This window comes from Hermetia illucens, chromosome 2 (genome assembly GCF_905115235.1).
Source record: "Hermetia illucens chromosome 2, iHerIll2.2.curated.20191125, whole genome shotgun sequence".
NCBI classification, from domain to species: Eukaryota; Metazoa; Arthropoda; class Insecta; order Diptera; family Stratiomyidae; genus Hermetia; species Hermetia illucens.
The window spans coordinates 133,521,632-133,593,720 of record NC_051850.1 but is presented as its reverse complement, the minus strand read 5'-3'; positions in this window follow the sequence as shown (position 1 = coordinate 133,593,720).

Sequence of the window (72,089 nt, the reverse complement as noted above, 5' to 3'; positions counted from 1 at the left end):
TTCGTACCTGAAGCGTCCAGCTTCCGGTTTCCCGACTTGTTTTTATTCTGTTGGGTGAAGATTGGATGGCTAATTTTACAACCTTAGCTACACCTCTCTTTCCAGATTTGACTAAGCTTGATTCTGTGGCCATGTACAATTTGTCTGTGCTTATGCTTGATGTTAATTCACTGATCTGCCTTTGCTTAGTACGTAGAGAACATTCTTCAAAGTCCTTTTTTGGCCTTCCGGATAGCCGAAGCGGCTCTAATTCAAATATCTCTGGAAGTTTTAAATCTTCATCAAGCCATTTCATGTTGTTGTTCCGAAACCGCTCATACGTGTAATGAGAATTGCGCCATTTTATAAATAATTTTGCAACAAGCGTTTTACTATATTTTTCAGTTGCTTTGAGCAATTTTCTGAAAGTTCGTTTATGGCAAATTTTTCCGTTATGTAGCCAATCAATTGTTGATTACATTTGGCTGATGACATTTTGTTGAATTGGCTGTTTCTTACCACTGTAAAAAGTTCCCCTTTCTTAATTCGAATTTCATTAGGAACAGGGTCAAGTCGACTACCTGAAAGAAATTTAGCGATTTTAAGAAAAGGGGGAAACGGGGGGACATGAGCATTACATGCCTTTATCAGCTATACGTTGTGCTACAAAACAAGTAAAAAAAAGTCATGGAACTTTTTGGAACTTTTTTTGTAACACAAGCAAAAGTCAAAATTTCAATTTCTTTTAAACATCAAGTAGTAGTATTTTGTGATACGCATATTAAGTAATTACTTCGTACACAGTAATGATATTAATAACTGCAAATTAAAGTACCTACCTGACGATTCTAAATTCATGATACAAAACTTTAATTTTTCTTACTAACAAAAGTGTAACGACCGTATAGTAACTGTCAACAATTTGTTGTAACTCACCAGTATCAACGAATAGAAACAATTACTCAACTTTGCGCGCATGGGATGAGCGCTGTGTCGCAGAAAAAAGGAAATTTTTTCTAGTTCACAATAAAGGGACTTATAGTGTAAATTTCTGGCGCATTTTTTTTAAATTTGGGAAAAATATTTAAAATCGATTTTGTCGTCGTAATATGGTCGTTTGTCCTTATGTGCGGCGGAAGAGAAGCGTCTGGGGAGACGTTCCAACCAATGTAATTGGTACACTTATGCAAGCTATGGGTGCCAACGTATCGCCCGAATACGGGCTACTTCCCTACCATGCTGCTGAAATTAGTAAGTATGGTTTTGATATCATATGTGAGCTTGGAGTGTTCATTTCGCTGTCTTGTAGAAGGTATCCTCCCTTAATTTGCAGTCCTCTTTTTAGACGAATGAATTTTTATCATGCGAATATTTCGAAATTGCCCCGTAAGCCCAGAACGCGCAGCGTTTTTAATTTGAAAGCCGTTAATAGTCAGTTTCATTTTAGTCTAATTAGGAAATCCACTGCTAATAGACGATTTACAGCTATAATACATTCTAAAGACATTTTCCTCCGGAAAATCGGTTTTCGTCCAAGGCATATCTTGTAACGTAGTTATGCCCCCTAGTACAGAGAGCACACGCTTATGAAATAGGAATTATTATATCATTTGTTTTTGCCCAGTTCGTGGTCATATTTCTAGTAAAATCCGAGGCTCTTCACATGGTTTCGTAACAGGTGGCCTAACGTACGTAGTCTTTTTCGCTTTTAGGCAAGGAAGACTCATCTCCATCTGCAGTTTTCTATTAGGTTGTTGCAAATTAAATGGCCGTTTTGGTACTAAAATTTGAAACAACTGTAAAGCTTACAACAATTTATTTATTTAATCAAAATAGGTGCCAGTCGATTCAAAACACTTCTCCCGGCAAGATTCAAGAGCATGTATGATAGTTTCGTAGAAGTCCAACTGTCGGGTGTTGATAAATTCGTTAAAGGCAATTTTGACAGCCTCTTCGTTCCTACATTGTTTTTCCGCCAAAAAATGATCCATATGCGAAAGGTCCGGTTAATATGGTGGATGAGGCAGACTCTCATACTACAATTCGTTCAACTTTTGAACTGTTGTTCTGGATACATGAGGTCGTACATTGTCGCGAAGGAGGTATCACACCATCTCTGTTGACCAATTTAGGCCGTTGAATACTCAATTTTTGGTGCATTTCCTCGAGTTGGGCACAGTATTTCTGTGCATTTATCGTTTCTCCGGTGCCTAAAAATAATAGTGGATAACTCTAGCTGTAGACCACCAAACCGTCACCATTACCTTCTTCGGATGGAGGCTCGGTTTCGGGAAAAGCCTCGGTGGCTTATCAGCATCTAGCCATTGTGCTGGTCGGCGACGATTGTCGTATAATATCCACTTTTCATCACATGTCACTATTCTGTGCAAAAAAGGGATCGCTTCTGTTGCGAGTGAGTAAAGAACTGCAAATTTTTATTTGAAGCGCCATGTTTTGCTCCGTAAGGGCATGCGGAACGCATTTGTCGAGCTTTTTCACCTGTCCTAGTTGTTGCAAGTGCCGGGAAACTGTCGAATAGTGTACGGCCAATTTATCTGCAATGTCTCTCACAGACTGACGTGTGTCAGATTCGACTAGCAAACGCAGCTCGGCGTTGTCAATCGATGGCCCTGGATGTCCACGTGGCTCACTTTGAAAGCTTACGTCGCCTGAGCGGAATTTTTTGAACCACCGCCATGTAGTTCGTTCGCTTACCTTATCAGCTCCAAATGCGCTGTTAATGTTCTTAGTCGCCTCCGCTGCTTTATGACCGAGTTTGAACTCATACAGAAAAAGTGTATGTTTTTGGTTCTTCTCCATCCTTTTTTCCTTTCTATCCATTGTTATCACAACGATGGTCGAAACTGAAATGACTCCTTGATTAAATGTAGGAGTATTTATACTTCATTATCTGACACCAACAGCGCCAACTGGTGGTGGTTTAATACAGCAAAATCGCAACTAACTTCACTTGATTTCCAAATCGGCCATTTCATCTGCAATAACCTAATATTAAGAAAACTGGCAGCAATCAGAAGTGAGAATATTGATACCGTGCTGAAAAAGCAGCACAGCACAGCTATGTTTTTCCTGTGCCTTTCAATGGAAAGTAGTCATAGATGCATCTGCTTGATAGGGTGGCAAATTGAGGTCTGAGACTGCAAGTACATGAAGTAGCTGAAATATATAGCATTTGCATATTAAGGTTCTTAACGGTAAATATGTATATGTTATCATAAATTTGCAACAAAATTTACTTTTATTTGTTGATAATAATAACACTGCTTCCATAGTATAATTCAATCATTTACTCGAAGGAATCATGGCGGTACTACAAGATATCCGCTTCCTTAATTATCAACTACTGACCCCGGAAATCCAAAACTGGAACTGACTTATGGCAAAGCTAAAGAAGTTTGGCACATTTTTCACCTTAGTCGCAATTCCGCTTTCAAGTAGAAACTTAGGTTGACTACTCAACTCGGTAAAATAAAATTTATATGTCAAACAATGTACACTTTTCTCTGGTACATAACTCTTATAAATTTATAACTTTCCCTTTTCCATCCTTCCAGAATTCAACTCCAGAGAAGCTGGACTCCCATAAGATGCAATCCGCCCATCCATTACTATCCTAAATTACGCTTTAGACAGATTTAACAACATGCTATTCATTTCGTCTGTCGTCGCGACGAAAAAATCTCCTAAATGTCCTTTTTATGTTGCATGGGCTTTCACTTTCCCAGTTTTTTGTCGTTTTTAGTAAAGGGAACGAGTAAGAAAAAATTCAGACATAAAAAATAAACACGCTTCTCACAATTGGCTGTATCCTAAGTGATTTAAATTCCCACGCATACAGTGGACCGTGGGAGTCTCTGAAAGGGTTTCGATTTTGGAAGAGAAGAGTGAAAGTGGCTAGACATTAAAGTCCTTCCCATGGCAGTGCATTGAATTGTTTTATAAATTGCCTAGTTTTGTTTTGTTGACTTTGATTGAAATATGTACGTGAATTATATTCTAGTTTTAAATAAGATTTTGAAACTCAACTTGAAAAGAAACTTGAATCAAGAACCGTTGCTCAATAGCTCAACTTTCTGTGGTGTGGTGTGGTGTGTCGGTGGAAGGGTAGTTCAGGTCCCAGACCGAAACGTGGATTGGTACTCACTATGGAGCACAAAATCTGGGAAACTCCTGCTGAACCAACATCAACAGCTCTACTAGCAAATCCTATAATATAAACGAAAAGCTATGCACCCCGCGTCTGCGAGGCAAATTTAGAAATATAAGCCTCATGAATGTTCAGGTCCCTATAAAGGAGACCGCAGAGTCGGAGAAGGATATATCTACGATGCAGTTGAGCGGACCCTCGAAAATCATACTTGGAGATTTTGACAGTCAAGTAGGGACGGAGTCCGTATTCAAGCGAAACGTCGGCTCCCATAGCTACATAGGAATACCAATGATAACGGGCTTGGATTATTTAATTAGCAGTTTCGCACGGAATGGTTGTTGGAAGTACGTGATATGCGCGGAAAGCGATCCACAAACATACGTGCGCCTCTCCTAATGGGACCATTTTCAACCAAATTGATCGAACGCCGCCACCTCTCAGCCTTGATGAATGTCGAAACATATAGGGGGCCAATATAGACTCGGATCACTATCTCGTTGGCATGGTGTTCCGAGCTCGAACAACACCACCCAGAATCCCCTCTCACATTCAGGTGAGAGTTGACACTGAAGCCATCTACAACACAACCCTCCGCAACACCTATAAGAGGGAAATGGATGCCGCAATAACTGCAGTCAACAGAGGACCTGAAGATGAAGCATCAACAAATGATCTTCACAACCACATGAAGAACGTTATCATGGATACGGCCACAAACATACTTGGCCTCAGCCGCAAACAGAGTCGGAACGGCTGGTTTGACGATGAATCTAAGCTAGCAACGGAACGGAAGAATGCTGCATACCGAGTAACGTTGTATTCTCAAAGAACGCGGCACGCGCAGAGACTTATCACGAACTCCGACGACCGGAGAAGCGACTTCACAGACGGAAAAAGGAAACCTGGGAGAACCAACAAGTCTGTGAACTAGAAAAGTACAGGGAGCAACCGCACCAGGCACGGAAGTTTTGCCAACAAGTCAGTAGAATGAAGCCTTATGCACCTCGATGCTCATCCTGCCGAGACAAAGAGGGAAATCCGATTTCCGACAGAATGGGCATATTAGAGCGATGGGTTGAGTACTTTGATGAACTGCTGAACAACCAGGACATCGGCGAGTTCACGGTCCCGCCAACTGAAGACGGCGGACAAATAATGCCACCACCAAGTTTAGGAGAAACAGTCCGTGCAATTCCTCGGCTAAAGAGCCATAAGTTGCTAGGAGCCGATGGAATTACAGCCGAATTGGTTAAATATGGAGGCGACCAGTTACACCAAGTGGTTCATCAACTTGCGCTCAAGGTATGGGACAGCGAATCAACGCCTGACGATTGGCAACGAGGCATTATCTGTCTCATACATAAACAGGGAGATATCACACAGTGCAGTATCACGTTGCTGAATACCATTTATAAGATATTCTCCGCTATCTTGCTAGGCCGGATAACCCTATACCAAAGAGGCTTCACTCCAGGCAAAGCAACAACAGATCAGTTTTTCTCTCACTGGAAAGCGATGGAGAAACTGTTGGAATATGGACACAGTTGCACCATCTATTCATCGACTTTAAAGCCGCCTATGATAGTATAGCCAGGGTAAAACTGTACACGGCTATGAGAGAATTCGCTATCCCGACGAAACTAATAAGGCTGACTAGGCTGACCCTGACCAATGTGCGAGGCCAGATAAAAGCAGCAGGATCACTCTCAAGACCATTCGACATCAACCCCTCGCACTCCCCAGCTTTTCAACAAATTTCAAAACTAAAAGTGTGTGTTTACACAAAACCTTAAAAATGAGATCCTCCATCATAGATCTATCTCCATGTTTGACTGCGGGTATTTTGTGTTTAGTGTCCTAACGTTTTCCAAGAGGTAGTCGAACATAACGACTCCCTTCTATTGAAAAGCGCATGAATTTTGATTAGCCGGACCATAAGGTATGGCGGTCCAGCCGATGACATTGTCTTCAACGTGCCTTTTCATCTTGCGTAACAGTTTTCATGGTTTTGTGTGAAACAAAACCTCATTAAAATCTATGAAATGTCTGCCTGTCAGTCTGTGGCACCCGATTTGCTCGGAAACGGCTGAACCGATTGTCATGAAATTTCGATAAGGATACCATTTTAATCGGATCTTTTCACAAAATCGGGACACGCAGACGTTCCTGGGTATCAGTTGATGTCCTTGGATTTCCGCTATCCTTCTTTCTGGCAACGGGGTTCGTGGTACGAAATCGGGCTGCGAGGTGCTCAGTTCCTTAGCAAATACTCTTTGACTAGCGCCTTTTTGTACCACTACAACGAAAAACGGCCTGAGCTTCTCGAGCAATTGTTTTCTAACAACACAATTAATCAACAATAAATAAGGAGAATTACTTTGAACACGTTTTTTTCCAATAAGTAAATCATAAATTGGGAAAATGGCTTTGAGCACATGTTTTTTGTCCAAAAAATTGGCGAAAATGGCAAAAATGAATTTAATAAGAGATATAAGAGATGCTACAAAATCATATTTAAAAAAAAAGATGCTACAAAATCAAAATTTAAAAAACATTCGTTTTTTTAACGAAAAACATCTTAAAGAGCTTAGAGCACGGTTTTTTTCGCGACTATATATAGGACATTATTCTGAGAAATTTGAAGAAAATCCAACTATTATTAACAAAGTTACATAAGGTTCCATTTCATGTGAATTTTTTGTTCTCTAAGAGGTGTACGACGTCATCGTTATATAAAGTCAACTCATATGCACTTGGAACCGCATTGGAACATCTTCGTTTTCTATATCAGTATCAATTATTCGAGACAGATATATGGGCACATATGTCAATGCTGACGAAGTTTGCGGGTAATCGTAGAGTATATTCGGGACCGGGGTGAAAATTATGCGGAAAAAATGGGGTCCGGGGGAAAATTATATGGGTCTGGTATGAAAATAACGGGGGAGGCTTATATCCCCTTCTTCTTTAAAATGTTGAGCCCCGAAAAAACTCGGGATCTGGGGGAATTTTCCAAAAATATGTCCTACACTATCACCTACACTGATGCCAAATGTTGTACTTTTAAAACGAACTTTTGGGGGGTTTTAGGGTAAATTTTCCATTTATGCTAATATGCGAAGGATGGAGAGATGTATTATTGTGTTTTTTTTTGCCGATGGTTTGGTGAACGAGATCTGCTTTACTCTTTTGTGCACACAATTTGAGCCTCCTCTATGTATCACCTAACATCAGCAAGATAATTTTCGAATAGTACTATTCGCGCCTTTTTATTTGATACCGTTTGATACAACACGACCACATTCTGTGAAAAAAAATCATATTTCCCTTTTGCTCCCCTTCAAAGTCACCACAAAATGGCGCCACTTGCTATATATACAGGGACCACACCTTCTTATCAAATTTCGTGATAATCGACAGACAAACAGACGCACGATTTCAATAAGGTTTTGTTTTACACACCATAGGGTCAAAGCTTTTACTGTACAAATTGTGTCCGGGTTACTTAATCCGTATGGATGAGGATGATCCAGCCCGAAAAGTTTAAAAGGACAATATTTATGGAAGAAAAAGAAAACGATGCAGACTCTGCGTGAGATGGCGTAGGCCAGGACGCTAGATAGCTTTTAGGGATATCTAATTGGTGCACCTCGTGGCAAAACCGGGATGTCTGGAGTTTCTTATTAAGGCAGGCCTAGACCAGATATCACTGACTTCTAGTATACCTCATTTTAAAGGTACACCTGCCTTCAAAGGCACTTCTGCGGGGGAGGCGGCGCACATCGGCACTATATAGCTTTTGATTCTTATGCCACCCCCTATCCCCATCCCAAATTCAATGTCAATCGTTCTTGATTGAAAGAATTCGGAGGTTGAAAGCTTTAATGAATGGACTAAACCGTTTAACTTCCAGTTGCCCGGCTTGTTTTTCTGGATTTCAATCAACATGAATGCGTTTTTATGATGGACAAATATAGTAACTTTTTTGGATTAATTTCTCAATTTGGGTGGGCATTACAAAAGGCCGGGGTTCCCTGTGCTTAACTTTAGGTGTGTAAATGGCGTTTAAAGAAACTGATACATAGTTGTAATGAATATAAAAGGAAACCAGAAGAGAATAACAGTACAAGCGCCCATATCCGCATATAGGAATCAGTGGTAGGGCCAACCATTTGCATTTTCATTATCGAATAAATCTGTTACTGAAACTAATGGAGAACATAAAATGCTCCATAATCTGGTTAGGAAAAATTTAGCTTTTAATATCAATAGTAACAGCTCATTATATTCTAATATGTCTCATTAATGTTAATAGAATAATTAATTACTGCTTAACATGAAGCAAATCTTAGATACTCCTGGTTTCTGAAGCAATAGTTCTTTTAGGTAGGCATTTTGTGAGAATTGTGTATGCCTTTATGGCCTCATATTAAATTGACTTTCTCATAAGCCTGCACTTACAATCGGATCTCCTACAACTGCCTATGGACATTTGATGCCTTCACGTAAATCTTCTTTAGTATGCGCTAGCGTTTCTTTTATTTATAACTCACTACATCCGTTTTAATATCTTTTAAATAGGCATTTGTTATGGGTAACAAAATTAATCAGTAAATCAAAATAGAATAGCTGCTACTTGGGTTGCATGTCGGAACTATGGAGGCTCCTGTAGTCCCAGTAATTATTTTAGTTACGTAATTCATAGATAAGATATTTTTACAACCATATGAAGCAGAAAACTGGTTAAATTAATTTTTTCCATTAAAATTTTATCGAGGAGTATAGAATTATAATTTGTGGCTCACTGGTCTCTTTTATTTAGTTTTGCTTGAGCCTAATTATGTCCGTTTGAAGATAGTGATATTTAATTTGACTCCCCTTGGTTTTCGGTTATCCAGGCAGGAATAAATTTACAAACTTAAGATAAAATATAAAAACAGAACTAAATGAAAAGCGAAACAATGTTGAGAATACGTAAATAGACACTTCATATTTCAATTAAAAGTGACGCTGGGTTTCGTTGATTTTAAAGGGCTCTTCAAAACATGCTTCTCAATGGTTTGAGTGAAACATAACCTTACTAAAGTCGTTTCAACCTCTGTCTGTTTGTCTGTCCGTCTGCCATACCCCGTTTACTTGGAAACTTTGGCCGTTCCGCGAAATTTTGTGACGATGTGTGGGTTGGTGGGTGAAACGGATAGCTTCATTTTGCGTTGAGTTTAAGGGGGTCATCCCGTGTGAAGGCCGTTTTTCCGCTTTTTTAGATTTTTTGTGAAGAAGTGAATAAAAGTACAAATACAAGTTTTTCACCATTAGTATGCGTAGTACTTTCCAGTCCGATATATAGTTCATTAGTTCATTATTGAAAGACAGAACAACTTATACAGCCATATCCAAAAAGGTGTTTTCTGTGCTCTATTTCTGTGCTCATCTTAAAGAAAAAATTAAAATGGCATTTTTATGTGCGGACTTAACGACAGCCCGTAAACTAGGATTATTAAAAAATATTGAAAGCTAAATTTTTGGTGGCTTGTTAAGCTTTTTTTTTTGGAAATTTTGGTATTTTTTCAAAGCCTCTTTAATGAACAAACAAGTCGGGAAACCGGAAGCTTGACGCTTCAGGTATAAAAGGTTTTGTGTTTCCCTATGTGAGGAGCATAACTCAATTCTCCATTAGCTGATACCATTGACACACGATATTTAAATCGCTCAGTGCTGTCATCTTCAGTAACCTACCCAAAACTGAGCGATTTAAATATCGCAATGGAGAACTGCGTATAGGAAATCTAAATTTTACCGCAATGTCGTCCGTCCTATCGCTATCTATGGTTCTGAATTTTGGCCGAATATAAAAGACAATGAACGGCGTTTTACGGTAATGGAGATGAAGATGTTGCGTTGGAGTAGTTGCTTGACACGTTTTGATTACATGAGGATATCCGCGATCGATATGGGGTTGCACCGATCATGGAGAAACTCCGAGGAAGGCGTCTTCGATGGTATGATCACGTAATTTGCGTTCGAGAATTCACTTACCAAGATTGGTCTGAACCTCGAAGTTGATGGTAAGCGACCAAAAGCCCGGCCAAAACAACGATGGCTTAATACGCTGGATGGGAGTTTAAAAGCCCCGAGATTGCACGCAGATCAGGCATTCGGTAGAGCTAGATGGCGAAACCAATCACGACGAACTGACCCCGCTTGTGAGCGGGACGAAAACTGAAGAAAAAGAAGAAGATGTGAGGAGCGACGAGTGCATGACAGTTCAGTGTGACGTAGTTAAAAATTCCATTGCGCTCTATTTTTTAGAAAGCGATTTAAATAAATCATTTGATGGAAAGCACTTTATTGAGAATGGTCAACCTCATACGCTTTACACTCTGACTTTAATATTATTAGAAAATGTGAAGAATTTAACCAAGAACAGATACAAACAAGTCGGGAAACCGGAAGCTGGACGCTTCAGGTACGAAAGGTTTTGTGTATTTCTTAGTACGTAGCACGTAATATATCCATATATTATGTGAGAGTATCCACTTTCGGGTGATATTGACATTCATAGTCTTCAATTTTCAAAGAAGCAACAAATTTGAGGTATTATAACTTTGTTAGTAATAGTGCGATTTCCACCAAACTTGGTAAGATCATGCTCTATATTATAGCCTATATCACTGCAAAATTTCATGGTACTAGGATGAACTTAAGGGGGGTTTCTAACCAATTACAAAAAATTGTAGTAATATACTATTATTAACTTTATTTAAACAGATATCGGCATGGAAGGTATTTCGGAGCCTAGGCACCATATAGTGGCAGCTTCCTGATTTTTTTCAGATTTTTCTGAGAATGGCCCCCTTAAGGAAGTGATCACTTTCAACCCCCCGCGATCCCCACGCTTCCAACGAATGTCAAAACTAAGATCGGCTTTGAAAAGTACTAATCGAGAGCTTTAATTTGATACCGCACATGACTATATTCGATGAAAAAAAATTTTACAGCCCCCTTTTGCATGTATGGGGTCCCCCCCTTAAATTCGACGTAAAAGGATGTAATTCACTGTATGCATGAGCGTTCACAGTTCCCACCTTTCTACCAAAGTTGGTGTCAATCGCTATAACCGTCTCCGAGAAAAATGCGTGTGACGGACAGACAGACAGACAGACAGACAGACAGACAGACAGACGGACAGACAGACAGACAGACAGACAGTAAACACAAAACCTTAAAAAGGGCTGAGGAGAAGTAGATTTTTCATAAATGGAATTTTAATATTTCATTCGAATGTCAATTATTCTCGTTGATTATGATGTCAGCATCTTATTTGTATGGCTTTAGGAGCAGTAAATTCGCGCGAAATTGTTAAGTTTGTACTGATATAACTTTGGCGTTAATGGCCAGATCTCCATGAAATTTGGCATGTGCATTTAGATTTCTACAAGTTGGCAATATACTAGTAATAAGTTTATTTGAGCAGGTATCAATCACGTTGTCCATATATTCTACACTATATCTAGATACAATTGAGGCAAAAAAAATCAATTCCCCCGAACCGGAGACACGGGATGACCCCCTTAAGGAAGGGCTCCCCCTACATGCGAAAGGGGGTGTAAACTTTTCTTCAAAAGGGGTGTGTTAGTACTTTTCGACACTGATATTATTTATGATATTTGGTGAAACATACGAGAGTGAGGGCGTAAAATGTGTGCCACAAAAATGAAATAAATTAATAAATTTAGTTTTCAGAACTTATTCAACCATAAAATTTGAAAAAAAACCGTGTCCATATCTGATCGAATAAAGTCTATAGAGGCATATTACACGGAAACCCCTGCAAGTTCATCTTAAGAGTATGAATCATCCAAAAAGTTTTGTCGAAAGTGAAAAAAATTATGTGACTACAAATATGGTTATTACATTATTTCAGGTACAGCAAAAGGTTGAAAAGCGTACCTCGAAACACTAATGAAATGATACAATGAAAAGACCAAAACATTTATTCTCATGTAATGCAGATAACGGCGGTTAAAGGGTAGTATAGGTTCCAGGTCGAAACATGGATTGGTGCCCACGATGGGGCATCAAACCTGGAAAAAACCTGCTGAACCAACACCAACAGTTCTACTACCAAACCCTACCTCCATCTTCATGCGGCGATCGCTGGGAGTTCTTTCTTAATGAAACGGGACAAATGGAACCAACTGGTTCTCCTGGTTGGGTAGGACTGACAACCGTACACGGCAAACAATTTGTTATGACGTCACAAAGGAGTATCCAACAGGATGGATTTTACAATGAAGAACCCGGCAACGAAAGCACAAAAACGATTTGCGCATATTTTCATGGAACGTGCGCTCCCCGTACAGATTGAATGCTGCTTAGCAGCTGGCCGATATCCAGTCCCAATATAAGGCTGATGTAATAGCACTGCAAGAGATGCGCTAGGCAGGGACTGGTAGCCTGGAAAAGAGCCACTACGTCATATACTGCAGTGGCCATCCAGTAAACCATGTGTTCGGAGTGGGTTTCTTAGTCTGCCAAAAAATGAAAACTGCTGTTATAGGCTTCGAAAATATAAGGGAAAGGCTATGCACTCGGGGTTTGCGAGGCAAATTTAGAAATATAAGCCACATTAACGTTCACGCCCCTACAGAGATGACTGGAGAGTCGAAGAAGGATACCTGCTATGAAGCAGTTGAGCGGACCCTCGAAGCGTGTCCCAAGTATGATATGAAAATCATACTTGGCGATTTCAACATCCAAGTAGGGACGAAGCCCGTATTCTGGCGATACGTCGGCTCCCATAGCTTACATAAGTACACCAGCAATTACAGGCTGCGGATTGGAAGTTCCTATTTTGCGCGGCAAGCAGTTTACAAACATATGTGGGCCTCTCCAGATGGGACCACTTTCAACCAAATTGACCACGTGTTGATTGAACGCCACCACCTCTCAGCCTTGATGAATGTCAAAATTTTATGGGGGGCCAATATAGCCTCGGATCACTAGCTCGTTGGCATGGTGCTCCGGGCTCGAAATACAACACCACCCAGAATCCCTTCTGACATTCAGGTGAAAGTGAATACTGAAACCATTCACAACATAGCCTACCGCAACATCTATAAGGGGGAAATGGATGCAACAATAACCACAGTTTACAGATGTCCTCGAGATGAAGCATCAACCAATGATCTTCACAACCACCTAAAGAGCGTTATCATTAATACGGCCAGAAATATACTTGGTGCCAGTCGCAAGAAAAGTCGGAACGGCTGTTTTGACGATGAATGTAAGCTAGCAACGGAACGGAAGAATGCTGCATTCCGAGTAATGATGCATGTTCAAAGGAAGCGGACACGCACAGAGACTTATCACGAACTCCGTCGAGTGGAGAAGTTATTTCACAGGTCTGTGAACTCGAAAAGTATAGGGAAGATTTACCAACAAGTCAGCAGGATGAAGCCTTATACATTTCGATGCTCACCCTGCCTAGATAAACAGGGAAATCTTCCTTCCTGAAGTCTTATTTAGAGGTGATGTGCCATGTTTTGACCTGCAGATGAAGCAAATGCTACAGACCAAGATTTGAGTATAATCATTTTCGTCGCGAGAAGGAAGTGTACTTGGGGTTTTTGTCCTATTGAAAGACAAACGGTGGCTCTACGTCTAAGGTGGCGTTTTGTAGGAATTTGAATCATAGCACAGTAGATTATACTTCTTTTTCATATTCTAATCAATAGAAGTGAGAGCACCAACTAATTCCCGCGGCCATGCTTAAGAATTCCATGTATGTTATAAATTCTAATTGACTCACCTACAAAACGCTGATTTTACGTTTGCCAGACCAAAGAATTGAATACCAAAAGTCTATGATTTTGATAGCACGTTCTTTCGCAAAATCAGGCTGTTTTCTCTGTTATTTTCGGAGATGAACGGTTTTCATCTGGCCGGGCGACTATGAAATTTCGCTATCCACAATACTTTGCGTATGTTCTAAAAGTGCATGTGGTGCCATCTTCCATTGTCAAAGCGATTTTGAACGGGCTTTTATATGAATTGCAAATAACGTCACGTTGTTTTCGAACTGCTAACTTCTGCAGTTGTCGTTCCACTTATCCCCATCTTAGTGAGCTATTTTATTTGAGGATTGAGGTAGCCCTAAGTCTTCATCCAGTTGGTGTTGTACCGGGTTAATTGGGTAGAAACTTTCTTCCACATTTGTGGTCCACGAACCTCTCTTTTTGAGCTAAATACCCAAATTTTCAAAAAAGTGACAGCGTGCCCCTGTCTTATTTAGAGTAGAGGCAAGTCATCAGACGCCGTCGTCAAGTCACTCCCAGGGCAGAGCCGGCATCTGATGAGCCTCTGGTCTGGACGAAAACGTCAGTCACTTTTTAGTGAGTTATTTTTTATCTTTTATGGTGTGATGGACTGCATTCATCAAAATCATTACTATATTTTTGCGACTCAACGAAGATTTGGACCTATTTCACGACGTGATCACAGGCATTTAAACCTTAGCAGTTCAACTTTTCGGTCATTTTGTCATTTAACAGAACATGATATTGCCAAATATTAACTTCATTTTGATTTCTATTGAAAAGTACTTACTTTATTAAAAAAATAATAAAAAATGAGATAAAGTATTAAGGTACTGATGAGCTTCAAAAGGATAGTGCCTTTATTTAATACTTTTGGTAGTAAAAAGTCAACACTGCATCCAAGACATCAATATAACTGATAACCCTGATAGGACATACATAATTTTGGAAAGTAAAATCTAGGCCTAAGCCGGCCGAGGCTAAACTAAAATTTCTTTTAAGAATCGTAGGATTCCTAAGTCCGCCATCCACTTAATTGCGCACCGGACTAGTTGGAAAGCAACATACTTTCTCAGTTGTGATCCACGAATTCCTCATCCTCATCATCACGACCTTGTTCATGTACGGCTAGAAATATTTGCTGGAGCCTAGTAGCTTTGTTGCCTAAATGTGCGAAGATCGTACACCGAACGAAACACTTACTTACGGAAAGCGGGATATATGACCTAGGTTCATTTTTGGGGATCTTGAAGTAGATAGAAGAATGTGAACCAAAGAGGAGAACCTAAACTTGTATTTGGAATCCGCTGAAAATCAGCCTAAGGGCGACACTCATATTACTTAATTTGCTGGAATGCCCTGAACCCTGTGTGATCCATCATCCATCATCTTCCATACTAAGGTGATCAAGTCATCAGTCTTCTCTGAATGGAAGGTCCCATAAGCAATTAAATTGTAACCTTCCCTTGGTGTGAGGTGTCCATCATAAGGAAAGCCATGTTACCAAGTTCGACGACCTGAATGTGCTAACCATTATGCTTTAACCTCTATCATAGATAGAAAATGTACGATGGCCCACCAGGTTGAGAGCTTTGGTTATTTTGGTGACCTAACGCCTGCCTCCTTCTCCAAATTTAGAGTCTTTTGGTGAAGTGTTCAAGCGGATATCATCGGCGCAGTTGGGGTGTATGAGGGAAAACGTCATGGACTGCTGGAGCCCTCCTCGTCTAACACATAGGACGATATCGATAGTAAGAGAAATTAGTATCGCTGACAAGATGGCAAGACTCCGCTTTGGTCTCCAAATTTGTCCCCCTGCTTCGATGTAACAATTGAAACTTCCCGCCGTGATTTATAACTGTGATAAAATTGCTGATTATTAGTGCCTTTCAATTTCGAAAAGTCCCACATTTGCTTTGAAAAACTGACATAATGTCAATTCAAATTGATTTCATTATCATTTATACTTTCATACTTTTTACATCTTTGTTCTGCAATTTTAGTAAAGTCATTAAATAATATTTAATGCCGAAGAAACGCGGGAAAAAACGCAAGAAGGGTAAAAAAAGTAAGAAAGATGCGAAGAAGCTTCTACAAGAACAGCTCCTCAAGGAGCAAGCAACATTGGAAGCTGCAAAAGCTGAACTTGTGACGGAATTGTCCCAGTTAATGACAAACTATTGGCAAGAAGAAGGTCAACTAACTGAGCTCAAAGGTACATCTAATCAGGCCCAGAAGGATATTGAACAATCGCGAGAATTCCTCCAGCGGAACATCACACAATATGATCAAGATGTGCAAAATATCGGGGCCGAAGTCAAGAGGACGGCAAAGGAGATAAAGAATCTGGAGAAATATGTTGTGATGGAAACAGCACGGATAGAAGAACAAAATGAAAAAATCAAAGAGGAGCTGTTAGTTTCCAAGGAAATGCTTCTTTCCAAATTTTCGTACACCAACATATTCAAGATAATGCACCGGGAACTCATGGAAGCTTGCTTGAGAAATGAGGAAAGTCGTTCTGAAATTGAGCAACAGTGCTCCACCTCGGTGAGAAGTTATGAGAATCAGAGTATCGTCCAGATAAGTCAGCTGAAAGAAGTAGCTGATAAACAACTGGAAACATTCCTGTCTATAGCTTCCGATTGCTTTGAGAAAATGATCAGTCGTAAAACACAGGAAGTTATTGGTGATAATTTGAAGCTAAGTCGCCGAGCGGATCGTGAATTTAAAAATTGGATGAATCGAAAAAAGTCTGAATGTCTTGAGGGTGCAAAATGCGAGGCTGAATATGATCAGCTGGAACGATTGGACAAGAATATTTGTAAACTTGAACGGATTCTGGCCGATCTAATAAATGTCCGGAACGCTGAGAGACCTCGACTTATTTCCCAGGTGAACTTTCTAAATAGCCCAATACCTCTAAAGCGTGCTGTATGGTCTGCTTCAGAGGCAGTTGATCATACTGCTTCAGAGGAAGCTGACCATACTGGGGACGATAATCTCGATATTGATTCGAGAACCAAACAAATGCTGGAGAGGCATGATGTGTTAAGAGCTCTTTTGGATAGGCTTAATCTGTATGTAAAAGACCTAAAAGGCTACGACTATAACTTTGAACAGTATGAAGAAATTGCAAATCAAATTATAGATCTCATTAAAGAGGGGAATTCATAGTTTGGTTCTGTTACTTTGCTTCGAAATCAAATATTGTTCCACCTTTACTTACTTGATCTCAATACATGTCGGTTTCTGCGCATATCGTTGAGTTTTGTTATTCATATTTTTAAGCATTTTGTTTGGAAGGCTGAAAAATGACTTCCTCCATATTGCAGTGGGATGAAAATGAATTGCAACTAGTAGAACTCACCGCGATTGGTAGTAGTCTGTTGTAGATGACTTTCTCCATCATCTTCTCCATTGAGCAAGAAATATTCCTTTTTTAGGGATGTCTTGCAGGTGCTGAAGTAAAAGTTGGGCTTAGTTTTCAAAGCTATGATAGCAATGGCATCCAAACCTACGACCTTGTTATCGAAGGTGAAAGTATCACGCATTCGTTGAGTTGGATCACAGTTTCCCTTCCGCTGCTTTGGTGGTGAGCAAACAGAGTAGTAACAGTCCCTTCGAGAAGGCATGGGAAGGTCACATGGGGTAATCTTCGCAGCCTTTTCATTAAAACAAAGTGATTTCGTTGTTGCACCAGTATTTGAGCTGCCTACTGGGGACACCTCGGCATAGTAGCACCGCATGCTTTAGTCGCTCATTGAGTGATTTGGCTAACATTTTCTTGGGCCATGCTATCCAAGGATATGCTTAAATTCAGCAGGAACTCTTTTCTAACTTGATTCGCCGTTGATTCTCAAACAGATTGCCTGGTGGACACTGTGAGTATAGTCCTCTACACCTTGCTAAGTGAATCTACTGGCAAAACTGACGCTCACGTATGTCAGAAACACGTTAAACCCCAGGCCCCCTTTTCCAAAAGTCTATGAGGTAGTTATAAATCATTTGTTAATTAAGTAATTCTTATATAAGGTAATAATTAATTTATTAATCATGTAGTAATTTATTTATGTCGTACAGAAGGTCGCGGTTCAAATCTCACTGGCGGCAATGGGATTTGTATCGTGATTTGACGTCGGTTACCAGTCGACTCAGCTGTGAATGAGTACATGAGTCAAATCAGTGTAATAATCCCGGGCGAGCGCAATACTGACCACATTGTCTACTACATTGTACTACTGTAGTGTACCGTTACGGTCTTGAATGAAGTGATCTAACATACTTCAAGACCCTGATCCAATATGGATTGTCACGCCAACAGTTTTTATTTCCGAGTTGTCACAATCTCGGCAGATGCCGGGTTTTACCTAATACTAGCACTAAGTCCCAAGCATTTAGGCTCGGACGATCCTACCTACTTAAAAACTAAAGGGGCGTTGGTGGTGGTGGCCGGTGGTAGGTTAATGGGAGAATCCGTCGAGAACTCCCCGCAACATCAAGCACGTACGCAGAATGGTGTACTTCTGCACCAAACTGTGCGAAAGTCCCAGGACATCAAGGGAAGCTGTGAATTTAGGTACAATGTCTGTAGCTCACAATATTATGGGAACTACAACCACCCGCTTGAGACGCCAAATTTCTTTGATTTCCTGAGCAGTGGCCCATAGTTCACCTTCTTCTCCACGTATTTCCGTTCGATATTGCAATTATAGGGGATAGCAATATCAATAAAATACGCGGAGCGACCCGTCTTATCAACTAACTGTACGTCAGGCTTGTTATGTAGAGTATGGCGATCAGTCATAACTTGCCGGTTCCAATACATGCTGTAAGCAGAAGAATCAAGTACTGCTTGCGGCTCATATCGGTAGACCGGACATGTTCCCGTGATCAGTCCATGCTTGTATGCAAGATTTTGGTGGATAACCTTACATACAGCATTATGCCTGGTGATGTATTGCACCAGTGCCACAACAGTGCAGAAATGAGATGGTCCAACGTCTCTAACTGGTAGTTGTCCACCCGTTCCTTCCACGCCGTCCGACCACGCCGTCCGACCACGCCGTCCTGAATTGTGTTTGCAGGGTCCTGCACCGTGTCCGTCTTAGGGGTAAGGTAGGTAATCCCCGCAGTGAGGAAGGGTGGAAATTCATCCGGCCAACTCATGATCGGTTTTGTGTTGTGTTTCTTATACCAGAAATTCCGCACCCGATCCAGACCTGGGCCTTTCCCGTTCTTCGAGCTGTTTATGGCTAGTCGAACTTCCTCTTCGGTAATATCCGCACAATTCATGCTAGGCGTATTGGCATGGCGGATGCCTTCGGCGGTGATCCACTCAGCATGCTGGGCGAGTAACCCCCAAAGTCCACCCCAGTATTCTTTCCCTTCCGTTACCGAAAACTGCTCCCTGGTCTATGCAAAAGATCCATTTCGAAGAATTCTATGCATGCTCCTTGGAATTCGTACCGAACCTCAGCGGATACCTCAGCTGGACGGTGGAGAAGAGTGCTTCGGCGAGTACTGAACCTGTTGCCTGCAGTGCGGTGTTGTGTTGTTGATGCCGCCGCCTCTGCCCCCATCGACTCTCGGTCAGCAGTTTTCGCGGTGACCTCAAATCGAACACGCTCCCTGATGGTAGCTGGGATTGTGTCGCTACGAGTAATGAAGCGGTACTGGTCTGCGACTCGCTGCTAAGTCACGTGCGCGAATTGCGGGAAACGCTCGACGAATCTCTAGTGCCACAAGGGGCGGTAAGATTTTGTACCCACCCCCGCCGTTATTTCGCAGTAGGAGCGGATGATGAAGAGGTTCATTTCTTCAGTCCACTTCATCTGCTGCCTACGCGAATCTGCAAATCTGTGGACGCCACAAATTGTGGCGAAACAGCTGCAGCAGACGAAGCAATGCTCCTAGTCGTCGTGGCGCCTAGACGTCGAACCACCCCACGACTAGCGGTTTCGACGGCGTGCTATCCATTGCGGGAGCCCGACCCAGTCACCAAGTCAGACAACTCCCGCCGGTTATCCGTACTGAACCTTAAATTCCTTCTTCTTCTCATCGATGGATTTTCATTTTATACCTAACTGCCAGGTGTGGGGATAGCTTCCTCAGTGAGTAATCTGCAAGACTGCAAAGTTCCTGCACTTTCCTCACCTGCCCCCTTAGACGCTGCGGTGGCATACAGCCATTCAGACTGAAGCTATGCATCCCTCCTTTTATAACCCGGCTTGGGACTGGCTATGGCGAAGGACCTTATAATGACTCTCGTACGGTGGCTGTGACCTCTGAGTAGTTTCAGTTAGACTTGAAACTCCGAGGGGTGTGGACCATTGGCCGCACCCAAAGAAATTGCGGAGGCGGCTTCAATCTGAGAACGGCCTCTCTTAGTAGACGTTAAAATCCGGTCTGTCTTGCCGAGGACCAGGTTGCCAGGTAATCGTAGATCTTCCCCATGCACCAAATCAGCAGGGCTGCCAGCAAACTTTTCGCGGATGGCTGTACGGAGGTCAAGCAGAACGAAAGGGAAGACCTGTCACCAGGACGACTTGTCGCGCGTCATGTTGGGTGCCTTCAGCGTCTGATGCCAACGCTCTAGTATCCTATTGAACTGCGGATGGTATGCGGATGTCCCCTGGCATTTGAATCCAAGGAGCTTTCCGAGTTCTGAGAAAAGAGTGGATTTGAATTGCGTTTCTTGGTCTGTGATGATTACGGTCAGAACACTAAAGCACGAAATCTACTCTCGACAGAGGGCCTCAGAGGAATTGTCTCAGGCCACCGCGTAAACAAATCAGTGATCGTGAGGCAATACTTGTAGTCGTGCGAATCTCCCAAAGAGCCTAAAATGTCGAGAGCTTTGTTGACTTACACTTAATTCCTTCTTAGGTAAGCGCCTAGTGACCTTACACCTCTGGAGCCTAGCCGCTTTGTTGTCCAAATGTGCGCAAGATCGTACACCGAACGGAACATTTACAGAAAGCGGCCGGAATATATGACCTAGGTTCGTTTTTGGAGATCTCGAAGTAGATAGAAGAATGTGAGCCGAAGATGGAGAATTAAAATTTTTATTTGGAGTTTGACTGCAGCCTCTGAACAACTTCTTAATCCTCCGGGCCACAGCGCTCGCCGAAAAATCAACTGCGGCTGGGATGTTAATCTGAGAGATCTGAGACAAACCGTCAGCGACTAAGTTGTTTCTACCAGATACATATGAAATGCCCGATGGAAACTTGTTGATGTAGGCTAAGTGGCTAAATTGGCTTGGTGACGACTTGTCGGTCATCTGCCTTAAGGCAAAAGTTAGAGACTTATGGTCCGTGGATATGGTGAACGGTCTACCTTCAAGAGAAAAATGGAAATACTTGATGCTCAGCTACGCGGCTAGTAATTTATTATCATAGGGATTATTTATGTAATTCCATTTAACGAGATACAACCGCTTTGAGGAGAAATCCTACGGTTACGAGCTTTGATCCATTAATTGGTGAAGAACAGCGTCTACTGCAATAACTGAGGCATCGACGAACACGGCTAGGGGTGAATCTTGATGAGGAAATACCAAAAGTGCAGCTACCAGTTGTGAAAACCTCGCAATCTCCCGCGATTCATTGGATTTAAGATCAGACAGAAAGGCGTTAAGTAAGCGGCTTTAGACAGGGATAGATAAGCAATCAGGCGTCTATAGTCTCCACAAGGTGGCCATTTGCTATTGAGCTTTGTAACCAGGTGGGGTGGAGATGACCAACTGCTGTTGGAAAGTCAACCTATACCCTGCTTAAGTAGTTGTGTAAACTTTTTCCGAACAACGGCAAGCTTCTCGGGTGAGAGAGGATGCACTTTTAATAAGATTGTGGAGTCAGTAGTGTCAATGTGGTGCTGAACATCATGCTTAGCTGTCACAGAGACACCTACCATTAGTAGTGATGTTGTGGAATTTTTGAAGAAGTGGACGATAGGAAGGGTGCTGGGTGAGCAGGTTGAAATTTTCCCTGACGACCTAAGTGAAGTTGTGGGGTCTATAAGGGACCTATGTTATCCACTAGCAGCCCATAGTGATACAGAAAGTCCGCATCTAATATGAGCACACTAATGTTAGCTCAAATGAAGTGCATTCAGAAAGTTATACGCAAGCCAAGATACAAGGTGAAGGTGAAGGAAAAGCTTGTTGGATCTGGGCACGGAGAGGACCGAGATCTCCGCGCTCATGTCTATTAAATAAATGCACCTAGTAAGGGGGTCGTGTACAATAAGGCAATGTATCGTTTTGCTTTGCGTAGATGCTGCCGCGTCTCGCAGTTCTTTGGGTTGCCGAGAAAAGTGGATATGCTGTATATTTAGTGGCCTGCTCCGCAAACTTATAATAGTACCTACGCAGGCCTCAGTTCAATCCGGATCGCAGGGCGTGGCTACCCAAAAGCCCAAACGCCGTAAACGCAGCCAGCAACTGATTCAACTTAGTTGGTTCATTTACTGACAGGCACCTGATGAGTTGGTCCCTCAGTCGGACGTAAGAGCATTCGCTCAACACATCAGTGACATGCGCGACTGACTTCCGGTCCAGGCCGATAAAAGCACCAGCGCGAACTGCGCCTCCAACTAAAGGAACCACGCCTCCTGGTTTCGCGACCAAAAAGGTGGCACCTTAACCGAAACGGCGGTTAGGGCGGCAGAATGTCCGCGACTTCCATATTTTCACGCGACATATTTAATACAAAAAGACTTGCGTGAAGCGCCGCCGCGGAACAAAACAACAAGGTTAAATCAATTGCATAGAGCAAACGAATTCAAAGGGAATACACAAACGAAACTCAACGCAACGGTTATTATTTAGAAACCCCAATTCAAACTTAACAAAAATACTTAGAATAATACAACATCGTCTGCTGAATGTTAGCCTAATCACGAATGTCGATGCTGTTAACCAGCTGTTCTTCTTTGAGTAGCTCCTTCTTTACCGATGGTTCATTCTTCAACCTTAGTGGCGCTTCTCTAGATAACTAGGGAATGTTGTTCGATACCTTGGTTGATTAAAAACTTCTACCCAAGTTCTTGAAATATCGGCTTCGTCACTGATCCTCATCACTGGACTGGAATAATTTTTATTCAAACTGAATTTGACTGTCGCTTGACGGAGATGTACGACCGCTTATGGATATCATCAGCTCGGAGAAGCGTTGAATTCAATCGAAAATTCAAAATATTCTGCAGGGAGTTCTAAAACGCGTCAATGCGTGGTGCAAGATTCGATTGGGATCCAGGCAGTCTGTCGGGCTTGTTCAAACACAGGTATCTCCACTCCGAGAACCAACCGACCAACCGAAGAACAACTGGAAGGCGCAGCCTCCATGAATCCACGACGTCTGACGTCTTATTGATTTCGCTAGTAGTAAAAACATGACGGTAAGATCTACCTGCTTTGCCCATCGCGTCATTCACGAAAGAATATGGGGATCGCCAGATGGTTGCATATTCAATCAAATTGACCATCTTCTTATCGCAAAACAGGCTGCAACCAGCATTACGGATGTAAAGTACTACTTGTGGGCCATTCTGACCACATGTTAGTAGACACGAAATTTCGATGTCGACTAATGAAAAAGTATCACCCGGAGCAGAGCAGGTTGCAGAAATTCGACGTTGATAATTATAGAGGCAGGCGAATAACGGCTGCATACACTACAGAGCTATCCAACTACTTCAATAGTACATCGCTACCAGAACTCGACGTCGAACACCCACAAAAAAGCAATCGACTTCCAAACCAAACACACCTGTAATAATTGGTTCGGCGAGGAATGTCGTGATTCAATCAACAAAAAGTAAACAAAGGAGCTTACCGTAAATAGTGCGTACGAGGCTACAGGCCACAGACAAGTCTCGATAAGGATGACGAAGGAAACATCCTAGGTAGCTGTGTCGATGTCAAAAAAAGATGTATGGAATACTTTAAGAAGCTGCTCAACTGAGGGGAAGCACCAGCGAGAAGTCCAACAACACAACAGCCGCCTTTTATTGAAAAGGTGAAAACAGCTCTGCGGCAACCAGAAACTGAACAAGGCCCCGGGATTCGATGGTATTCCAGCTAAACTATTACAGAGAGGAGGAAATTGCCTAGATAATCGGTTTATTTTATAATGAAAAAAAAAAGATAAATTTTATTTTTTAATGCGGAGTAGTCAGTTTTTGTCACAAAAACTCACAAAGGAAGAGGAGAACTGGTCCTTGAAATATTGGTATATGAGGAATACAAAATCAATATTCGGCATTAAAAAATGCAATTTTTCTTTTTTTTTTTAGGAATAAACATTGCGAAGGATGATAATGAAGGGGACGAAGTTCAACGACGAATAATTATGGCCAACAAATCATATTACTCAGTCCTATAATAATGAAAAGTAAAAGGATGCACACGAAAAATATGCTCGGAATCTCCCAGACCGCAATACAACCTATGCTACTGTATGGCTGTAAAGCATGGACTCTAACGCGGACGCTAGGGAAGTTCATTGACACATTCGAAGGCGTTCACTCCTGGGTGGAGTATAGGGCATCCACACAGTCAGACTGTGTAGACTCAACCATAGCGGCGTCAAAAACTTCATCATCATCGTCATCAACGGCGCAACAACCGGTATCTGGTCTAGGCCTGCCTTAATAAGGAACTCCAGACATCCCGGTTTTGCGCCGAGGTCCACCAGTTCGATATCCCTAAAAGCTGTCTAAAATACTTGGCCTTGTAAAAGATGGAAGTTACTGGCGAATTAGATACAACCATGAGTTGTACCAGCTCTATGACGATCCAGCAGCATATGTGGTGGTAAAGCTGTTTAAGGGCACACCCGAAAGACGGTGGGCAGTGGGAAAACCACGCAAACGGTGGGAGGACTGAGTGGACGAGGCTAGCAAAAAGCTACTGAAATTTTCCGACTGAAGGAAGCTGTCAAAGGATCGAAATGGCTGGAGAAAGTCTGTCCTGGAGGCCAAGGGCCGATTTGGCCTGCGCGATATTGAAGAAGAAGTCTAGTTTCGCTAATGCTTCGAGCGAACAACACTTCCTCTCATTTTCATTGGCTGGCTGCCCCATTCGGCAAGTATAGCGATGGCTGGAGCATAGCAGCTGTACATGTGAATTCCTTTTGGATGTTCCTTTACTTCCAGGAAGGCTTGAGCACTGCTTTGGCCTTTGGCTCAAATGCCATCACCTTAATAAAAGAGGTTGTTAAGTTCTTTACAATTTTTACTTATTCGACATTAATGGACGAATTACTTTACTATGTTTTCCATCTTTGAAAAAAGTTTTGCTTGCAAGTTACTACCAAATTATGGGATTTTCAGATACTTTTGCGCCACTTAAACTATTCTCTCTTTTGACCAAACGTTCGTTTGAATGTAATTTGTGCTTTCCTTTGTGCCCTACGTTAATAGAGTCAATAAACTTCACCAGAAAATCATTGCACATTTCTTCGAATTAGTGTTCAAATACATTCTTCTGCCGAAGAGCCTTTCTATTGACACCCATATTGAATTATGACTACAAACTTTTTACATGGGAATAAGTAATGTAATTCTAATTGAAAAGGCGGCACAAGTCAATATTATTCTATTAAGCTTAACGCCATCTTACAACGGTTAATATACGACTTAGAATTCTACTCCCATCGCAATCTGTGAGCAAAGCCGTGCAAGCTGACTGAGAACGAAACCCTTTTTCCACTTGCGGTGAACAAGGAAGTCTATGGTCAGCAACCATAGTTCCAGACGGAGACGCTGGCCCGGCGCGAGAAATGAACTGCATGACTGATTAAGGAGAGAGTCATAAAACCTGTAGAAAATCCCATTGATAGCAAACCTGACAATAATCAACTTCTAATCTCTGAATGCCCATCTATTAATCACCACGATCAATAAATTATCGACGATCAATAAAATATCTATTCGTGATATGAAATGGATTTTTCCCACCGTATCGAGCCGCCGCCAAGCCCATCCATTTTACAAATGTTATACAGAACGATGCTGGAGGATAAGTATGGGGACAAGATGAAACGAAGACATCATAAAGTTACTAAAGTTCTTGGTGGATTTACACGACCAGGCACTAATCTTGCACAGGCAGCGGCTGGAGTCATACATCCGAGATCTAATTGGGACTTTTGTAAGGGAGAAATGTATTGGATTAGATAAGTTGGCCGGTCTCCGTCCGATGACCATAATTTCTCATAGAGACTCGCTCGTCGGTACCTTCTATAGTTTCGCGTCAAATTAGGCTTGAACTGGGGAGTTTATCTTGCAATTAATGGTCAGCAATGTATTCCAGGCATACATGTCCAGAATCTTCAAGGAAACATTGTCAAGTGTATCATCCCCCTTAGTTTTCCACCGCCGAGAGTCGAGAATCAGTTAAATCTAGAATCAGCTTATGACTTGAAGCCTCGTAAAAAGTTTCCATCAATCACATTCACATTCGGACCCTTTGCCTTTCCTTTGCTGCTGATCCTTCTATTTACGACGTTATATGGTCTTATAAAAATCAATTAAGCGTCAAGATCTCTGATTCGTATTAACTTTGAATTGTATGGATTGCAGATTGGATCCAAGATTGGAATCTTCGCGTTTATGGCATTGAAGTCAGGGTAGGTGTTAGTCGCGCTTATCATAAGAATGAAGTAATAAAGTAATAAACCTCAGCGTTCAGCACTCGTTATGCGATGAAAATTTGTGGAAATAATTTGGATTTTATGAAAACGAAAATAAAAATTCTTTGTGTGAGACTCAATGAATGTTAACGATGTGGAAACTTTAGGCGGTTAGTTCTGTTATTGATTAAATATTTCTACTATCCAATGCTAGGTGTGCTAAATGGATGCAATAAAAGTTCATTCTATTTTTTGGGCTTTTTGGACAACTCTCATAGCTTATTTCGAAATTCTGACGCGGAAATCAATTGGTCCTCGAACGGACTTAAGTGGACAAATGCCCTACTCGATGGTACACGTGTACAGCTGGAAGCTCAGAAACATTTTAACAAATCCAATTCTACTTTGAGACAAAAATTCTGCTACAGGCGGTGTTAATATTAACCTGATCAGCGCAGCCTATAATGATTCGTAAAAAAGAGCGGCTTTTAGTACCAAGAAGCGAGTTGAACGCAACAATTTCAAAAACAGTAGCGAAAATCGTTCTTGACTAATGGAGAGATTCCTGTGCACACAGCCAGGCAACCGGGATAACCAAATTAGTAATATCCGGACGTTTGGACAGCGTAGGTCGGGTCGCCAATTGCAAGGGATATTCTAACGCAGGGCTTGCATGAGAATTCAAGGAGATCAAAAGTCGGCGTATCCTTACAGGCTCTCACTTTCTTCAAGAAATGTATATGTCTTTCGGGAGCAACTTCCAAATCAAAAAGACTCTACGTCTACATCACAGAAGAAAGCAAGGCCCTACATGGAAAGACGTCAAGGGGTTAAGTTTTCAAGGGGTCTTATCTTTTAGCGGTTATGCGTGCCTTTCCATAGTCTGCATCGGTCTCACTTTTGAGAGTAGTGCTAAAAAACAGTAAGGTTGTTCAACTCATTGTATGGGGCTACAATCCCAACACCGCAGATAAAACAAGCAAGTGGAAACTCAGTCGGTGAACCTACACTGGAGTCGATGTTACTGTTCTTTCTCACTCTTCTAGGTAGAAGAATTTGAAGCTCTCCAAATTTTATTTGACTGAGGCAAACTACCCTCTAGTTAAATTTTTTAACAAAAACGTTAAGTTTTGACATTGATCTTCAATGTTCTTTCAATTGGGTTTCCAGAGTTACAAGTTGAAAATCTTCAAAGGACACTTACCTAGACACGCAGCGTGTGGGATTCTTACCCACTAAAACCACTCCCGGCATCTCCATGCCCCGTGGAACCGCCATAAGATATTAAATCACCGGCCGGGGTCAGCTTACTTTAGCTGGGTCGCCTTTCGTCTCTACGCGGCGTATATAACCACGCTTTTCTCGTCTCCTCTTCGTTTCGTAGTTTGTTTTGGATAGATGGGACTATAGAGTTGATCACATCCCAGTTTTTCTAACATGCCAGCATTCTTCGCAACGATTTTCTGGTACCAGCGCTTCTCCAAGAGTGTCCTCTAGGTTCTTCCTATCTTAGACAAATCATGGACAGTGGAAGAATATGCGCTCTGATTTCTTTCGGACTCCATTGCAGTTTGGACACTCGTTGATGGCAGATGTAAGCATGTGTGTCCACCGATCCTTTCCCAAGCGTTCCCAACGCCTTTGCTATCTATTTAGAGATCTCTCCCTTTCGCTGTTCTCCTGCGGTAAAGAAGAAATAGACTTCGCATTGGATATTTGAAATAATAAAAAAATTACTTTTTCTATTCGCTGGTGTTGATATTTTTATTTTTGCAATTACCGATATACTATTCTAGTATATAGTATAGATTTAGATTAGTATAAATACAACTAATAAACCTACTGAGGAGCAGACTTGTTAGCACTGATGACGGGAACAAGTGGTTCCCGAAATATCGGGTTTTTGCAAAAATAAAAATATCAACAACAGCGAATAAGAAAAACCAAGATTTTTCTTATTCCAAATAATTAATCGCTGGAAACACCCCATAATCACACTCAGATTCGCATTGCACATGTTGGTCATCTCATCTGCTAAGATGCTTATCATTCCCGAGATGACGAATGCTGCATCATCTGAGACAGTCCTGAGTGCTGAGCATACCCTTAGGACTGTTCTGTAGATGGCACTCAGTTTGTTAGCATTAAATGTGACCTGCTATGCCTTTCCCCAAACTGGAGCTGCATAGAGCGGGATTGGACTCACTACTCTAGCTGTAAGTAATCTAGAAGCATTTCGTGCCCCTCCCTCGTTCGGCATCTTCGTTGCCAGGTCCACATTTGTGGTGGATGCTTTCTCATAAGCATACTGCATGTGTTGCTTATAGCTGAGCTTCCCGTCTATCATCACTTCCAAGTATTTGATAGCAGGCTTAGAAGGGATGATATGAGCCCCAATTTGAATACGGGCCGGACCGCTTCGGTTTTTTTCTCCACAAATGTCAGACCAGATCCCTCTAATAATAATAATAATAAACTCCGCCGAAGCCGGTCCCAAGCCCGGTTGTGAAAGGAGGAGGGATAGATAGCTTCAGTCTGAATGGCTGTACGCCACCGCACGTCTCAGGGGGTATGTGAGGAAAGTGCAGGAACTTTGCAGTCTTGCAGATTACTCACTAAGGAAGCTATCTACACACCTGGCAGCTACGGATAAAATGCACCACCAACAATGAGAAGAAGGAGAAATTTGAGGTCCGGTACGGATAACCGGCGGGAGTCGTCTGACTTGGTGACTGGGTCGGGCTCTTGTAATGGACAACACGGCGTCGAAACCGCTAGTCGTGGGGCGGTTCGACGTCTAGGCGCCATGACGACCAGGAGCACAGCTCCGCCTGCTGCAGCTGTTTCGCCACAATCTGTGGCGACCACTTCAGCAGGTTAGCGTAGGAAGCGGATGAAATGGACTGAAGAAATGAACCTCTTCATCATCCGCTCCTACTACGAAATAACGGCGGGGGCGGGTACAACATCCTACCGCCCCTTGTTGCACCAGAGATTCGTCGAGCGTTTCCCGCAATTCACGCACGTGACTGTGCAGCGAGTCGCAGACCAGTACCGCTTCATCACTCGCAGTGACACAATCCCGGCCACCATCAGGGAACGTGTTCGACTTGAAGCCATCGGGGAAACTGGTGACCGAGAGTGGATGGGGGCAGAGGCGGCGGCATCAACAACACCACGCCGCACTGCAGGCAACAGGTTCAGTACTCGCCGAAGCACTCTTCTCCACTGTCCAGCTGAGGTTTCCGCTGAAGTTCGGGACGAATTCCAAAGAGCGTGTATAGAATTCTCGGATATGGATCCTTTGCATAGACCAGGTATTCCCAGGCTCTATGCATCTCCAGCAACTCCGGGAATTCTATCTCAAATCAATGATGAGATTGCATCTCGACTGTGTGCTGATATGTCGCTGCTGCAACTACAATTACTTGTGTATTGTGGTGCAGTTGCGGCTATCAGATTGCACGGTCAGAAGATTCGCTTTCGCGTTATTGGTTTGAGTGACAAAAGAGATCCACCATGGAAAATTCGTCTGGAACGTCGGCGGGACTCACTAAGGCAGGACATTGCTAGACTGATTCAGATCAGCACTTGCAATGCCAGCCGACGGGTGAGAAATAAAGTGCAGAGGGTTTACAGGAACTATGCCATCCCCTGTGAGACACCCGTAGTTGAAATTCTGGACACACTAAAACAGAAACTTTCTGTCATATGCAGTCGGTTACGACGGTATGGCGAAAGTTATTCCAGACGTGTCCAGAATGCAACATACGCGAGGAACCAGCGGAGCTTTTTCAGATCTCTCAACGAACCCCAACAGAGCGCCCAGACAATACAGTTCTCGGTGACGGAAGCGAAAGAGTATTGGGGTGGACTTTGGGGGTTACCTGCCCAGCATGCTGAGCATGCTGAGTGGATCACCGCCGAAGGCACCCGCCATGCCAATACACCTGGCATGAATTTCGCGGATGTTACCGAAGAGGAAGTTCGACGAGCCATAAACAGCTTGAAGAACTGGAGGGGCCCAGGTCTGGATCGGGTGCAGAATTTCTGGTATAAGAAATTTCCCAGCGTGCACAGTCGGTTGGCACGCAGTATAAATGAGGTCATGAGTCGGCCGGAGGAATTTGCACCTTTCCTCACTGCGGGGATTACCTACCTTATCCGTAAGAAGGACACGGTGCAGGACCCCGCAGACACAAGACCGATCACTTGCTTACCAACCCTCTACAAATTCATCACGTCCATTATTAGTGGAAGGATCAATGCGCACCTCGAGACCAACAACATTCTGTCCGAGGAGCAGAAGGACTGCCGAGTTGGGTCAAGGGGTTGCAAAGAACAACTCATTATCGACTCGGTAGTTGTAGGACAAGCAACTAGAGGCAGAGAAACCTCTTCAGTTGCTATATCGATTATGCCAAGGCTTTCGACAGCGTTCCGCATACCTGGCTAATCGATATCCTACATCTGTATCGCATTGACCCGAAACTAATAAAGTTTTTGGCGACAGTCATGGAAGGGTGGCATACCACCTTATCAGTCCGTACATCTGAGGGTGCTAATACCTCAGAGCCCATCCGTATACGGAGGGGCATCTTCCAGGGGGATTCATTGAGTCCCCTTTGGTTTTGTATGGCGCTGAACCCCCTTTTATGGCTACTGAATGATGATAGAGGGCATGGTTTTGCAATAAAGTATGGCCTACGTGCTAAGTGCGAACTGACACACTTGATGTACTTAGATGACATCAAGCTGTATGCTGGTACTGACGACCATCTTAGAAGTCTGTTGCGAATAATAGACATGTTCAGCCGTGATATTCGGATGGAGTTTGGATTAGACAAATGTCGAATCCAAGCCATCCGCAAAGGTCATCACGAGCCACATGCCGGACATAGCATTGGTGACCTCCACATCGAAGCTATGACCGAGACAGACAGTACCTAGGAATTCTGCAAGGAACCCATGCTCGAGTTGGTGATCTGAAAGAAGCTCTGCTGTCCGAATTCCTGCGACGTATAAAGCTGGTGCTGAAATCGCATCTCTCGGGGAAGAATAAAATGAGCGCGTTGAATGTATTCGCCATCCCTTCACTGGCTTATGCATTCGGAATATTGCCGTGGACGAAGACCGATCTGGAAAACGTCCAGCGGCGGATACGGACAACTATGTCCAAATTGCGAATGCATCACCCAAAGTCTGCCGTGGAGCGGATGAAACTGCCTCGTGACATCGGAGGTAGAAGCGTGGTTGACGTGGCAGCACAACATCATCGCCAAGTCGACTCGCTGCGCGCTTATTTTTACAGCAAGGAGCAGGCGAGTCCCTTGCATGCGGCTGTCTGTAAGGCAGACTGTGGACTGACTCCACTTAACTTGAAGGATCGATCCTTCAATCCTCTGAGTGGGGTGAAGTCGGACCAAGAGCGGATCGATGAATGGAAGTCGAAGGCAATGCACGGTAAACATGTGAATTGTCTTTGGCAGCCATTTGTCGATTTGCATCTGTCGAACAGATGGCTGTGTGCTGGGGTGCTTTTTGCTGAGACGGAGGGGTTTATGTGTGCCATTCAGGATGGCGTGGTCGCCACCCGAGCTTATAAAAAGCTCATCGTGAAAGAACGGGTGGAGAACGACCAGTGCAGAATGTGTGGTTCAGCGTTAGAGACATTGGATCATCTCATTTCTGGCTGCACTGTTATGGCACCGGTGCAATACATCACCAGGCATAATGCTGTATGTAAGGTTATCCATCAAAACCTTGCATATAAGCATGGACTGATCACGGGAACATGTCCGGTTTACCGATATGAGCCGCAAGCAGTACTTGATAGTTCTGCTTACAGCATGTATTGGGACCGGCAAGTTCTGACTGATCGCCATACAGCACACAACAAGCCTGACGTACTGTTAGTTGACAAGACGGGTCGCTCCGCGTATATTATTGATGTTGCTATCCCCCATAATAGCAACATTGAACGGAAATACGTGGAGAAGAAGGTGAACTATGAGCCATTGGCTCGGGAAATCAAAGAAATTTGGTGTCTCGAGCGGGTGGTTGTAGTTCCCATAATATTGTCAGCTACAGGTATTGTACCTAAATCCCTAACGGCTTCCCTTGATGTCCTGGGACTTTCGCACAGTCTGGTTCAAACCATGCAGAAGTACACCATTCTGCATACGTGCTCGATGTTGCGGGGAGTGCTCGACGGATTCTCCCACTGACCTACCACCGGCCACCACCACCAGTGCCCCTTTAGTTTTTGAGTAGGTAGGATCGTCCGAGCCTAAATGCTTGGCACTTAGTGCTAGTATTAGGTAAAATCCGGCATCTGCCGAGATTGTGATAACTCGGAAACAATAAATTAATAAAGTTTTTGGCGACAGTCATGGAAGGGTGGCATACCACCTTATCAGTATGTACATCTGAGGGTGCTAATACCTCAGAGCCCATCCGTATACGGAGGGGCATCTTCCAGGGGGATTCATTGAGTCCCCTTTGGTTTTGTATGGCACTGAACCCCTTTTCATGGCTACTGAATGATGCTAGAGGGCATGGTTTTGCAATAAAATATGGCCTACGTGCTAAATGCGAACTGACAAACTTGATGTACCTAGATGACATCAAGCTGTATGCTGGTACTGACGACCATCTTAAAAGTCTGTTGCGAATAATAGACATGACCTACTGACCTACCACCGGCCACCACCACCAGTGCCCCTTTAGTTTTTAAGTAGGTAGGATCGTCCGAGCCTAAATGCTTGGCACTTAGTGCTAGTATTAGGTAAAATCCGGCATCTGCCGAGATTGTGATAACTCGGAAGAATAATAGTAGTAGTTGGCGCAATAATCCAATTGGGTTAGGGCCTTGAAGTGTGTTAGAACACTTCATTTAAAACCGTAGCTGTTCACTACAGTTGATAGACCAGTAGCTTACTCCAAACTATAATTTTATTTTATTATGTATATATATATTTCGGGAGCAACTTACTCCCTTCATCAGTACAAAGCTACTATGTTCACTACAGGATTATAGTTCCCGATCTTATTTCTCTGATTTGAATCAGGTATTCATTTGCAGCTGAGTCGATTAGTATCCGACGTCATATCACGATACAAATCCCACTGCCACCAGTGTGCTTTGACCCGTGACCTTTCGTCCGACTTAAACCGATGTGTACCGTGACCCTCCGTCCTTGTGCTCTAATCACTCAGCTATCTGGGCACGGAACTCGCTAGCCAACCGTTAACAGTATTGATCGCTTCACATGAGTGTAACTCAGCATCTTCGAGATCCTTTGCAATTAAAGCTTAAAACACTTCCGGCAATATGCCGGTTATCTTGTTTCTCCTTTCCTTCGCACAACGAGCATTTAGAGTTCCTATTGCACTTTTTGGTAATGTGGCCTATTTCCCCACACCTTCTGCATCAATCGGACCAATAAATAAGGCAGGTGTATGCCTACGCGAAATGTCCAAACGCAAGGCCCTTGAAACACCTCTTTAGAGAAACCTACTCTATCAAACGGCAGACACCCCATCCGATTCGAACTTTCCCCATAGGCTTTTCGCAAACCCATAATGCACTCCATGGCAAGTTCTGCAACTGTTTCATCAAGGCAGTGCAAATTTCTCCTTTGGATGTTACTTCATCGAGGTCCTTAAACGGTATATTGGCATCATATTTTTGACCCATACTGTGACATTCGCCCCATGTGAGTTCTTAACTTGAGTTCGGAAGTCATCATATTTTTGACCCATACTGTGACATTCGCCCCAAGTGAGTTCTTAACTTGAGTTCGGAAGTCATCAGTTTTTCCCAAACTGAATTGTTTCAGCTCAAACAAGGTGACATTCTGGGTCTGATTCTGGGTCGAATCTTTTAGGTTTTCGTCAACTTTGACCTTTTTCAATATTTCCGCATAGGACAAATTGTCTTAGCTGAAGATCACATTGGCCTCTGGGCGAATTCGCACTTTTGCTTTCTTGGTCTTTTTATCAACAACTACTACTACCGTTTTCATTTCCCTTGGATTTTGTCAATCCGATTGCCGGAGCTCGCACTTGGGGGACCTACTTTCTCTCTTCGGTACTTTTAGTGCACCAAGCTGTGTAAAGGATAATTCCTGTTTTTAAATAACCTTTCACCTTTGGCATTCATCCCCTTTATCTGTTATGATCTGTTGGATTGGCGAATATCTCAGAGTTAACGAACTTCTTCTGAATGAGTTCTTTTTCTGGTCCTGGAGTTCCTCCTGTTGTTGGATACGTACGGTCGGTGTTGTTGCCGTTTTTGTCGTCCAGCGATCTGTTTGCAGCTCATCTTTCTTCGATTTTGTTGCTGGTGTTCTCGGTAGACTGGTGCTTTGATTTTCAAATCTAAATCACTTAGATGCCACGATGGCCAAGTTATCCATTACCGAGGCACTGCGGTCGAGGGATATTGGCGACTGGTAGGTTCCGAACCCCTTCACCGTAAGTTTTCTCCTTCACACGTTTTCCATAGCGGTTTTATGTGTGTGTATCTTTCCAATAGTCATTTTGATTCGCGCACCAGAGATGAGCAAACAGTAGCCCTTGCAAAGCCAGAAAAGAAAAATGCATGAACACATACAACATCAATTGGTATGCCCCAATCCGTCAAGTGGGTCGTGCCTGATGGGAAATTTAGCCACTCCTCACAGGTCTGCCGGTCTTTCCGCTCGTCTGTCATACGCACTTTTCTTAGAAACCGCTATACAAATTGACACAAAATTTGGTAAGAAAGTAGGAACTGTGAACGCTCATACATGCGGTAAGATACAGTTTTCTACGTTGAGTTCAAGGGGGTCCTCATACATGCAAAAAAAGGTATGTAAAATGTTTTTTTTCCTTGAATATAGTCATGTTGGATACCAAATGAAAGGTGTCGATTAGTATTCTTCGTAGCCAGTTTTAATTTTGAGATTTGTTGGAAAGGCGAGGAGTGCAGAGAGTCGAAAGTGGTGATTTTTTAAGGACCAATTCTCAGAAACTACCCAATCGGGAAATCTGAAAAAAAATCCTGCTAGCCAGGCCCAGGAACGTAGGGGGGAGAGGCGTTCTTTTTGGACATTCCAGTCGTAACTTCTAATTGCTCAATGCATGAGTTCACACCAGAGCTTAAAAAAATATAACAAAATTGGAGCATTGCGCGAACCTAGCGCAAAAAAATACTGGAGCTAAAACTGGAAAATAAAAAAATATCGGCTCAACCGCACGGGTGAAACCATAAAACTTAATCACGCGTCCACAGCGGGTCACATATTTAATCAATGCAATGATATTTGTAAGGAGCGGCCTTCGGGGTTACCCCCTGGGCTTGACATTCTAAGGCTACAAAAATAGAGGAAGGAGAAAAGAGTGTTCACAAGTAAATGAACTTTGTTCGGCTTTATGTCATTGTAATGCAAAATTCAGGCAAAATAGCCGGTTCCAAGCCCGTGAAAGAAGGGTGGTGGATTCCTTCAGTCTTCATCGTTACAGATCATCGCAATGTCTAAGCGTCTTATTGAGATAGCAGGCAGTTAGGTATAAAATGCAGATCCATCGAATAAGAAAAAGGGGAAATTTGAGGTCCGATACGAATAACCGGCTGAAGTCGTCCGATTTAATGCTTGGGTCAGATTCCCCAAAGGGACAGCACAGCGTCGAAAACGCTAATCGCGAGACGGTTCGACGTCGAGCGCCATGATGACCAGGATCACGACTTCGCCAGCTATAGCTGTTTCACCACAGGCAAAGAAAATGAACGTCTTTATCATCTGTCCCTACTATGAAATAACAACGTGAAAGCAGGTGCAACATCTCATCACCCTTTGTTGCACTAGAGATTCGTATAGCTTTTCCGCGCACATGATTGTGCAGCGATTCGCAGGCCAGTGCCGCTGTATTACTCGCAGCGACACAATCCCGCCCGTCATTAGCGACCGTGTTCTACCTGGAAATTCATCTGGACCTTCGACGTGACTCATTAAGGAAAAACTTTGCTAGAATGATTTAAACAAGCCCTGGAAGTGCCAACAGACGGGTGAAAAACAAAGTGTAGTGGGTTTGCCGGAACTATGCCATCCCCAGTAAAACACCCGTAGTTGCGAAATTTTCTCAGGTCTCTCAGCTAATCCAGGCAGTGTAGCTTTCGGTAACGGAATCGAAACAATATTGGGCTGAAATTTGGTGGTTACTCGCTCAGCATGTTGAGCATTTTGAGTGGATTACCGCTGAAGACACGTGCCATGCCACTATGCTGGACATCAATTTTGCGTATGTTACCGAAGAGGAGGGTTGACCAGCCATAAACGACTCGAAGAACTGGATGTGCCCTGATCTAGATCGGGTACATAATTTTTGGTATAAAAAGTTTACTAGTATGCACACGGCATAAAGCGGATTATAAGTCGGCCTGATGAATTCCCACCCTTCCCTACTGCGGGAATTACCTTCCTTATCCTTAAGAAGGACACAGTGCAGAAACCCGCAGATACAAGACTGATTACTGCCTATCAACTATCTACAAATTCGTGAAGGCCATTATTAGTGGAAGACCAGCAACATTCTGTCGGGGAGGTAGAAGGGCTGCCGAGTCGGGCGAAAGGACTGCAAACAGCAGCCTATTTGTTGAGAATTGCAGGGTCCTAAGTCCGCATCAACTTGATGCCGGACCGGACCAAATGGGGAGCAACTCACTCCCTCTTTTTTGGTTCACGGATCTCTCGTGCAGGGCTTAGCGCCGAAACTTCAAAAATATTAGGCAATGACGGCTTTACGGTTTCTTACCAGGACAGAGGCAAATCGTCAGACGCTGCCTTGGTAAGAAATCGTAAAGCCGTCATCGCCTAATATTTTTAAAGCAACCTATTACCGACTCGTTAATTGTAGTACAAGGAGCTAGAGGCCAAAGCAATTTCTTTAGTTGTCAAGGCTTTTGGCAGCGTTCTGCACACCCGGATAGTCGATATCCTACGTCTGCATTCCATTAATCTCAAACTAATAAAGTTTTCGGCGACAGTCATGAAAGGGTGGCTATACCAGCTTATCAGTGCATTCATCTGAGGGTACTAATATTCCAGAGCCCATACGTATACGAAGTGGCATTTTCCATTTATTAAGTCGTCTTTGGTTCTGTATGGGACTGAACTCCCTTTCATGGCTTCTGAATAATTCTTGAGGGCACTGTTTGGTCTGTGTGCTAAGTGCGTACTGACACACTAGATGTACTTAGTTGATACCAAGCTGTATGCTGGTATTGAGTTCCGCCTTAGGAGTCTGTTGAGAATAGTAGACATGTTTAATCGTGATATTCGAATGGTAATTGGATTAGATGAGTGTGGAATCCAAGTCCTCTGCAAAGGTCATCACGAGTCGCATCCCAGACGTAGCACCACATCAAAGCTATAACCGAGACAGACTTCTTCAAGTACCTGGGAGGAAACCATGCCAGTTGGTGTTCTAATCTGCTGTCCGAATTTCACCAACGTGTAAAGCTGGTGCTGAAATAACATTTCTCGAGGAAGAATAAAATAAACGCATTGAAAATATTCGCTGTCCCTTCACGGACTTATGAATTCGAAATATTGTCCTGGACGAAGACCGATCTGGAAAACGTCCATAGACGGATATAAATTACTAACGTATGTCCAAATTCCGAATCACCCAAACTCTGCTATGGAGCGAATGAACCTGCCTCGAAACGTGCTTATTTTTTAGCAAAGAGCAGGTGAATCCCTCGCATGCGGCAATTTGTAAGATTGATAGTGGCCTCACTCCACTCAACTTGAAAGATCGTTCTTTCAATCCTCTGAGTGGGGTGAAGTTAAACCAAGGGCGGATCGGTGAATCGAGGTCAAAGGCCATGTATGGTAAACACGCGAAAAGTCTTTGTCGAACAGATGGCTATGTGCTGGGGAGCTCTTTGCTGAGACGGAGGGATTTATGTCTGCCATCTAGGATGGCGTGGTTCTTTCCGAGCTTATCAAAAAGTCATAATGAAAGAGCGACCAGTGCAGATTGTGGGAGCACGATGTACCGATATGAGCGCATCAATACTTCTGTTACTGCATATAATTGGACTGGCAAGTTCTAACTGATCGCCGCATTCCACACAATAAGCCTGAAGATTGAGATAGTATTGATGTTGCTTTCCTCCGTAATACCAGCATTGACCGCAAATACGTGGAGAAAAAGGTGAATTATGACCTTCTGGCATCTGTTGACGTGTGCCCGTGCACCTATATGATCATTAAGATTGGTTTTTGTATCATTTTGCCAAAAAAGGTGCCACTCATCGAATGCACGTTGCCGTTCTGTACGAGTAACCATCTCCCTTGGCTCTTCTCCCTATTGGTTAACCAGTACCTTCACTTTTTAATTTTTAAATTCAATGTCTGCAAGAATTGAACAAGTTTATAAAGCCAATTCTTCAGTTGCTCATGAAACGCAAAACGATGAACCATTTGCTGTTATTTAATTTATTATTCCTTATATTTCGTAAATTAGTATTAAGAACAACAAATTGCATGGCAACTTTCGCCTTGGTTCGACTCCTTTCTCGCACTGACGCTGAAAAACCGTTTTCGCTGTCAAGCATCGTTTTTTGATGTCATGGCCACCACGATTCAGACTTGCGCAAGTTGCTCGCTTCGTCACACCCTTGCACCTGTATATGGCTTTACGCTCCTTAACAGTAAAGGTAACGAGGATCACTCTCGCGGCTCAGGGACAGTGGGGGATGCAGACGCCACCCGTAAAGATCCCCGTCTCTGTATTTGCACAAAGCGCTTGCGATATTTTTCCTTGCCAAGAGCTTCATTCCATACCTCTGCGCCATAGAGCAGAACAGCCTGTGTTGAACTCATTAAGAGACGTCGTCTGCTAGACGAAGGAGCCCCAATATTTGCCTCTAGCCTACCTAAGGCCAAAACTGCAGCTGTAGCCTTGTTCGGCGCTGCTTTGGTTTGCTCGAAAAAGCTCATCTTTGAGTCAAGAATCAGTCCATGTGTATTTTGCTGTTGGTTTTGACTCGATTATCGGCTTGCCGATCGATATGGGATGCAGGGTCGGAATTCTCTTTTAAGCCAGGATGACTACTTCGGTTTTTCCCAGTGCAAGGTTGAAACCATGAGTAGTCATCCATCCACTTACCTGTCGCATCAATATAGCAAGTCTGCTTTGCACCTGTTCGCCAGTGCGTCTAGCAACACGACTTCAACTGCATACCCGGCGACTCTTCTGGTATGTCGAGTCTAAACATAGCATAGCGAATCTAAGCATAGAACTTCATAGGAAGCGCTCCAGACATCTGGCCCTAGGATAGATCCCTGTGCTACCACCGACGTGACCTCTATCCTCCTCTGGCCCCCTAGCGTCACATAAAGCAGCGAGTGATTCCTCATATAATCCTTCAGTATCCGTAAAAGATAGCTCGGTATCCATCTAACGAAATTAATCGCATTTCTAACATCAAGCGTTACGAGGAGCTCGATGAACCGTACCCCGATTTGCATGACAGCATCAACTGTGGATTTCCCTGCTCTAAAGTCAAATTGCTGTGGAAATAAGTCTCCGGCAGCACGTATCGCTTCAGCGAGTTTACTTCTGTTGAACTTTACGAGCACTTTGCCGACAGTGTCACGCAAAGAAAGTAGTCGGCAAGAAGCGGCAACTCAGGGTCGCGTGGACCGCCACTTTGTATACCTCTGCCGGGATACCATTGTGTCCTAGAGTCTTCTTGTTTTCATAGAGAAGACTGCCTCTTTCAACTATTTTATGGAGAATAGTGGGCAGTTTTTGGCGCTCTCCGTTCTGTTGTCATCATCCCGTACGGGGTACGCAGAAAATAGTGTCCTGACAATGCGGCCCATTTGTTCGGCCTTAAGTGAACAGTGTTTTCAACAGGACCCCGAATTTTCAGGTTACCAGTTTGTAACTGTATCTCCAGGGGTCCCCATTCACCCCGTCGACCAGGCCCTCCGAGCACCGCGCTTTGCTCCTGTTTATTGCGCCGCGGGGTCGCCTTTTGGCTGATCTGTACTATGATATGTCATTATGGTACCTACATACCTCCTTCCGATGGTTTAGACGTTGTGTTAAGCGGGCAAGCTTGTGATACTCCTTCACAATTTCCGCCGTCGTTTGGAGACTAGTGGGGTCTTTTTGTCCATTCGAATATTCTAGCGTCGATGTGCTGAAACTGGTGTAGAATAATATCGTCCCACAAAGGGGTAAAAATCCATCAGAGACGTTGGAAAAGATTCGTTTGAGTTTTGCAAAACAGTTGACTAGGAAAAGGTAGGACTTGAATTAAAGATAATTTCAAAGTATTTCCTATTCCAAGAACTACCTGTGGTTCGTTTGGGGTTTTTAACTGCTATTTAGTGGTGAACTTATTTTGAAGGCAGAGCTGTTTGTTTCCGCTCGACGACCATCAGGGCAAAAATACCACTCTTTCTGGATTCAAATAACTGTTAAACACCCTCCTCCACGGATAGTTTGAGGAGTGGTAGTGAACAAAGGTTCTGGACCCTTGCACTTTGTGGAAAGTAGCAAGAACCAGCTATAATGTTTAAAAGTCTTAAACGATGATCTTCTGCTATTTAAGCAAGAATGTAAGCAAATGGTGATCCTACAATCTTTATGGAAAGCCATACCATACCGCGAAATCTGTCCAGGCATTTTAGTCGAAACACCGCCGCTCTTTCTTGGCCGCAAAAGTCTCCTGATAGAAACCCAATTGAAAATAGTTGGAGTGTTTTAAAACAAAATGTTTATGACAGGCAAAATCCTACGAAAAAAGTTTTAACACAAAATTTTCGCGAAGTATGGCGGAGCAATTCACTTATCTCTTAATATATTGAATCTTGTGTGCAGAGTATCGCTGGCACTGCATTGTCGGTACCCGGGTATAATAAAACTGTTGAGCTTACCATCACAATATTCCAATTATAAAACCAGCCACTCGGGAATAAATTGAGTTTATGGTCCCATTTTTAAAGAAACAGTGGTTGCCTTCCCAATAAGTTGACATAATTCAGGAGATCGCTAGATTTTCCCATTTTTTTGCCCATATTTAGAGCAGTAAAAGTGAACAGAATATCTTCTTTACTCGAGTATTTGCAGCTTTTTTTGACTATATTTCGTGGCTGGTACTAACCAATTTTCCCGTTTCATGGGTGTTATTATTGCATTTTCCATTGAGAAGTGACAATACTTGACGGATCCTCACGTCCTGATATCGACATTCTCTCTGCTAGCGTATGACTCTATAAGCTCTATAGCAAGATATCTTTTTTCTCATTAATATGCTACAGGAGAATCTGATTTACGATCCAATCTATTCGAAAACAGGACTGAAATTTTGGCTTCATACGGGAATTCATATTGCTAGATTAGTCAATGCTAACCAATCGATCTTAAAGCTGATCCACGCAGCCATGGATCATGAAAAAATCTGTTGAACCAGTGTCGTGTTTGTATTAGCTCACACGGAACACAATGAATATTTAATATTTCTATGCATATAATTAGTTTTAAGCTAATTTTGAGTTTATCGTATTTCGGTAGGGAAATTTATGGACGACATTAATCTGGGCAACTGGGTGCGGACAGCTTTTCATTAAAAATAGCTACCTACGCCACCAGTCGGCCCCAATGTAGATACATCTATTCCACATGAGAATTTTGTTCCTTTTGAAAATAAATTTGAAATTTCAATATTCAACATTATGCCCCCCGAACCCAGCAAAAAATCAATTAGGATTTATCTGTGTACTACAAATTCTGCTTCTCAATACTCATTAGTATGACGGGGAAACGGACCGCCCCGGCACTCAATCACTCGGGCCCGGACCCTGGACAAGCGGGCAACAAACTGTGTTTTAGCAACAAGTGGTCCGGTCGCCGGTGTCCGTCCACCACCGCTCGCTACATCCTACAACAACCTGGTCCCGACAGTTTAGCATAATGTTAAATTAGAAAACAATTCATTAAGATGGAAGGCAGATAGCCACCGAAAAGCATCTTCTTGTGCCTTTAAACTGTCCGAAGGCGATTAATCATCTAAAGTTATGCAACGCTGAACCCACACACAAGTCGGCGACAAAAAATATGAGTTATGTTAATTGACTGGTCGTCGTGGACGATGGAATGGCCAGCAGCTTGTCGAGTTCTTGGAGAAGATGCTGCGGAAGATGCTGGAGAAGAGGAGCCACTATTGCGATCTGGTCCACCCGCATTCCTGTCAAGGTGCGCGCCCGCGCCTGCAGTGCCTTTGAACCTCGTTCGGCTACAAATCGAACAGCACGTCCGCTATCGTCAACGTAACCCTTTATTTAGGAAGGCTGCCTAGCAGAAGGTAGATTCAGAGATTAGCAAATAGAGAATGTGAAAAGACAAAAGTTGTTTTCTTGGCCGGTCGGTGGCGTGAGAAGGTAAGACATCATTCTGCATAGCATGGGGTTCGATGTATTGGGAACTCAGGTGACAACGAGGCAATTGGTCAGAGGATCTCCAAGTCAATAGGTATAGATTGGGAGACGTAGCGAACTTTCGAAAGTTCGCAGAATTCATAATTTTCATTTCCTCATTGTAAAAACGACAGATATTTATGGACGGGACTTTCTTAGATAAGGGGCTTGAATAAATGGAATACCATTTCGGAATAGGTTTAACACTTCGAACAGCCTCGTGTTTATAGAGAATAATATTTCATTGTTTTTATATTTTTCAAGTGTGTAAGGTGTTAGCCATCGTTCGGCGAAGTAGTTCAATCAGTACAGAAGGGTGACAAATCTGGGAACCTGTTGTCAAGTAATTTTGTGTTAGGATAGTCTTTCAATTTTCTTGCTTGTGCCAATTGACGGCTAGCACATGTGACAAACCCACAAAGGAGCATAAAATTGGGGAAACGTCTGCTGAACCAATACCAATATTACCAAACCCTATCTACACCTCCGCGTGGTGACCGCTGGGATTCCTTTTTTAACGAAGAGCTACAGTCGGAGAAGGATGAAGGCGAGTCTCCCGTGCCTAAAAAAGTTGGGGTTTGGGCAGGGCTGACAACCCCTCAAGGAAAACAACTTGTGTGTTGAATGTGCGCTCCCTGTACAAATCGAATGCTGTCCAGCAGCTAGATAGTGGCCATCCAGTAAAACATGTGTTCGGAGTCGGTCTTTTAGTCAGGCAAAAAATGAAACCTACTGTTATCGGCAAAAACATAAACGAAAGGCTATGCATTCTGCTTGCGAGGCAAATTTAGAAATATAATCCTCATCAATGTTTGCACCCTTACAGAGGATACTGCATAGTCGGAAAAAGGTGCCTACGAGGCAGTAGAACGAATCGTCGAAGCCTGTTCCAGGTATGATTTCAAAATTATACTTGGGGATGTTAACAGCCAAGTAGGGGCGGAACCCGCATTCAGGCGATAAGTTGACTCCCATAGCTTAGGTAACGCACTGCGGGCTATTCATTTAGCAGTGTCGCATGAAATGGTTGTTGGAAGTGCCTGGATTGCTCGGAAACCGGACCACAAACATACATGAGCCTCTTCAGACGGGACCATTTTAAACTAAATTGACCACTACGTTTCAGCATACAGACTCGAATCACTATCTCGTTGTTATAGTACTCTGAGTGCAAATAATAACAGCACCCAGAATCCCCTCTGACAATCGGGTGAGAGTTAACACTGAAGTTATCCAAAACAAAGCCCGTAACACTTATAAGGGGGAAATAGATGCCGCGATATCTTCACAATCACCTGAAGCACGTTATCATAAATATGGCCACAAACATACTTATCCCTATACTGTCCCACTTGCGAAAAAAGCCAGAGCTGCTTCTTCGACGATGCATATAAAGCTAGCAACGGAACGGAAGAATGTAATGCGTAATGTTGCATTCTCAAAGAACTGGGGTACGAGCAGAGACTTATCTCGAACTCCGTCGAGTGGACAAGTAACTTCACAAAAAGAAGCCTGGCAGAACGAATATGTCTGCGAATTCAAATTGGAGCGACGGGTTGAGTATTTTCATGAACGGCTCAACAATCAGGATATCGGCGAGTTAGAGGTCCTGCCAAGACAAGATGACGGGAAAATACTGTCACTACCAAGTATAGAAGAAACAGTCTGTGCAATTTATCGGTTTAAAAATCATAGGTTGTCTAGATCTGATGGAAAAATAGCCGAACAGGTTAAATATGGAGCGAGTAACCACACCAAGCGGTTCATCGACCTATGCTCAAGGTGCGGGACAGCCAATCAATGTTTGACGACTGGCAAAGAGGCATTATCTGTCCCATACATAAAAAGGGAGATATCACGCAGTGCAGCAATTACATACATGTCACGTTTCTGAGTCCCATCTATAGGGTGCGGCAGAATAACTTCCTTTTTTCAAATGCGCGCCACTCAGTTAGTTGATGTCATAGCGGAGCGCTAGTGGTCTCGTTCAAGAGGGGATACTGTAAAGTTTTGTCCCGACATGGTTCAGTTGCCATCATGCGTTGGAATAGAGAGGAGCGTGCCTTTGCCGTTGAGGTTTACTTTTCAAGCGGATGTTCGGTTATTGCAACACAGCGTGCATTTCGGAATCGTTTTAATTTAGCCCCGTTGGCTCCCGTCCCAGACCGCAAATCATTTGTTACATGGGTCACTACATTCAGACAAACTACAAGTGCGACAAAAGGAAGAACTGGAGTCCCTAGGCCCGTTAGATCACCTGAGAACATTGAAGCAGTGAGAGCGTCAATGTTGCGATCGCCACGGCGTTCTGTGCGCAAACATGCATCTGCCCTTGGACTATCCGATCGTTCTGTGAAAAGAATTCTTCGTGGTGATCTTCATTTTCATCCCTATAAAATGGCGATAGTGCAGGAACTTTCAGAACGTGACTTCAATTCTCGGATGAACACGTGTGAGCTTCTTCTTGATGTCGTTCCCGAGGGTGCTATTCATTCATTCTATGGGGTTTTTTGAAATCCCGTGTTTATGTGAACCGTCCAAGAAGCCTACAAGATTTGAAGACCAACATCCAAGAAGAAATTGCGAACATAACAGCTGCTATGCTAACAAGAGTCATGATAAACGCCAGAAATCGATTTACGCAATGTATGGAGAATGGGGGACGTCACCTAACAGATTTGATCTTCAAAACAATATAAATAAAAACTTTAGACATGTACCTACATTATAAAAAATAAATAAATATTTTCTGATGCATACAATAGTTTTTGTTGAGTTTTGAAAAAAGGAAGTTATGCTGCCGCACCCTGTATATGGTATTCTCCGCTATCTTGCTAGGTCGAATAGCCTCGTGCGCGCAGAACATCATTGGCCCATTCCAAAGACGCTTCACTCCAGCAAATCAGTAACAGATTAGATTTTCACTGTGGGTTATGCGAGGGAAAAACTGTTGAAATATGGCCATTAGTTGCACCACCTTTTCATCGACTTTAAAGCCGCCTATGCTAGCATAGCCAGGCTAAAGCTGTACACGGTGATGAGAGAATTTGATATCCTGACGAAATTGATGAGTCTGACTAGGCTGACCCTTCCCAATGTGCGAGGCCAGATAAAAGCAACAGGATTATTCTCGAGACCATTCAACATCAACGACGATCTAAATAATCGGGATACACTATCATGTGCTCTCGTCAACCTGGCCCTGAAAAAAGTGATCCGCATGCAGATGTTAATGCAAGAGGCATCATCCTCTCTAAGTGCACCCACCTACTGGTCTACACTGACGATACTTATATTATTGGAAGAACAACCCGGAGATGTACAACCTGTCTTCATTTAGATCGAGCGGGCGGCGCGAGATCTTGGGCTGCATATTAATGAGAGCAGGACGAAGTATAATACATGGTGGCAACGTCAGTGTCAAAAACCAATGAACGAAAAACATCAAACCGCACTGATCAAACGGGAAGAATAAAGATAGGAGACTACAACTTTGAGACCCTTAAAGATTTCTCTTTCGATAAAAGCTATGACCATGAAATCCATGGACGATTGTTTGCTGTCAACAGAGCCTATTTCAGCTTTTAAAAACTATTTTGCGCGAAATGTCTCACCATAGGACCGAAGTTCTTACTGTACGAGGCAATGATCGTGCCTCTTCACATTAAGATTTAGCTGTTGCTGGCCAAACATTCCTCATTGCCGTTTCAGTTGACGTGTTGAGACTCTCAGATGGCGGCCCCGCTTTGGTTTGCCTTAGCTGCCGATACATTTGAGAAACCTTTCACCTTAGTAATGGTACATAGCTTGAATACGAAATGCCCTTTCCGGGTTCTGCAGAAGCTGCTGATGCCTAGGCTATCTATGTCGGTAGAGACTTTTTCAGTGTAACCAAATGCATTAGCTACCGTGTAATTACCTATCCACACAATTTAGAGGGGAGAACTGCTGTCCGATAATGATTCTCAGCCGAGTTCTTCGAGGCACAATCCAAAAATGAGCAGTATGTATATGTAACTACACCAACGAGTTAAGGCAGTCTTTCCCAACATTATGTGCAGTCAATGGAAGTCGAAACGATAGTAGAAGGACTTTCAAGGACCTGACAGGTGATTGTTTAATCTCAGCGGAAATCAGAGTTCCTTACTAAGGCAGGGTTGGACCGTATAATTGTTGTTGGCCAGTTGACGCTTATGAAGGACCTGGTTATATCAATCCACATTTTCATCCATTATAACGGTGAGCAATAATTCTTTGAGCAGCAATGATGGGCCTATGTCAGGTTATTAGCGAAAAAGTCAAATTTTTAAAGTTAAAATCGCATGCAACGGCCAACAACAATCAAGAAATTTCGATTTCAGCCCAGGAAGGTTGTGGGTCTACAAATTTCTACTCCTTTTAGTGTCCCTTTACGATAAGCAGGGAAGACTTTGATTATATTTTTAAACTCTTAACTTACAGACTCAAAATTCTATAACGTCGACATTATCAACCATGCTTCCGAATGTCTGGTTTTATTCCACGTTCGTCCTCTGGCTTTATTTCCTTCCAGTTTTCTTTAGTATTTTTCAGTTCTCCTTAGTATTTTTTTTTTCCTCAGTATTTTTCAGTTCAGTAAATAGGAGGAACTACCATAAGGATCCCTCTTAACCCATGCGTGACCTCCTTGCTCGCATAGACAATCACAGGGATCACTTAAGGCGATTTAATTTTCTAGTGAAGATAGCGGCTTCCAGCTACTACCCATCATTCAATGACAAACATCAACAACAGCAGCAGCAAGAATTTCGACGAAACAACCGTGAATAGCCGACATTTTTAGAAAGAGCAGCTGCATGACAGCTTGCTACCATCGACCAGCGAAACGTCTTTATGGATGTCAAAAATGGTATAATGGAGATGGTGAAACTTCCGGACCTTATTATACAACAGTGAAACTTCTGGAAGAGAGCCGAAGAGGCACTGAGGGAGAAGCACATCGCTAGCCCATCTCCTAGCCGCACAAAACGCGATGCTTGCCACAGGCGGCAGATTCTAACAGAATATGTACTTGTCGGATGTAGATCGAAGACTAACAAGAACACAGTCTAGAGCTTTCTGGTCAAGGAAGTAGTGGTTTTCAGCTTAGAGCTCGTGTACACGCTCAAAATAAGGGATCTTTATTGTCTCGCAAACATGCAAGAGGTGGAGAAATGGCTTCTCCCAATGTTCTGAAGTCCATCAAATGCCTACACGCAGTACACCTGGCATTCTCGTGGAAGGTTGAAATTACAAGTATGAGAACTTGCCACAGACTGGCGAGTTACTCAGCGTGCCACGGGTCAAGATGAGGTAACCTTTAGGTCCGCAAAAAACAAGAGAGCGTTCCATGCAAGCAACGAAAATGCATCTGAATTGACATTGTCGATGATGGAGGGAGTACTGAGGAATGCCCACTTTTCACAAGGAATTGCAAGAAACAGTCTTGCGCATGAAAGACAAAAAAGCACCGGGATCGGATAGTATTCCTAGCAAAGTGTTGAAATTTGTTTGTAAAGCCGCACTTGCTACTCAACGCATTCAATCCATATTTGAAAGCGGGTATTTTTCCTTCCCTCTTGAAGCTTGCGAGGTTTATCCCTATAAGCAAGGACAAAGTCGACCGCGAGGCGCTATTAGCATACCTTTTCTCGGTATATTCAACGCAGCAAGGCAACTGTTTGAGAATCTTACCAAACCAAAGTTGACTGAAGCAATGCAGTATGAGACTGCTTACCGAAACATTACCGTTTCAGAGCGAGGCCATCCTCAATTGATGCGATTGAGAAAGTGGCCCAAGCAGTGAGACTGGCTAAGGCACACAGTCATCATTGCTGAAAAGTAAAGTTCCTTGTAACGCTAGATGTAAGAAACACGAATGTGGTGCCAAATGCACGAGGCGCTGGTAAATTGTTTGCATATTCCAGGCGATTTAAAAGACCGCTTTCTATTTTACAAGACCAGAGAATATGTAAATATATATGGTTCCCATTCACCCCTTGATGGCGTGAGCTCTTGGGCTGCACATTAATGAAGGCAAGATGAAGTACATTGTGGCAACTTCAGCGCCAAAAACCAAAGAACGAACAACATCGAATCGCACTGGTCAAACGAAAACAATCAAGATAAGAAACTAGAACTTTGAGACCGTTAGAGATTTCTCCTATTTTGAGCCGAAAATGGCCTATGACGATAAAATCCGCCACCGTTGTTGGCTGCCAACACAGCCTATTTCAGCTTACAAAAACTGTTTCGCTAGAAACCTCTCATTATAGGGTCAAAGTTCTTACTGTGAAAGACAGTGATCTTGGAGACCTAGGTTCTTACCAAGAAAAATTGCGAACTCTCCCCTACATGAGGATGGACGATATCATGGCCGCCTGGTAGTGGATAAAATCCGGTTCAATAGGTTGCGGTGGGCGGGTCACCTAATCCGTATGGGAGAGGATGATCCAGCCCGGAAAAAAGACGAGGCACACCCTGCCTGAAATGGAGCGATGGCGTAGGTCAAGACATCAGACAGCTTTTAGGGATATCGAATTGGTAGACCTGGGCGCAAAACCGGGATATCTGGAGTTCCTTACGTCATTGGTGATGATTATTCACTCTTTGGTGGAGTATAGCGCGTCAACTACACCTACGCGCCACTGTTCGTAGTTACTTCGTAGGAATTCCCGAGATGCTCGCAATCCTCCTCAACAGTGCAGTGCAACAGCCAAGTGCCTTTGGAGCGACCCATTCGTCGGCCTTCCGTCTTTCGATCACAACGCGTACCGGTAACTGGCCTGTGTGCCGATCAAGTTCCTTTTTTGAAGCTGTTTTTTGTTTGAGGTAGTGAACACCTGTTTGCATCATCTCATTGGACTACGCTGGCCTTACTCCGATAAGACGATGCAAACAGGTATTCACGAAAGCTTGGAGCCTTCGTGTGAAAGTGGAGGCACTTTCCCTGTGTTACTCCCATATAGCAACATAGTTCGTGTTAATCTTCGTGTTGAATCTGAATTTTCAGATTTTAAACAAGGCACTCAGTTCGGTGTCACCATTGACAAAGACCACAATTCCTAGAAATACAAACTGACCGGCGCCTGCATTGCTTTGCCCATTAATGCAGATAGGAAGATTCGAGTTTTCCCAAGTTCAGAGTCATTAGACCATGGTCCATTACCTGGTGAGAGAATAAGCAGATGTCATCAGTGTCGTCGAGGTTTTTGAGGAAAGATGTCGTTGTCCATTGGACTCCTTTACGTCCTCTGGACAAAGCAGCATTAAGAACGTCACAGTTAACAAGAAGAAATCGATATTGACAATATGCAACCCTGGTCGACCTCATTTTCGAGCGGAAGTGCCTCTGAGATTATAGCACGATACAGTGGGTGCCATTTTGCGCCACCATAAGTCACACTGATAACTGCGACTGCTAGCTTCTCCGAAATGCCTTTCCTGTATACACAGGTCAGATATACTTCTTGTTCACAAAGTCTAAAGCTCTAAAAAGACCCAAGTCCCACGTACTGTCCAAAAAAGATCCGCACGGTCGGCAGTCAACCAGTATTTATGACGCTCCCTCGGGATGTGGCCAATGAGATAGCACCCGAGAAAAACGCATTTTTGATGGCAGCCCAATGCTATTCGATATTATTTGGCGGGATACTAAGGCTGTTTGCCGCCCCATAAGCAAGATAGTTCTCCCACTGTCGATCAACCGCTGGTTCATACACGCGGTCGATATTAAACTTAGGGGGTCTTTACTCTCTAACTATGCGAGAAGGGGGGGGGGGGGCAACACGCAAGCGAACGTAAGTGACTATCCGATAGTGATTCCATTCAGGGCCAATGTCAGCGGCTCTTTTGTTACGCATATGCAGGTCAATTTAATTTCTCGTACGATGTAGGGGGTGGAAACTGCGGAAACCCACAAACCCCTCACCAGTATCTTTAGGGTTGCTAATACCGTGTTTCCAGTCAAGAGATCGCGCCTTTGCGATAGCCGTCTGAAAAAAACCCAACACCGGATTCGCCTCTGCTACCACTTGGATTTTCAGAGTAAAAAGGCACATTGCCATAAGTGCCGCAAGAGGGAGAGGATTCTCCCCCATGATTTTACCATGCTTAGACACAGAATGTCCAGCTTATATCGTTGGAATTTTCACTCGAGTTGCAGAAAGCGAGCATTCTGTGGAAGAGTGTGCATGCATTCTAGAAACCAATCGTATTTCTTTTATGATAGCCAAAGGTCTTTGACGTGAAGTCACTTCCTATCCGAGGCGTTGTTGACGTTTGGATAGCAATAAAGTTTGACTATATGCAGGTTGTTAATCCCATAACTCCTATTCATTTTAGTCCCCTCTTACGACAAGCAGGGAAGACTTTGAATGTGTTCTGGAGCTCCAACTCATAGGATCTATCTTTGGTCCGGGACTTTGGAACCCCATATACGATAGTCTGCTACGACTCGAGATGACTGATAAACCATATTTGGTTCGAAACTCAGATGATGCGGCGGAATGATTGAACAAGCTCAGCACACATTGGGAGTAGTAATGCGGCGAGTTAGCGGGTGGGTTACTTCCTTACTACCTTAGCATCATGATAGGTAGGTTCACAAAACGCAGACCAGGTTGGAGCTAGAATATTTGCAAATTGCCCATTGATGTTCAATGTCGGAAGTGCCTTATCCAGTCAGCGTCGTTTGCTGATGCGTGCAGCTTCCGTCCTTCCTTAGGGTCTGAAGTATGGGAAGGAAGGAAATATTCCGCAAGCGCCTAGCGCAAGTACAGTAGTGTTGGCTGCTATTTGTTCCGTCTCGGAGCCACCAGTAATGATGATAGCAGGCGGTATTCCGAACATTCTTCACGTTGCTGAGTGGAGGTCTATATACACCAAAAAGGTGAAAGAAATAAGGAAGCCATCTTGTCTGAAGAGAGAGCGCACACTCTCAGCGCATGACAGGGATCAGGGGAAAGAACAGAGTGGTAGGTTACATTCTAGGCATTCTTAAGGCGAAAAGGAGTAAGGTGGGTACGAGGGGCAGAAGGGTTTCTGTGTCTACCCGAGCCACGGCGTTGTGCTCCTACACGGAATAGGTTTGACCTGAGGTAATGTGTGAAACGGTTAGGCGTTAGTGTCCTAGATGTGACAAGAAGCTGTTCTACCCGTTAACCTGTATGAGACTTGCGCACTTTGTGCCTAAATGCATTTCACAACCCATTATCTTCTGTGTATTATTCCATTAAATAATTAAATAGATATATATTTAGAACGCGTTAATATTCTTCCACCACCTCACTGAGAGGTCTAGATGCTTCTTGTTACTATTTTCAACGCAGAATACGTGGAGTGGGTTTTAGTGTCGACACAACAGTAAGCTGTTCAAAAAGGCGGACACAGATTTTTAAGAAAATTAAGAGCCAAAAATCAACACAAACACCGCTCACATATCCAATAACTGCTTATCCACGGCTTATATTCAATTGAACGAGAGTCTAGGCAGGCATTGAATACCTTCGTTGTAAAACAATACAAAATTCAGATATTTGCTCGAGATACCATGTCAAAACACCTACACAAGAAATCCGCAATGGCAAAATCAAAGGAGAACAGCCACCTTCCAATACCCTGTCAAGAAATGTTTAAAATGCCATTCTATCCTGTGATTTAATACCACAAGATAAAATTCGAAAAGGTAGATAAGCAAAACCATCCATAGATAGATACGAGCAAAATGCCTCCATGGTAGAGTTAAAGAAGTTCGCTGGCATGATCTGCACCCGCACTTTATATAGCGGTGCGGTCTCTTTGTTGTCTGCTGTATCAAGTTTTTACCTTTTCTTCGGTATGTCAACCTGTTGACGGAATGACCGTCGATGGCGACAGGTAAAGACAAAGGGAGCTACGTTGACAGGACACATAGGCCCGCCGATGCTGAGAACTTGCTGTGTTTATGGTCGTGGAATCGGTGGGTGATTGTGAGAATTCAAAGCGAGTGATTGTTGCTAGACGACTAATAAATTCCAATTGAAAGGGATGTAATTTGCTGGCACTGTTTTCGTTGGAAAAATCACAAGGAACAAAGGATATATAAGGGCTCAGGAAAATTACTATTCGGAGGTTAAAATGCGGGGAAGGTATTAGTTCTGGGTTTGTTTGAAGATGAAAGTGAAGTACATTGTACTTAATTAGACCAAATTACTGGTAGACAACCTTATAATTTGCGGCTTTGTAAACAGAACTGCTCTGAGTTAGAACATGATATGTAGTCAATTATAAAATTACTTTGAGTGACAGTGTCTGCGAACGTTGCAAAATGATTTATTAATCCACTCAAAGCAAAATATTGAAGCGCATATCGATCCCGTCTTCATCTGGTCGATACGTTTCTGTCATCGTATTCCCAAACGACAGACACACTGATCATCACAACATTATTATTCTCATCATTCCCACCATAGAATTCTTAACGACTCATCTCATTGTTGGGTTCCGTGGAAAAAGCAGTCGGTCCAGTTGCAGCCCGCATTAGGATCTCACATGTCATCTTTCATAAAAGTCATCTTGTCTTTGACAAATTCCACAGGTAAAAAATCCACGAAACACGGCCAACCATACGCTCAGTACGCCAGCGGACTTAATTGCTTTTCTTGTAAAAATGTGTATATTGAGTGTAGTACTCGTAGCATGGAAGCTGGCCGCGGTGCTGCTGGTTTGGGAAGAATCCCCCTAAGGGCATCACGGGAACGCAGAACAAGGTGTACATGATTGCTTCTGAGCGGAAAGAAAGCAACCGACTGGTTCTCTTGATAGGATACCTCCACCGCATCCTCCAACCGCATATATTAGGCACGCATTGCAGCCGCACTTTTCCTTTGAAATATACAGCAACAAACATCTATTTGTGACAATTACATCTTCTCAGGTTGAATTGGATTACGTGTAACTGCCGGCGATATATCCAATTTAGCTTTAATTATTTAATGATATTGAAATCTTTGTTAATTGTGATGCGAAGTGCTTAGCACGAAACTCCGAAGTGGAGTATGTAGAGCAAATTGTCCTGCAAGGGTTCTCTTATTTTCGGCTTCTATTGCATGTCAGAGTAATTAAACACTTGGTCATCTCACCTTTTAGGCTGCTACGAACGAGCGTTCAGATTATTTGCAAAACGTCAATCCGTAGATGAAATTCGAACACATTATCCATAGCCTATCAAACAATCGAACTCCATATCATTTGCAACGTGCACTGTTATCAGGAGCCTCAAACGCCAAGCAGCAGAACATCCAGAGCAACACTTCGCTACATCTATAGTCCTGCACTTGGTCGTCACTGACCAGAGTTACTGAGGCAATGTACACCGTCATAAATATTGATCGGCCTGGAGCAATCTACCGACGTGCTCTAGATGCTCCTTGGTAGAATGTTAGTTTACAGACTGCTGAATGTCGGCTAGACACTACAGGAGATTCTATGACCATTCTATTGGAATCCGAAATTGGAGACATGATTCTAGACATGTTCATAAACTCTTCTACGCTTCAGGGAAAAGGCGGTTTATCTAATAATTACTTTTACGTTCTTTATAGGACACATCGCCTACAAAGGAAGTTGATTAATAAATAAAGTTAGCCATTCTTGATATGGAGGCCTTATTAATTCATTTCTATGCTAATAACAATAATATCAATTTTTTTTTTGTTCATTTCTGTTAACCGGGTAGGATGTCTGTTTTTGTTACTCAACATTGGCAGTTCATCATTGGTGGAGACTGCAACGTTGGTTTTTGTGGAAAACCAAACCCTGTTGTAATCAGTTTACTATTTGCCACTGCCACTGTGTGGTACCAAAGCATCCACTAAAACCAACTCTCTTCACACATTGTTCTTCATGGTATTCTCTACAGACGCATCGTAGGACGAAATCTTACCGGCATTATCGTACAGTGAGCCACCCTTTCGTATGCACTTTTATCTTTGAAGTTCCTTCTGAATACAGCTTACGGTGTCACTTATAGCATTCCATATTTCTTCAAACCTGAGCATTCGTGGAATGATCTCTACTTCTTATGGTTTCCTCAAGAGCATCAAACCTTCGTCAAAAGTTAAGCATCGTCTCATTCAGTTTTAAATAAACGATAGAGAATTCAAATTTATGCACCGAATGCAGACAAAGCTATTCCCTCTACCTTGGGCAGGAATCCAAAGTCAGATGCCGTTACGAACCCAGATGGCAGTGGTATCCAACAAGCTACGACACTATGAATCTGGGTCCCTCTTGCGATACTGATCGCTGAATAGCACTTGATCTGATTTTACCTCCGCAGCGGACTGCGCTACCACCTTGTGAGCGAGTGCATTCCGGTGCAAGTTAATTTATATCATGTTAGCTGCCACTTAGGCAGCTCCAATTACGGCCTGAGGACTGGTCACCTCCCCTAGCTCGTACAGTGAGCAATGACCTCACCACACGCGCCATGATCCTTGCTAGGTACGTAACTATCCTTTTCGTTGCAAGTCTTCTCCTTGTGACCTACCTGGTCGGATCTGCAGCATGCTGACACGCTGTTATATTTCCGGCAGGTTGTAGACATCTGCCTATAATCCAGGCACCTATGGTAGGGGCTATCCGCATTCGTACCATACCAAAGCCGATTCTGCTTTCCTTGCTGTGAAGGAATTTTTTTGCGTATTTCTCGACGACTGTCACCACAGCGAGTTTTTGCTGGAAAAATTTGCTGAGGTAATAGTTCGGTTAACGTTGGGCCAATGGTTTTCTAATAGCCTGGCGTAATCTTTCCTTTTTTGCCATTAGAGAAGCAAGAACAAAGAGGATTGGTGAGAGGGCGCTTCCTTGATGAACACCAACCGAGACACGAAGCGGATTTGATATACCCGCCACACTTCGAACTTTACTTTTCGGATCGTGGTATAACAAGTGAATCCAGCGCACGAATTCGTCTGGCACTAAGTGTTGCCGTACAGCATACTAGATGAGTTCATGTGACACACAGTCTTACGCTTTCCTTAGATCCAGAAATGCAATGTAAAGAGGGCGATGTTTCACAGTGTTTGTCCATGAGCAACCGCGCAGCGTGTTTTGCATCAGTAGTTCCGCAGTTTTTGACAAATCCGGGTTGATTAACGGTTATTTCAACGATTTCGCGAATATGGATGTCAAGAATGCATTCAAAAATCTTCGGACTGTAATTTGAACATTCTGCTGGACTACCTTTCATTTTCTTTTTCCATATTGGAACAGTGCTACTTTCTTGCCAGTCAGATGGTGTTCTACCTTCGTGAATAACCCGCTTAAAGAATTTACTAAACCACAGTGTTGGGTCCCAGCTCTTCGCCTTCCAGAGCTCAGATGCGACGTCGTCAGGTCCTGTGGCTTTCCCCGATTTAATTTGTTTTATTGCCTCCTCCACTTTGGTTGCGCTGACGGGTGGAACTGGTCCAAATTGTTCAGTTGAAATCTGCTCGAAGTATTCTCGCCATCTATCCGTCGAGGCTCCACAGTTGGTAAACAAAGTACCGTTCTTGTCATTAATGCAAGAGAAGTGTTCGATATCCTCTGTACGTTTGTTACGGCGTTTAGCAAATCGATACAGATCTCTCTCGCCATCCCAAGGGTCCAGTTTATCGCAAAGATTTTTGTAATAGTCCGCTAGGTCGGTAATCGTGTGAATCAGATCATTTCTTTGTTCTTACGAAATTGCAACCATTTAATGCTCGGCAGGCCAGTGCGTTCTTCACGCTATTTTATCGGTGACTTAAATAGCACGACGGCGCTGGGCACATCACTGGGCTATGTTGAGGTGCGATGGTCTCATAGGGAACGGGTTTGCAATCAGTAACAGTGATAAAATGTCGGCGTCTTATGGGAATATAGTCGATTTGCATTTTACTGTTCCCACTATAAAATGTAGGAAGATGAGACAATCGTTTGATGAACTATGTATTCATAAGTGCAAGGTCATGTGTGTCCGCGAAATCGATTATACGCTTGCCACCCTCGTTGTGTGCTCCAAACCCCTTTCCCGCTTGGCACCTGTTGCCGTCTGCCTTTTAACCCACTTGACCGGCAATGATGATATTGTCATAAGCAGGCACGGGACAAGTCTTATCATCGTGAAGTTGCCAAAAGGCATCTTTCTCGATATCAGGTCAACCTGTTTGTGGTGCGACCGTGGTGCAAAAGTGAATAGTGCGAGTAGCTGATATAATGGTGAGTTTCATCAGCCGATCATCAAATCGTTCGACTTCTTTAATGGCATCACGAAAACCTTCTGAGATGGCAATGTCAACACCATATTGAGTATGTGGGCTACCCAAATTGAGAAGTTTATAGCCATTTTTACCGCGTTCGCGTTCAATATCGCAGCGGGTCGACTGAGATGGACGTCCTAGCATTTTTCCGAGGCTTGTTACTCGACCATCTTGTTTCTAACGACATTGTGTGCATTTTCTTGATCGGCCTGTCGCGGGGCCTGTCACATGTCACCAAGAGAGATCAGGTAGGATTTAGCATAGTGGAATTTAAATGTATGAAAAAGGTTATGTGTAAAATAAAACTTTATTAAAATCGATTTGCTTCGGTCTACCTGTCTGTTTGTCTGTCTGTCTGTGTATACTGATTGACCCCAAATTTAGTTGGAAAGTGGGAACTGCGGATACATCGTTGTACGAGGAATTTAAGGGGGGGGGGGGGGGGGGGGTGGGGGCTACAAGGTGTCTTTTAGTAGCCTGCACATCGATATCAGTTCAAATATAATAATCAACAGCATATTACTATAATTTTTGGTAACCGACTACGAAACTCCCCTTAATTTCATCCTAGAGTTATGAAATGTTGCAATAATATAGGCTGTATTATATAGCACGATCCTATCAGTTTGGTGGAAATTGCACTTTTGCTAATAAAGTTATAACAGGTCGAAATTGTCGCTTCATGCAAATTCTAAGACTTTGAAAGTCAGTATCATGCGAAAGTGATATAATATATGGATAGACATCACGTGCTAGGTACTAACTGCACAAACGTAGATCGAAATGATTTTATATAAGAAATACACAAAACCTTTCATACCTGAGGCGTCCAGCTTCCAGTTTCCCGACTTGCTACAGTTTTGGCCACTTTTCTCTTTCCAAATGCTTCTTCGCACTTTCTGCTGGAAGGATAAATGGTGAGCTTGTTAGCACTGATGAAGGGAACAAGTGGTTCCCGAAATATCGCTATTTGTGAAATAAAAGTCTCCGCTAGCGAATAGACAAAACAAGTTTTATTATAAAAAAAAAGTGGGGGAGTTTGTGCGCCACCAAACGTTTTCTGCAAACATATTGCATACCCGTTTCCGAACTGTGACCGATTCGCTGGGACTCTGTTCTACTTGGTTGTAATCTCATCACTATTTCTGCATTCGATGGTAATTCAGTGAGTTAGGGTTCCAACATCTGCATGTACGCTCAGGGTTTCGCCCCTATGTATTCCTTCTGCCTCATCTATTTATCCTTTGTTCCAATAAGTTGAAGCAACAGATCCCATTTTGAGAATTTCTAATTTTAAACATTGCTTTGACGATTTCTTCCATTTTTGGAGCGGTTTTGATGTTATATCCTTGTAAGACATTTTGCCTTTCGTTTTTATTAAATTAGCGTCGGGGCCCGGTTTTTTCAAATCTGCATAGTTTCTTTCAGGCTTAGCTAATCTACATAGGCACCAAGAGGTACCAATTTGATCCGTTTGAACCAATCCGATCAATCGAAAGTTCTAGGCATCCCGGTTATGCGCCAATGTTTTATAGTTCGTTACTCCAAACAAATTCTTCGCGGCTTAGATACGCCATCGCTTTATCCTAGATAGGTCTTATTTCGCCATTTCTTACCAAAGATATTGCCCTTATAGTCTTTTCCAGGAGGGGCTTTTTCGTTAATTTAGAGCAATTGACCAACTTATCGCAGCTTATTAAAACAGAATTTATCCATGACTGTACAGTAACGATGTCCTTGGTGTTGCAGTCGTCCATCCTCATTTAGCAGCTCAAAAATTTTTAGGACGATTTTTGTTCGAATGCAATCAAGAGTTTACAATTTTGTTTCCTTATATTCCAAGTTATTGAAAAATACATGACGCCTGGTAGGATTATGGTTCTGTACAATAAGAGGCCTAATTCTATTTTGAGACTTTTGAGCGAAAAGATTTTGATAGAATAAAGTAGGCTCTGTTGGCTGCCGACAACCACGCCCCTACTTCTTCGTTCATATTCTTATCGGCTGTAGCTTTTGACTCTAAATAGGAGTGTGATGTAAGTTAGGTTCAAGAACTTTCTTGCAGCATCTGTAATTAAACCTTGTCTTGCTGTGATCCTCGATGATGATGCCGCTACCATAAATTTGGCCTTACTTCCGTTGATTTGCAGCCAAGATTTTGTGTCGTCTGCTCCATCTGAACGCCATTCTTACACATGATATCAATATTGTGAGCAAAACTCACTAGAATAAGGTTTATCATTAACTGTTGAGATGATCTACCAATTTTGAAATAGTTCTCCAGAGCTAGTATATGAATTTGCGTGCATATAATCAGTTCCAGTTGAGTATTTACATTCTGAATGTTTCGAACTCTTAGTGCTGCCTTTTGAGAAATTGCAGCCACTCTTGTGTATCCGTGTTACTTTCAGCGTTCAGTTAGATTTATTATCGCGATCTACATTGTGCCTAATTGAAGGTACTCATACAAACAAAAAGATGACTTACCCCCACGTGATAAGATATGTAACATCAGTTCATTCCGCTGTCTCTAGGAATTAGAAAAATAATCAGACAACGTCTAAACACATGAAGTTAATTAACCTGTTCTCCATATCACACAAGGTGATCCCCGCTTGAGTGCATGCATACATCTTCAGTTTCCTTGTGGATCTCCTAACTGTTGGCAAACAATTCAATTACTGGCTAGTCTGCGAATTCGTTGCATTTAATTATCCAGAATTGCTCTAAATATGAAAGACGATGAGGCGAGAACAAAAGCCAGCCTTAATTAACGAACTAAAAACTAACGATGAACATGGGTCAATGCTTGCAACGTTTCTGCATATAATCCTGCGTATCTGGGTACTCCAGCCGAACAAATTCAAACAAATCGCTTGTTCGGCCCACACGAAAATTAGCGCCACCTTACACCTGTTCAAATTTTGAGTTAAGGGACAAACAATGTTTTGAAATCTCTCGGTCTTGTAAGAATTTGCAACGCCAGACAAAAGTGATTAATTACGTTCCATTAAATTAAGTTGGCAGCCTACAAAGGCTACAGATGAAAAGACTGAAGACCGACCGTGCCGGGAACAGATGAATATTTTCGTGGAGTAAGAATAATTCACCCACACTTGTCGTCTGTATTCGAAGAAGACGTTCTTTGGCGTATTCATTTCATGCGAATCATCTTCTAAAAGTTTCTAAAATTAAGTCAAGTTTGTTGAAGGAAGAGAAATAAAAAAAAAGTTTTTTGGTGGTTCGCTAACAATTGATTGAGGGTGTTTATATATATTCATAGTGAAACCTGTGTAAAATTTAATCAAGATTCTGGAATGTTGACCACTTTAGGATATAGTTATGGAGGATCTGTAATAAATGCAGACTTTACAGGATAACCTTTCTTGGTACGTCTAAGTTAAACAACGTTCACGTGCCTTAGTCCTAGATCATAGGGTCCTACATCCAAAATGCAACTGACATCGAGATGAAATGTTGACGGTTGGACCGCAAAATACAAGAGGGAAGAAAAGTATTTTTATTGAGCATCATCATCGTAAGTAGCGCTACAACTGGTATCCGACCTAGGCCTGTCGGGTTTTGCGCCGACACCCACCAATTCGATGTCTCTAAAAGGTGCCTGGCGTTCTGGCCATCGCTCCATCTCAAGTAGGATCTGCCAAATCATCTTTTTTCACCATAGATATGCCAGATTTTGCGGGCTGGATCATCTTCACTTATTGGACCTCACTTATACGGACCCGCCCACTGGAACCTATTGAGCCGGATTTTATCCACAACCAAATAGTCATGGTATCATTCATAAATTGTATCATTATAGAGGCTAGGGAATGGTCCATCCTTAGGTAGGCGCTAAAAATTCACCAGAAAAATTTTAAAAAAATCATGATAATGGCTCTGTATGACATCTAGAGTCCGAAATACCTTCCATACCGATATCTGCTCGAATAAAGTTAATGATAGTTTATCAACATAATTTTAAAATTTGCTACGAAGCCTCCTTTATTTCATCCGAGACCCGTAAAATTTTGCATTAATATAGGCTTTAATACTAATACGGTAAAGTTTGATAAAAATCTTACAATTATTAGCAAGTTACAGTAGGTCAAAATTGCTTCTATGGGTCAAACATCAACACCATATCAAATTAAATGTCGGTTACGTTAAACGTATATACATTTCGAGCTAGATTAGTTTAGTTTAGTTTAGTTTACTGGGGGGAGCCGCAACTCCGAACACTCAGGCCATCGATCGGCATCAGGGCTACCGGATATTTTTCAAGGAATTTCCAGACAGATGCATGACCGTGTTATTGGCCGCCTTTCCATGCCCCAATGGTATCGATCCTATATGCGTCGTTGGCTGCTTTCCATTTCACCTCCAAGTGAATGGGGGGTAAATTTAGATAGCTTCAAGTGCCGCAGTCGGCGTAGTACTCATTGCTCCAGTAATACTTAGGAAAACAAGTCCCTGAATCTGTGTTAGCAGCTTCCTGCTGTTAGCAAAATTCAGTCTTGCCCACCACACAATGCATGCATACATCAAAATGGGTTTTATTATGGATTTATACATCCAGTATATCCGTTTTGATGAAAGTCCCTAGGTCTTACCTATTACATTCCTACAGCACCAGAGCAATTTACAGGATTTCTGATATTGTTCCTGGATATGGCGCTTCCACGTTAACTTCGAGTCGAAATGTACTCCTAAGACTATTTGTGCCAGCTGGATTTCCGCCCCTGCTAAAGTGGGTAGCGTATAGTCGCCCCACTTGACGTTCCTAGTGAACGTAACTAGTCCAGTCTTCCTAGCGTTCACCAGTTATGGATTTCATGCAGAGTTGCATTCAAGCGGTCACATACTGTGTCCGCAAATTTGCCGGTAATTATTACGGCTATCACAGGTATCCATTACCAAGAGCCATAACAGTAGAGAGAGAACCCCTTCCTGTGGGCAGCCCCTGAGACATCCTGCTTCAATAGACTTCTGGCCGACCAATATTTGGAATTTTCTCCACTCTAGCATGTGAAGGATCCAACTGATTAGCAGCGGTTCGATTCCATGCTGTCTTGCCGCATCGCAAATTGTCGCGAATGAGGCATAATTGAAGGCACCTTCGATGTCCGTGAATGCGCCTAAGGCGTATCCTTTTTCTGACATCGCGTTTTCAATTTTTGTCGTAAGTTCATGGAGTGCTCTCTCCATGGATTTGCCTTTCTGGGGTGCGTGTTGCCTATGGTGAAGTAGCCACTTAGGAATGTGTGTATCCATTATGAACCGATCTACTAGTCTTTCTAGTCCTTTTAGCAGAAAGGACGTTAGACTGACGGTCGAAAGCTTTTTGCGTCTGTGTCGGTGGGTTTTCCTAGTTTGGGAATGAATAACACCTTCACATCACGCCATTTAATTAGAATATAAGCGTGCGCTAAGCATGCGCGATATATATTCCGAATGTGTGGACCCGGGGCATATATTCCCTCTATTCTCTCATTTGGAGCTATGTATAAATGCAACTGTCGTATACCCGAATATTATTATATGAATGATCAACAAAACCTTTCATACATGAAGTGCCGAACTACCCGTTTCCCGACTTGTTCCAGGGTTAAAGAAAGCGTACGATAGAGCATCCCCTTGTCTTAAACCATTATTGATGTTGAGTGGTCTCGAGAGTGATTCTGCTGCTGACTTCGTACATTGGTCAGGGTCAGTCTTATCAATTTCGTCGGGATACTGAATTCTCTCATGGCCATGTACAGTTGTACCCTGGCTGTGCTATCAAAGGTGCCCTTGAAATCAATGGAAAGATCGTGCAACTGATGGCCATATTACGACAGTTGAGTCAAAGCTTGGCCAGAACTGAGCATATTTTGTTTAAGGATTGAAGGGTCCTAAGTCCACATCCACTTGATGTCGGACCGGACCAAATGGGGAGCAACTTATTCCCTCTTTCTCAAAGTATGGGTCGATTTCAGCTCAATATAATTTGCAGTCATGTCGTGTTCTGCAAATGCGAGCCACTTCGGACACGCTCTTCCCAACGCAGAGGTGAGGCAGAGTCTGAAAATTTACCCCTGCCCTAGTAAGAAACCGTAAAACCGTCTTCATCTAATATTTTTGAAGTTTGGGTGCTAACCCTAAACAAGGGGTCCGTGGACCAAAAAAAGAGGAAGTGGCTCTCCGTTTGGTCCGGTCTGACATCAAGTGGATGACTTAGGATCCCTCAATCCTTAAACAAAATGCGTTCACTTTTAAGGTTTTATGTGAAATAAAACCTTACTATGTGAAATAAAACCTTACTAAAATTGAATTATTGTGATCAAAAATGTGAAACAAAGCCTTGTTGGCGGAATCGAATTTTTTTTTGGCTTCAATTGCATCTAGATATAGCGTAGAATATATGGGCAAAGTGATTTTTTGACATTCGGAGTCGTTTGGAAATTATAGTGTTAAACACGTGATCAGTCACATGCCAGATTAATGTCCATCGCCGTAATAAATAATAATATGGATGGATGGATGTTGGAATGACTTCGGTAAAAGGACAAGAATTGAAGGCAAGGCTGTACATGTGTTTGTTCAAGAAACCTAAGGTTTATGGATTAGGTATAGCAGATTAATGGCCAGTTAAGGTTTTATGGCTAAAAATCGCATTCTACCTTTTAAATGCGTTTTTTTTTCGAAATTTCATGTTGAAAATCGGTTGCCACGATAGCGCCAAATCTATCCAGGGAAATTCTTTGAAATTATCACGACTTATTTCGAACATATTTCTACGGTCCGCAAACTAGGATAATTGCGATTGATTGAGTAGTATTTTTGTATTCATTGAAGAAGCCGTGAAAAAACGCCAAAATTCATAAAAAAACATGGCATTAAAAATTCAGCTTTTAATACTTTTTAATAATCCTAGTTTGCAGACTGTAGTTAAGTGTGCACGTTAAAATGCCGTTTACTTTTTTTCTTTAAGATAATTACGGCGCCCTCTAGCGTAGCAGAAGAAAAACACCTTTTTTTGGAGATGGGTGTATAAATTTCTCTGTATTTCAATAACGAACTATGCGATCGGGCTGGAAAAATTACTATGCATGCTCAAGATATTAATAAATCTATGGAAAAAATTTGTATTTGTATCTTTATCCAGTTCTTCACAACAAATTACTAAAAAGAGCCAAAAAACGGCCTTCACACGGTATGACCCCCTTAAGTTCTCCAAGAATTACAAAATTTAGTACTTTTGTAAGTAATATTATATTATAGAATAATACATAAAGGTAACTTGGTAAGTGAAATAAATCCAACTATCATTAACAAAGGTATAATGTGTCAAAGTTGTGTATTTCACGCGAATTTATCGCAATCTAAGACGTGTATGATGTCGTGATCATGTAATATCAAGGAATATTTTTTTCAATTTTTCACTATGTAGGAATGGACAAATGGTTATAGGAAATTTTTCATACAAGATGAACATAAAGCCTTTATACCCGAAGCGTCCAGGTTCGGGTTTTTCGACTTGCTTTTTTAGGAGATGGAGGACAGGCCTGGGCACGCAACTAACATCACCCTCTTGTATTACTACATGGGGCGAAGTTTCCTTACTCTAGCTAGGTCTCCTTTCTTTTATCCGTGGTGATTATAACCGCGTCTTCCTGACCTCTTCCACTTTTCGCAGTTTGCTTTGAATTGTTGCAATCATGGAGTTGATCGCATCTCAATCATCCTGGCAAGCCAGAATTCGCCGGACAAAATTTTCCGGTGAGAGTATTTCACCTAGAGTTTCTTCCAAGTTCCTCTTTTCTTGAACGAACCTCAGACATTGGAAGATTACGTGTGCTGGGTCCTCCGGGATCCCCTCACAGGTTGGACAATCAGGTGAGGTGTCCGATTTAAACCTGTACAGTTATTGACGGTATCCACCATGGTCGGTGGGAAACTACGTTAGATTATATATTATCTTCCAATTTTTCTCTCCAGCCCCTGATGATAGGGATCAACTTATTATGTTATGTTAACATACATGTGTTTCTTCGCGGGTCGGAAGGCAAAACACGCGCTTAGAGCTGTTTTTCTGTAGACTACACTCAGTGTATGTGTGGTACATAAAATATGCAGCACTTTTCCCCAAGCTGGGACTGCATACAGCTAGTTGTAACCCACCACCTTGTCTACAAGCAGCCTGCAAGTAAGCCACCGACCTACTACTTTTGGCCTCATATTTGGCAAAGCCATACTGGCGGCGGATATGTTTCCCGAAATGTGCCCCACTTGTTGCTTAAAATTGGGCTTTGGAAGGTTTTGGAAGTGATGATATGACCCCCAATTCTAATGCGAGCGAAATTTTTCATCCGGCGCATCGTAATGAATACCATTTCTGTTTTTTCCTCCGCAATCGTCAGCCCAGCGAAAGTCAAACAAAGTTTTGACAGCACCGATTGCTTCGCATGATTGCAATTCAGCATCATCGAGATGCTTTGCGACCACTACCAATGCAACATCCATCTCAGCTTTGTAGGGGGTCTGTTCAAGGAAATCTTGCAATAATTGAGGTTTATTTGAATAAACCTCATTTTTTCAGTGCAGTCAATACCTTTCTAAATTCTGGGTATTTAGCAATATGCTGGTTATTTCGTCTCTGACTTTTTTAGACAATAGGCATTTTGAGCAACCATTGTATTCTTTGACAACATAGTCTTTCTCCCCACAAATTTTGTATTGATCGAATCTCCCAATGCCACTGGAAGTGTCCGCATATGAGGCACATTTATTTTCTTAGACGACAGACAGCCCATTCGATTCAAACTTTCCAGACTGGAGTCGCAATGCTTGTTTTTCGTAAAACCACAATAGACTCCCCGGTAAGCCCCTCAAACTTGAACTTTTCCTTTAGAGCAATGCAAATTTCCCCTTTGGATACCACTTAATCGAAATCCTTCCACTACGGATATAAAGACCTCATGTTTTCGAGCTCGTACTGTGATATTTCCCCCAAGTAAGTTTTTAACTTGTGTACAAAAGCCACCAATTTTGCCAAAGCTGGATTTTTTCATTTCAAACATGAGGTCACTCTTCGTCCTTTGACTCTTGCTGGCATTTCGGCGTAGATCTTTCAGGTCGGGGTCAGCTTTAACCTTTTTAAGGGTTTGTTTGCAAAACAAAACCTTATTGAAATCGGTTCAATGTCTGTCCGTCTCTCTGTCTGTCTTTTTTTTAAGGAGTTGGAAATCTTCAAAAAACTCTGGCCTGGGCACGGAAGAACACTCCTGACTCCCCCAACCTTCCCCCGTGGAACCACCTTTAGGTATTACATCACGGGGTGGAATTAACTTACTTTATCTAGGTCTCTTTCAGTCTATTCACGTGTTTCGCAGTTTATCTTGGATTACTGAGATCATCGAATGGATAGCATCCCAGTTCTCCTGCCAAGCTACCATTCTCCGGAAAAAATTTCCCGGTGATAGCACTTCACCTAAAGTTTCCTCTAGGTTCCTCCATTCTTCCACGAACCTAGGACATTGGAAGAATACGTGCGCTGGGGCCTCTGGGGCGCAGTTTGGACAATTAGGTTCGGTGTCCAATTTAAACATGTAGAGGTATTGACGGTATCCTTCATGGCCGGTGAAAAACTGGGTGCGATTATAATTGATCTCCCCATGCTTTCTCTCTAGCCACTCCCTGATGGAAGGGATCAACCTGTAAGTCCAACGAACCTTTTCTGACTGGTCCCATCGCTGTTGCCATCTGCTTATGGATCTCTCCCTTTCGGCTTTTTTCACCTGCGATAAGGGAGAGATGGACCTGATGTTATAAATGTTCATCATTTCGGTTGCCAGGATGTCAACCGGGATCATTCCCGAGATGACGAACGCTGCATCATCTGGGACGGTCCTGGAGGCATCCACATCCTTAAGGTTGTTCTTCTGTAAACCGTACTCAGTTCATGTGCATTGCTAAAACATGCAGCCCTTTTCCCCACAATGGGCCAACATTTTTTTTACCGAATATAGTCATGTTGGATATCAAATGAAAGGTCTCGATTAGTACTTTTCGAAGTCGGTCTTAATTTTGACATTTGTTAGAATGGCGGGGAGTAGAAGGGGTGGAAAGTGATGATTTCTTTAACGGACCCAGTCTCAAAAACTACCCAACCGAAAAATCTGAAAAAAATCATGAACCTCTATATGGTGTCTAGGTCTCAATATACTCTCCATATCGATATCGATAAATTAAGTTAATAATAGTATATTACTATATTTTTGGTAATTGAGTAGAAACTCCCAGAGTTACAAAAGTTAGTAGTAGTATAGAATATAATATGAAGCATGTTATCCCCAAATTTAATCAAATTCATAGAATTGCTAATAGAATTACAGTAGCTCAAAGTTGACTTTACTGTGCAAATTTACTGCAACTAAATATCAATATCATGCTAAACTGAGTAATCTGGCATGCTAAATGCATATAGATAATGGGCTACGTTCACATGGGGTAGTTCTGCACACAAATATGCTCACAAAAGAAGCAAACAAAAACCTTTCATGCCGAGTTTCTGGTTTCCCGACTTGTTTATTATTTCCCCGTAGAAAAAATTGCCATTGCTGGAAATCAGGGCTGCTTCCGGGCGAATTCGCATCTCTGCTTTCTACTTCGTCGTTTTGTTAACGACTTTGATCCTCCGGATCAGCGGTCTGTTTGCCATGAGTCCCGACCGGAATACTGCTTTTAAATAGGTGTTCATCTTTGGCATCTTTGACCTTCCCTGGGCTTTATTTCTTACAGCTTTGGCATTGGCGATCTCAGATCTCAGAATTGACAAGCTTCTCCTTAGTGGGACCTTCTCTTCGTCTTCGAGCACCTCCTGCTCCCGCTCGTCTTAAAAAAAAAATCGGAGTGTGCTGCTACCGTTTTTATAGTTCAGCGATCTCAGTGGATGTTGTCGGTTTTTTTTGGTTTTTGGTGCTGACGTTACCACTATGTACTTCGCCTTACCTATATTAACGTACAGCCCAAGATCTCGCACTCGGCTTCCGCCCGCTCGATCTTGATGAAGGTAGGTACACCCAGGAGCTGGGTGGACTTGAAGAGGATGGTGCATTATAATTATAATTTTCATCGCTGATCACAGGATACATGGCAGGGCATTCCGGTTTCTTAGACCGTTGTTGATGTTGAATGGTCTCGATAGTGGTGTTGCCTCTTTTATCTGGTCTCACGAATTCGGTTAAGTTGCTCCACGGCAATCCAAAGGGGAAAAGTCGAAGTGTGCCAGTCATAACAAAACTGCATCATGCCTCTGTCGGTGTTCATTAAGAATTCACTTTCGCCCCCTCTCTTTGTTCTTCTTACTGTTACATGGAACATCCAACATCCAGCGCCTTATACATACCCTTTTGATAGTATTTACAGAGAATAAGCCAGACGGCAACAGATGCCGTGGGGAAAAAGAGTGTGGTGCGCGCAATAAGAGTGCGAGCGTATATTCAATTCTGGTATACTCTACCACAACACCCAGTACCAGAGGAACTAGTGCACTGGGTGTTATAGCTCTGCCACGATTCTAATAATAAAGATTGGTGTTTGACGTGTGTATCAAAACAGTTTCTTGTCTCTGTCGGTGTTTAAGGAAGCGCCATCCAGGACAAAGGTGACCCCTCTTTTTTTGGTAATGGACATTGTTACATGAGACAACGAACCTACAGCGCCCTATACACTGCTTTATGCAGATGATGTTTTCCTAGCGTCTCATAGTAAAAATTATCTCAAGCAAATTGTCTAAAAATGGAGCGATCGCCTAATGCAACACGATCTTAGATTGAAACTGAATAAAAGTGAATTTCTGACGACCGATTCCCAAAATTGCGAGAGAGGCGTCTTCGATGGTGTGGTCACTTAATTCGCTCTAACGAGAATTCACTTGCCATGATTGGTCTGAGCATCGAAGTGGATGGTAAGCAACCGAAAAAGTCGGCCGCAATAATGGTGGCTTGATGCACTGGGGGCGAGGGGCACAAAGTATCTTGAAGTGTGTTAGAGCACCTCATTCAAGACTGTAACGGTACGCTGTAGGAGGCAATGTGCTCAGCATTGCGCTCGCCCGAGATTATTAGCCTGATTTGACTCAGATACTCAGTCACAGCTGAGTCGATTAGTATCCGCTATCCAGTCACGATTACAAATCCCTCTGTCACCAGTGAGATTTGAGCCGCGGTCTTCCACAACGATAGCCCAGCGCTCTCACCCCTTGAGCCATCCCAACACGAACGGAGCAAAGACTATAGAAAAAGAAGAAAGTGTAATTATTGTAGTTTTCTTCTGACGAAGTTTGAAATTTCGTCAGGCTCTGCTGACTTTCTACCGTTTAGGTTTGTCGCCAGGGAGGAGAGTTTGGACAAATTCAGAAAATTTGGGAAATCCGCAAGCTTAGTTGATGGATTCGTTTGGGAAAAGGTGGTGAGCTTCTAGCAGTCACAGTGAGGGTTTGTTCTTTCGGTGGAGGAAATCCATTGTGCTGACCTTCAAACGATTCCGCAAGAATTGTCATTTCTCCAGCGTCACTGCGGAAAGGTTCTCTGTTCGTATTCAGAACAAAGTTGCGGGATTTGTACTTCCCGGTTATCCTACTTATGTCTTCGATAATATTTGGTCCGGGGTTGATATCTGCTAATTTCCGAGTCAGTTCTTTATTACGGAAATTCGCCACCATTCTCCCAGATTAAGAACTGAGACAGTTGATCCAGCGGAGCAATACTTTTTATTCAGCATTTTTTTATTTCCCCGCCTTTGGAACATTCGCTTAACCTTCGCTGTCTGACCTTCACCATTATGGTATGTCGTGGGGAAGTGAGTTATACTGAAGCTCATCAACTTTAATAAGCTTCGTGTTTCTGACTAAAAGAGAGGCGCCAGTCTTATTGCCCTTCCGGTAAATTGAACACTATTCCTGCTCCTAAGATAAATTTCCGAAGCGCAGTAGTTGTCTGCTTTCAGAGTGTCAGTCAATACTAGGGCATTGGCACATTGAGTGTGTGAGATCAGGGACTCGGAGTTAAAAATTACAATGTTTATTTCCATAGATTGAGCAGCGAATTGATGCTGCTCATTGGTGGGGTTGAGGCAAGCGCTATAACCAATTCGCGGAAAGTGTTTTGGGGTAGACTGGGACCTTGATTGCAACGATAATCTGTTCTACCCAACCTATTTAGTACTTGAGATCTGTAAAATGATCGCACATTCCACGCTCTAAGGGAGTAGTCGAGTGTCCATTTATGTGGTAGGTTCCATTAATCATATTCGATCTGAAACGTATCTTCGGGGTCGTGGCAATAGGACCACGGTCAGCCCTTCACTGGTAAGCGAGAACATCTTGTCTTGCACTCGTAAAGCAACAGAACCCTTTACATATCTTACCAATATGGACAACAAACTGATCTCCATTAACAATTCTTGTATTACAAGGGCAGTTTGCACAACAATTTTATACTTGAATTCTTCCAGTCTTTCGGATAGTGCTGTATTTCTTGAGTTAACCAGAAGTACCCATAAATACTTCTGGAAAGCATTAAAAATGTGAAATTCTTTGTTTAGAATATAGTATTTGTTGAAAATTCAATTTAGAGAATACAAACATAAAAGATCAAAGCTTTGTTTCCATTCTTAATTTCTTTTGAGGATTTTTTTTTTCTGAAATCTCTTTGTTAATTAGATAGTGAACATATTTATGGTGCAATTAACAATTTAATTAGGACAAAATTAGCTCTGTTATGTTGACCGATTTGAATATGCCCATATTTCAATTCCTGAGCAGCCGATACCAATCAGTTAAACCATCTTAAAAGCTTCATGACGTCCGATTATTTGTCTACCGCATTCAGGCGGTTCTTCAATACTACATAAATAAGGCAGACGTAACTGAATGTGATCTCTCTAAAAAGGGGTTTCTTAGTAAAGCTACTACTGGAGGCATGTCATCAATCGTTTAATATATGTTTTATTGAAGTCACGCGATTCTTGGTTAGGTTAACCTTTCAGTCAAAATTGGAGCCTATCGTTGAAGTTGCCACGTTTCCAATTCAAATTATTTTTGTGAGTCGTAACTTACTGAATTTGACGTAATATGCATTCTAAAAATACCTGGGAACTATTTTTGGTGGTCACAAATATCCATAATCATAGTTGATTTAGCGTAATATAAAATGCATAATATAAAATAACACACCTGCATAATATAAAATAACACACCAAAAATATCTTAAATTGTTTTTTCCCAAGGAAAAGCATTTTCTGCGACTTTTGTCTAAAAGTGATTATATGAATACACAAATGGTTATATTAATTAGCTGGTTTCACCTTGATCTAGTTATCAGATTCAAGCGACTACAACTAGTATGATTGTCATGAGAAAGGTCTTCGAAAGTAGAATATTTATAAGTATTGATGCGACTAGTTATTGTGAAGGTAAAGCTTGAATTTTGAACCCGCTCCTCCTCCGGAGGTGCTGAGTAGTTTATGGAGCGGGAGGGAGGAGGTCCCCCCCCCCCCGATGAAAGACTGTGGGGGTCACCCTTTGAAAAGTTACAGATCCTCAATGTGGAGCTTTCTGATATCATCATGGTAAAATTTGAATTTTCAGTCCTATCCCGTCAAGAAGGTTCCCGTTTAAAAATTATTGTGGCGATTCCCCCTTCAAAAATACTACTCTCCAAAGTGGAACTATGTTC